The 71,573-nt window shown below is 45.3% G+C and overlaps 1 protein-coding gene across 1 annotated transcript; it reads left to right on the top strand.

The window, feature by feature from the left end:
- The first annotated feature begins 15,486 nt into the window (after nt 1-15,486).
- Nucleotides 15,487-71,104, top strand: LOC130486263 (fibronectin type-III domain-containing protein 3A-like). Its single transcript, XM_056859504.1, has 25 exons — nt 15,487-15,622; nt 31,300-31,375; nt 32,527-32,603; nt 35,594-35,828; nt 39,027-39,305; nt 41,720-41,775; nt 43,729-43,883; nt 44,435-44,494; nt 46,031-46,169; nt 46,995-47,048; nt 49,193-49,314; nt 49,407-49,581; nt 51,581-51,667; nt 52,112-52,250; nt 52,734-52,802; nt 53,348-53,466; nt 54,021-54,126; nt 54,343-54,518; nt 55,701-55,814; nt 58,819-58,968; nt 60,264-60,544; nt 66,510-66,722; nt 67,350-67,516; nt 69,522-69,643; nt 70,769-71,104. The coding sequence occupies exons 1-25, from the start codon at nt 15,512-15,514 to the stop codon at nt 71,084-71,086; spliced, it is 3,600 nt and encodes a 1,199-aa protein (XP_056715482.1). The 5' UTR covers nt 15,487-15,511; the 3' UTR covers nt 71,087-71,104.
- Nucleotides 71,105-71,573: the final 469 nt, after the last annotated feature.

Below are 71,573 nucleotides of genomic sequence, written 5' to 3'. Positions count from 1 at the left end.
CTGGCGATGAGAGGGAGGAAGGCGAGTTCTCATCCGAAGGAGAGGACCTCGCTACTGAGGAGAAACAACTTAGGTTATTTAGCCCTGATGACTATCAATCTTTGCTATCCAAGACATTAGCAGCCCTTGACTTAAATGCAACTCCTGACTCCCAGCCCCAAGAGAAGCAGCTAGGAGCCAAAGAGTTTTTCCACATGCACCATGCCACTCCACGTGTAGCCCCCGTCCCTGATTATTTTTTAACCCTTATTAATGCAGAGTGGGAAAAGCCCCTGGCTTCTCGCCAACCTCCAGCAGTGGTTAAGAAGCTTTACAACATAGCTAGTAACTCTGCTGAAATATTCAAGATCCCCCTAGTGGAATCTGCAGTCACTGCTCTCCATACCTCTGACCTAGTCACAGAGGAGGGCCAGGGCCTTATTAGGGATCCTGTAGACCGCAAGGCCGATCTGGCTTGCAAGAAGTCCCACGACGCAGCGGCTTGGGCCATCCAAGCATCCATTACTTCAGCCCTGGTCTCTCGTGCGGCAATAGTCTGGACCAGGAAACTAGGTCAACTTATCCCAGAGGACGACAAAAACGCTTTGGAGGGGGTTTCTAGGATTTTGAAAGCCGTGTCCTTTCTAGCCGACTCCTCTTTAGACACAATGGCCTTCGCAGCTAGGTCCATGGCAACTACGGCAGCGGCTAGAAGGGCGCTATGGATCCGCCCTTGGCAGGTGGAGCACAGATCTAAAACAGTTTTAATGGGGTTCCCCTTCCAAGGAAAGAAGCTTTTTGGGGAAAAGCTGGAAGAAATATTGGTCGAAACGAAGGACAAGAAGAAGGCCTTACCCAAGGTCTTCCGTAAGGAACAAAAAGGTTTTTCCTCCCAGGGTTCCTTTCGCACCTCCCATACCCTATCTCGTTACAGACCGGAGCAAAGAAGAAATCAGTGGAGCTCCTCCAGGGGATCCTTTCGGAGAGGGGGCCGTTTCTCCAAGTCCCCCCGCTTCACCAACTTCCAGGGAGAAAGGAGCGACAAACCTTTTCGTCCATCAAAACAGTGACGCTCCCGTCCAGCCTGTGGGGGGCAGGCTGACTCAATTCCGTCATCAGTGGAAAACCTCCCACCCAGATGCCTGGGTCTTCAGCATCATCAATCAGGGCTACCAGCTGGAACTAGTCACCATACCTCCAGACCGCATGGTAGCATTGACACGCCCTTCAAACAAAGAAAAACAGCTCAGAACAGCAGAAGCCATCCGTCACCTGCTCGACATTCAAGCCATCGAGCCAGTGAATCCACAGGAGAACTCATTGGGAGTTTACTCCTATTTCTTCACAGTGCCAAAGAGAAACGGAGATTGGAGGGCTATCCTCGACCTCAAGTTCCTCAACAGACACGTCCACAAGAGGCGCTTCAGGATGGAGACTCTCCGCTCGATCACAGAGGCTCTACAACCGCAGGACTTCCTCACATCCATAGACTTAAAGGAAGCCTACCTGCATATCATGATACATCCCCTCCATCGAAAATACCTCCGTTTCCGTTTTCAACACAGGCACTACCAGTTCCGGGCGCTCCCCTTCGGCTTGTCATCCGCCCCTCGGGTCTTCACGAAGGTCCTCGTAACCTTGATAGCCCGGGCACGGCAGAGGGGGATACGACTGCACCCCTACTTAGACGACATTCTGATCTGTGCGTCATCAAGGGATCTTTGTCTCAATCACACAATGATAGTTATGGAGCTTTTGGAAGCCCACGGTTTTCTGATAAACAAGAAAAAGAGCCATCTTTCTCCTTCCCGGCATCTGCTTCACTTGGGAGTCTACATAGATACAGTCTCCAATACTCTGACGCTTCCAGAGGACAAGGTGACCAAGATCTCCTCCATGGCCAAGTTCACTCTCCTCTCCAAGTCATCTCAGATCATCAACCTGGCAAAACTACAGGGTCTTATGATTTCCACCATTCCAGCCGTAAGGTGGGCCAGACTCCACGCCAGGACGCTGCAGTGGTTTCTTCGTCCGTATCAAAGGGAGATTTCATCCAGGTCTCACAAACGTCTGGTTCTTCCCAAAGCCGTCAAGTCGAGCCTTCGATGGTGGGCCTGCCCCAGCAACCTCTCTCAGGGTCTTCAATATATCACCCCTGCTCCGATCCAGTTGTTTACCGATGCATCCCTCACGGGTTGGGGAGCCACCCTTCTCAACCAGCCGGCTCAGGGACTCTGGAACTCGAAGGAACGGCTTATGAACATCAACGCCCTGGAAATCAGAGCCATCCGGATGGCCCTACTGCATTTTCATGCCCAGGTCAGGAACCAACACCTTCTCATCAGGACCGACAATGTGGCAGCGAAAGCGCACATAAACAAACAGGGGGGCTCTCGGTCATTGAACCTACACAGAGAGGCCAAGCTCATTCTTTCCTGGGCGGAGATCCATCTCGCCTCCATTTCCGCGGAACATATCCAGGGGATAGTCAATACTCAAGCGGACTGGCTGAGCAGACGGAGTCTGGACGAGTCAGAGTGGTCTCTGCATCCAGAAACCTTTCTTCTTCTCTCCCAGCGCCTGGGTTTTCCGCAGGTAGACCTTTTCGCTTCAGCTACCAACCACCTGCTCCCAAGATTCTTTACCCGTTACCAACATCCCCAAGCGGAAATGACGGATGCTCTATTGTCTCCGTGGCCGAAGGTCCTCCTCTACGCCTTCCCTCCCCTTCCACTCATCCCCAGAGTTTTGAGACGAGTAAGGCTTCTGAAAGCATCCATCATACTGATCGCCCCCTTTTGGCCGAGGCGTCCCTGGTTTCCAACTCTCGTGGAAATGTCAGTCTGCGACCCATGGCGACTCCCAATGCGACAAGATCTACTCAAACAGGGTCCAATCTGCCACCCGGACCCGGGGTGGTATCGCTTGACCGCATGGTTGTTGAAAGGGACCGGCTCTTAGCCTTAGGCTACGACCCAGACATTGCAGATACCATCGTCACGTCTCGGCGGCCATCCACACGTCGCATCTATGGCACGACCTGGAAGACCTTTGTTAGGTGGTGTAGACGCAAACATGTGAACCCTCTAAAACCTCGAGTTTCTCACCTGTTGTCCTTTCTCCAAGACGGGCGCCTCAAGGGCCTCAAGCCAGCCACACTTCGCCGACAACTTGCCGCAATAGCCACCTTGGTTCCCAAGATTTCAGGCATCCAGATCACTAAGCATCCACATGTTAAGGCCTTCCTTAGAGGGGTCAGTCTTTCCTCCCCAGCAGTGGCCCATAGATTTCCCACGTGGAGTCTCCACACTGTTTTATCCGCTCTCACCAAGGCACCTTTCGAACCTTTACGATCTACCGATCTAAGGCATCTAAGAATGAAGGTCTTGTTCCTGACAGCCGTTACTTCAGCTCGAAGGGTCTCAGAGCTTGGGGCCCTATCGGTTAGACCAGAATTATGTGCCTTTCATAGGGATAAGGTGGTTCTTCGCCCAGATCCGTCTTTTCTCCCAAAGGTCAACACCAAATTCCATAGGGAACAAGACTTAGTGCTGCCCTCCTTCTGCCCCAACCCCCAGCACCCCAAAGAGAGAGAGTGGCACACTCTAGACCTCAGGAGGGCGCTCAAAATTTACATCTCGCGCACTGAGGGCATCAGGACATCTGAATCCCTGTTTATCAATTTGTCAGCCCCGAACAAAGGCAAACCCATGTCTCGCGCGGCAATAAGTCGCACCATCAGATCCTGCATTACTCAGGCCTATAGCTCCAGCAGGTTGGCCGTGCCGCAGGGCATCACGGCCCATTCCGTCAGGAGTGCCGCCACCACGGCTGCCCTCCACCGGCAGGCTTCCCTAGAGGAAATCTGCAAGGCGGCGACTTGGTCGTCCGTCTCCACGTTCGTTCGCCACTATAAATTGAATCTGTTCGCTTCTGCAGACGCGGCCTTTGGCCGTAGGGTCCTTCAGAGCGTTCTGCAAAATTCATAACCCACCCGGGCCGGGGACAGCTCTTGTAAGTCCCAGATTACAGATGACCTCCTCTTCCAGAGCGAGAACGAGCCTTGGATACTCACTGTGAAGGCTCCTTCTGCTCTGGAATACGGAGGTCATCTGGCCCACCTCTCAGGAATTTTGCATCTTAAGTCTAGGATTAGCTAGTTCGTTTGGGGATCTAGCAAATCTTTTCCCTATCCACAAAGGAGCCACGGCTCCTAGTTGAATGCTGTTACTAACACTTGTTATTTCTCGCAGTTACTGTTGTTTTTTCTCCTAAGACCTTCCTGTCCTTAAAAAAAAAAAAAAAAAAAAAAAAAGTTTAGGTGTTTTTTGTACCCTATGGCTCGGAAAGTTTTAAACTGGAAATGAGGGGGCGTTTCCCTAGGGACAGGAAGTCAAAATTTAGTCCTGCCTCCCAGAAGCAAGAGGAACGGAAACACCCAGATTACAGATGACCTCCGTATTCCAGAGCAGAAGGAGCCTTCACAGTGAGTATCCAAGGCTCGTTTTGAAGGTTTCATAGATTCAGCACTGAGAACAACATTGCACAAAACGCATTGTGGCTTCTCTATGCCATTGCTGATCAAGGTGGTAAAGCCAAATTTTAGATAGTCTTCTGAATATTTACGTTTTTTCTCAAACTTTTCAGGCTGCCCAAAAGAAATAGCAACCACGTTGCAGTCGCCTTTTAGTCTCCCTCCCCATTATCACCTGTTTTGTTCAACCTCCCAGCCTTGTTGTTTCTCCCCCCCCCCCCGGAAGGGGAGGCAAAGCAAGGTCACTGCCTCAGGAGATCCTAAGAACATAAGAAAAGGCCCAGCTGGATCAGACCAAGGCCCATCGAGTCCAGCTGTCTGTACACACAGGGGCCAAACCAGGTGCCTCTAGGAAGCTCTGTACACACAGGGGCCAAACCAGGTGCCTCTAGGAAGCCCCCCAAACAAGACTCTTACCCTCCCAGGAGCTGGGGAATTAAAGCAGGAGGAGGAGGAAGAAGGAGGGGGAAGAAGAGAAGTCATCTCCCATCCCCACCTCCTCCCTCCTGCGATCCCAGGGGCAGACCGGGGAAGGAAGAGGAGGGCGGGGAAGGAACTGCCTGTTTGGCTGTGAGGAGGAGGAGGGGCCACTGGGCTGTCGAGGCTGAGCTGAGCGGTGGTGGAGGCGCTGGGGCCTTGGACCCGGGGAAGGAGAGGCGGCAGAGGAGGAGGAGGGGAGCCGGGAGGCGAGTGGGAGGCCGGTGCCCCCCCCACCCTCTGGAGGTCACGCCCAGCTGCTGAAAGGCGGGCAGGAAGGAAAAAGTGACCAGCGACGACCCCTCAGAAAACACTTGGGTCACGACCCACAGTTTGGGAACCACTGTAATCTAGATAGAAAAATTGCCCAAAATAATATTACAGAAACCTCTGGAAGAGCGGACGCATCATGGATGAATTCATGCATTCCATCTTTTATTACTTCACTGCCCCATAGATTCTCTGAACTGTCACTGGATATAAATTGGCAGACTCTTTAAGGGCAGCTTTGAAATAATAGTTGAAAGAATGCAAACGTTTCTGAGTATTTTGTCACAACTTAGATGTAACCCATAAAATCCACTGGAGTACTTTAGTTTCAGAGAGTAACTGTGTTGGTCTGTGGTGGAACAGCTAGATTTGACTCCAGTTGCACCTTAGAAGCTGGGAGGGGTGTTGCAAAGAAGGAACTCAGGATGCAGAGGTACAATGTGCATTGTAATTAGATATATTACAGCAGAGGGGGGATGCATGAGGGCAGAAAATTAGCATCTGTAGTGAGAGAGGAATCCTGTGCCCCTATTAATCCCTGGGGGTCTATTGTTCTGAACTTGTGAATGTATTCAAGTACAACCATCTCACATTGTAATCTTCCCTTGAAGCTTCTCCGTTTGAGGACTGCCACTCTTATGTCAGCGATGGAATGACCTAGAAGATTAAAATGTTCTCCTACCGGTTTTTGAGTGTTGTGGTTTTTAATATCGAATTCATGTCCTATTCTTTTGTGTAGGGACTGACCTGTTTGTCTGATATAGAGAGTGGAAGGGCATTATTGATATTTGATGGTGTATATAACATTGGAAGATTAACACTGGAAAACGAACAAGTGAATGAACCTGAGATGGTATGACTGGTGTGGTGTGGTGATTGTGTTGTCAGAATGAATATGGGGACAGAGTTGGCATCTGGGTTTGTGGTTGGCCCTGGTCCCAGAGTCTGTATCCATGTTAGGAAGGTCTTTGTTGTGGGTGACAAGTTAAGGTTAAGAGGCAAGAAAAGATTTGCTTCACAACCTCTGTGAGAGAGGAGTATCATAGCCCAGCATAGGTTGTAGGTAATGATATGTTGAACCGGTTTGAGCTGAGAGCTCTATGCGACCACCAATGATGTTCTATTTCTGTTTTGTTTGGGCCTGTCTTCTATCTGGTTAACCATTGGTATCATTCTGGCTTGTTGATCTGTTTCCTTACTGCATCAGGTGGGTATTGCAATACCGAAAATGTTTGTTGTAGATCCTGCTGCTGAGAATTTCTGTCTGAAGAGTCGGATCTGTTCCTGGCTGGAGTACTTCAGCAGCAGCTGGCACAGCGGCCCCCTTCAGATTGTGTTAAGCTTTCGGCCATGTGCTCATTGCTTTGAAGAGATCTACAGAGGAGACCCCTGCTGTCTGTTTATCGGGGCCATGTGTGCCCTTCAGAGAATTTTCAGTTGCCTGGTTTTGGTTTGTGTGTTTGAGTTGTATTGTTGTTTCAACTTCGGTCTTCAGTGCAGCCCCACATGGGACTGCGCAGGCCTGCCACCAGCCTGATTTTTCAGCTTATATAATTTTTAACCACCAGAGGGAGCTCTCCTTCCGACGCTGTGATGCTGCCCTTCCCATAGCGTCACATGTCTATGGGAGGAGTCTCCCCCTGCCCCCCAGTTCCTTTTTTGCCGCCGCCACGTCTGGTTGTTTCTAGGGCGTGCTTAGCTAAAAGATTGAATAAAAGAGTTGGATTTTGCAAGGCTGAGGCAAGAAACTGACCTAGCCTATATTCCCTCGCAAGGGAACCGGAATCTGTCGAGAATTGGGAGACATTGAAAGATCCCAACGTTATGGCTACTAAGGCCCTCTTTAAGAAGTGCTCGACTAAAATGACTCAGACTGACGAGCATCAGTTGTGCTTGATGTGTTTGGGGGAAATCGCATAACGTGCAGGCTTGCAAGGTATGTGCGAACTTTACCCCAAAAGCACGGGGAGATAGGGCAGCGCGCCTTAAGGCAGCCCCCTGGAAAAAAGCCGTTATGCCTCCCATACATAATGAGATGCTTCCCAGACCGTCCTCAGCACAACCAACCCCATCAGAGCCCAGGGACGTTGAGATCACGTCGGTCCAGTCAACCGGATTCGCCAAGGCGACTTCTGCCTCGGTTCCATCCTCGGTTCCGGGGGAACCTTCAACCTCCAGCATGCAACCTCCCAAGGCCACTCCCAAACGTAGAGAGAAGCAGGAAGATGACTGAGAGCCAGAGCCAAAGAAACACCAAGACAAGAGTAAACACAGGGGAAAATCCCTTAAGAGAAAGTCGGCAGGGGACCCTCCAGTGGGAATAATGCCCTCTCGAACCCCCTCTTTGCAATCCAGTTCACTTTCTCACTCATTCTCCGAAGTGGTTCCGGATATTCTCTTTTCTGATGAGACAGGAATACCCATGATGCTGGAACCGACGGTGGAACCGATGGCTCAGGTTCAACCCCTCAACCCGGTTCAAATCCAGGATTGGATTGAGTTTTGTCAGATCCGTCAGTTTGAAAGGGCTTCAGGACAATTTCAGCGTCCTATACCCAATCTTACCGGGGGAATGCAGCCCCCCTTTACTAAGATGACAGAATATACTGAGTCGGAATCGGATATAAACAGGCCATCCACCCTCGATTCGAGACCTGTTCAGGGGCATCCACAGAGGAGGGCAACCTAGTTCCAGATTGCCTAGTGAGGACATTAAGCTTCACACTGAACAGATGCTCCGTATGGCGGAAGCCTTGGATATTGATGTATACATATCCCAAGACAAACCAAGGGACAAGATACTGAGTAGATTACACTCTGAGACTCCCACTGTAGCAGCCTTCCCAGTCCTGAAAGGGCTTTCTGAGCTCAAGGAGATAATTTGCAAGAAATCGGCATCAGCTCCTCCCTCTACTAGGAAGTTAGAGGGCCTCTACAGAATCAAGCCTGGGGCAGCAGACTTTCTTTCTGTTCAGCCCCCTCCCTCATCTATTGTGGCCATGGAAATGCAGGACAAGCAGAGGGTGGAGCAACATTCAAACCCCACGGACAAAGAAAGTAGATACTTAGATTCTCTGGGTCATCCAGTCTACACGGCTGCAGCCCTCAATTTTAAAGTGGCCAATTACCAGACCAAAATGGCAGGCTACCTGTTGTTTTTATGGGAGAAAGTGGCCGCACATCTCCTAAGTATACCAGAGGAGTTCAGGTCACTGATTCAAATGATTCAAGCAGAAGTAGCCATGCTCTCCAAGCAGGAGATCTCTGTGGGAAGACACGCTGCTGAAGTGTCGGTCAGAGCATTGACCGCAGGGGTGACCCTCTGCTGGCATGCCTGGCTTCGCACCACCGCTCTGCCGATACACACAAGAGCCCAAGTAGAGGACCTGCCATTCGAGGGAGAGACCCTCTTTGCGACCTCAATGACAGAGTTCTTGAAGAACATGACTGAGGAGAGGAAGACGGCTAGATCCTACGGGGTTCTGCCATACTGGCAAGGCAGAGATAAGCAGCCCTACAAGCAGCAAGGCTCATCGTACTTTAGGGGAAACAAATTTCAGCGTTCCCAGGCTTCATTCCACTAGTATCCTCAACAGAGGTTTTTTCACCACCAGCAGCAGTTCTACCCCTCCTATCATCAGCAAGGGGGTAGATATAGGGCAGGTGGTAGACCCAGATCCACTCTTCCACCCCAGCAGAACCAGAAGGAGCAGGGCCACAGGGCGCGTTCCACTCGGGCGTTAGGATCCTCAGCAGCGTTCCAACAGAAAGTTCCCCTATGGAATATCTGCAGAGCAGCTACCTGGGCAACGGAAGAGACATTTTTTAAACATTATGCTGTGGATCTGCAGATGAGAGCAGATGCAGATGTGGGAAAGGCAGTGCTGCAGACGCTGTTCCAGTACGATTGCCTCCCACCTTCCTTTTAATGGTAAGCTTGCTACAATCCCATCATGTGGGGCTTCACTGAAGACCGAAGTTGAAAACAGAGTTGCACTTACCTGTAACTACTGTTCACTGAGGTCTTCTGTGAAGACACACATCCCTTCCTCCGACCCCGCTGTAGGTTCTCTTACTGGTGGAAGCATCAGCAGAAGGTCTTGCAGCGGCGGTCAGGAACTGGGGAGCAGGGGAGACTCCTCCCATGGACATGTGACCCTACGGGAGGGGCAGCATCGCAGCGTCAGGAGGAGTGCTCCCCCTGGTGGTTAAAAATTATATTAGCTGAAAACAGGCCGGTGGCAGGCCTGCACGCAGGCGCAGTCCCATGTGTGTCTGCACAGAAGACCTCAGTGTACAGTAGTTACAGGTAAGTGCAACTCTGTTTTCCTCCATCCTCTGATCCCATAACTCATGCATTTTCTCTTTGTCCATGAAAGTTATATTCCTATTGAGTTAACTGGATTGGCCTAGAATGCTTGCAGCTTTTCTGTTTGTCATTGTTGTATATTAGTATTTTTTTGAAATGGTTGTACATTTACATGTTTGTATAGAAGCAGGCCAGCTGATGAAGAGATTTGGTAGGTACCAAACAAGATCTTTTGTGTACTGGATGAGTGGTCAGTATTCTGCAGTTGAATTCTGTGTTTGTGGGATGTGATTGCAGAATGCACAGTGCTTTGGCTGCACTGGTGAAATATGAGTGGGGCTCAAAGTATTTCAAATGCCTCATCCAGCAACTGGCTTTGGTTCCTGGGTGTGACAAAGTTACCTTCCATTTGCTTCCAGGCTGATATAAATCCTCTTTGACCTGAGAGTACAGCTACGTGGCTATACCTAGCTGAGTGCTATGTAGGTACCACAGGTGAGATGTGCATTCTTGCTGTGAGGGGGAGGGCATCTTGACATTGGTGATTCCCATTTGTCCATCAAGGAGGCAGGAATAAAATTATTCCAGACTTTCTGTCTTTTGGGCAGGGTCATCCATTTTCCCCTGTTCATTTCCTGCCTTGTTAGGGAGAGCAAGCTTTTGCTTTACACCCTTTGGAAGGAGGATGTTACAGCAAGTGGTCCAGGTGTACTGGTTTTCCCACCTGACATGGGATACAACTGCTTACCGTGAGGGTTCTTTCTACTCTGAGGAAGGGAGGGCATCTTGTCCCACCCTGACTTAAAAGGGCGGGGGGATTAGATTTACTTAGTATTTTAGTGTAGATACTTCTTAGGGCGTTACTGAATTGAGGAAAGGGGGTGATTCTGCCCAGGAGACAGGAAGCCTGGAAGAATTTTAGTCCTGCCACCTGGATGGGCAGATGGGAATCACCCATGTCAAGATGTCGTCCCTTCCTCAGAGCAGAAGGAACTCTCATGGTAAGTGCCAAGGCTAATTTCTGTAAGTGTTTTAATGTGCCATAATTCATTGGTGCAGATCCATTTAACATATTTGTGTTTTACAGCATGAGAAAATGAGAGCTGTTCTCTTGTTCTACAGATAAAACAAGTCCCAGTGGAAGAATAAAGGGATTGAACTTAGGGTCACTTCACCCAGTCACGCTACTTCAGCAGCTGTTAAACAGCTGTTTCCTAGTATATTCATAGTTTGACTTCTTTGAAGAGCATGTGGGCTGAGAAGTAGCAGAAAGTTATTCCAAAGCTCAAGTGATTGTCTTAAATGAGAGCTTTCATTGTAGCTGCTGTGTAAGGTCAGTGGTTTGTTTCCGTGTTGCAGTTAAGGAGCTGAGCCTAAAATTGTCTGAGGCCACCTAGTGAGTTATGGCTGAAGTAGAATTTGAACCTTGGGCTTCCTGGTTCACAGCTCATACTCGGAGCATATGGTGCCCGCTTTAATTAATGACTTCAGTGAATGCCAGTGAAGGGAAAAGAGCCTGTAGTAACTCTTTAGATTTTTTTGCCTTGAAGCACTTTGTGCTGTCTAGATATTCAGCTGTCTGCATCAGTGTTCATCTTTACCAGCAGCACCTTTTACTGGACTGAAGCCCTGTTAAATATTGCATGCATACAAGCAGGGTTTGTGGTTGTTGATGTTGTTCTGCAATTTCCTATTTGCAATTTCCTATTAGCATTCACTGTTGCTGAAGGCAGTTCACTGGCCTCATCACAGAATTGATTCAAGCATCTAGGAAAAGTATGCAGTATAATCCTGCCAAGGCTATACCATTTGCGGCAGGGGATTATGTGTTTGTCTGCCAGCCGCCGGGGAACGTCTTCCCTTTAGATCAGGGGTGGGGAACCTTTTTCATGCCAAGGGCCATTTCCATATTTATAACATCATTCGAGGGCCATACCAGTCGTAGGTATCCGGGGTGGGGAGAGGCTAGGGTTGCCAGGTCTCCAGCCACCACCTGGAGAAACTATGCAGAGAAGGAAAGGGAAGGAGGGAAAGAAGGAAGGAAAGGAAGGAAGAAAAGAGAGGGAGAGAAAGGGAGAGGTTCCCAGCTTACCCCCCTCACACACACACAGGCACGCCCCCGGCTGCGCAAGCGGCCGGGAGCCATCAGGGAGATGCCACTGTGGCTTCTCCCGCCTTTGTGCGCGCGCGCACACACACACACACACACACGCAAGCCCGTCCGCCCCCGGGCACGAGCAGCCAGGAGCAATCGAGGAGAAGCCTCCGCGGCTTCCCCCGCCTTCGCGGGCGCATGCACACACAAGCAAGCAAGCCAACCAGCCAGCCCCCAGCCGCGTGAGCAGCCGGGAGTGATCAGAGAGAAGCCGCCGCGGTGCGCGCGCACACACACACGCACACACACAAGCCAGCCAGCCCCCAGCTGCATGGGTGGCTGGGAGCGATGGGGGAGAAACCTCCACAGCTTCCCCTGCCTTTGCGCACACGCACACACACATGTACGTTGGCCTTGGGGGAGAGTGAGGGGAAGGTTACATAGGAGCCCACCAAGCCTGCGGAGGGTGCAGCGCGGCCATCGGCAGGGCAATGAGACTGGGGGAGAGCGGCAGGAGATTCGGGTGCCCCCAACAACTTTAAAATGCGCCGCTGCCGCCAGGGCGCAGGCCGGGGAGAGCAGCAGGAGATTCGGGTGCCCCCAACAACTTTCTCTCCAGGAACAGGAAGCAGGGAGACTTGGGGGAAACGCCCCCACAGTCACCCAATCAGCTTTTAGTTTCGTTAGCATGCTCTCCTGCCTCCCTGCAAAGCCCGAAGCGCCGGGAGAAGGGCCTGGCTAGCAATAGCTAGCTCCCGGTCTCGGCAGGTGGGCCATGGAGCTCCAGGCCTTGGCAGGCAGGCCTGGGGCCAGACAAAATGGTCTCGCTGGCCGAATGCGACCCTCGGGCCGGAGGTTCCCCACCCCTGCTTTAGATTAATTGGAGTCTAAACTAGATAGCATCTTAGAGGTTTTGAGGGAGTGTATTTATGTGTACATCATTTTTAGTACTAAGGGTAAATTGGTAGGATGTTGGGGACCTTTAGTAATATTTGATTTTAAGTGCATTTTAATTGTTTAATATAAATGCTCTGGGCTCATAATATATAAAGATCCTCTTTCTTCCCAGTGAGTCTGCCTGTCATATCGATAGCCTGCAGAGATCCTGGTCTAAATGCTTTCTCCCATGTAGGTGATGTGGAAGTACTTACTGGACACCAGGGCCTCTTCTGTGATGGCCTCCTGCTTGTGGAATTCCCCCTGCAGGGTTTATAGAGTGGTGTCTTCATTAACATTTTTTGGTCACAGGGTCTTGTTTACTCAGGTTTTTTGGTGAGGTGCGATATTGTGTTTTTTTTTCTTGAGCAGCTGCTTTCTTGTCCTTTCTTAGTCTTCTAGTGCTTCTGAAGCAATTTTTTTTACGAGATGAAAGCTTCTTAAGCATTTCTTTTGAATAGAAAGGCTGTGTATAGTACTCTTAAACAGATAGGTCTAAAATGCTGCTGAAACACTGTCTCATATCGTGACTAACAAACTAAATCTGAAAATGATTCTTATGGTAAGATTACACTTTGTTTTATGACATTGTGATGTGCTGGTAGCCTGAATTTGGGAAACTCTCAAGTTGCCACCTGCTGTCTCCCCCCCGCCCCGGTACTACCTGCAACTCAAAGATTTAAAGCATGTTTTTCACAGCTGGTTATTTTTAAACTAATAATTTGAATGCTTGTTCAGTAACCATGCTGTATCCCAGAGGGCTTTTCCCTAGTTGTGTTGTTTTGCTGTGTATTGAGGTGTGTTGATCAAGCTCAGAGGAGCATAATTAAAACAAGAGTCACCTGAACTGCCCTTCTGTGCAACATTCTTTCCCAGAGCCTTTTTTTAGTGTTAAAGTCAGCTAGTAAATACTAATACTGAGTTTAATGTGGCAGGAAAGTATCCTATTGACTTATTTATTTTGCTTCAGCCCTTGCAAAATGCCTATTGTCATTCAAGGCTGTGGATTATGTCAGTGAGAGGGCTGGAATACTGCAGGATACTCTGGAAAGATGCAGCGAATTATCGTCTAGCTAGAAAAGATCTGGTAGCCTAGTGATGGGAAGGGGTAAGATGGGGCAGATTGCCTTTCCCCTGCAAGAGCATCTCCGGACAGGGCACTGAACTTTATCTGTTAGGAATAAATACCAGGTGTTTATGTAGCACAAAATTATGAATTGCACTTGAACCCTGAAGCTAGAGGCTGTGCATGTCCCTGTTCATCTAATAGTCTTTGCACTTTTAGCCTGTTTGTTTTGTTTTGTTTTGGCCATCAAACTCGTCCATTCTAACTACGCACATTGTTGGGTGTTGTGCTGTAGTTACCCTAGAGCGACTGGATTGTTTTGTCTACCAGGATAATGCAGTTAGGAATTATTGCTATAGTGCGATAGCACAATGTCCAGTGAAGTGTGGATGCAGGCCTTGATGAGACGCTGGGAGAGCTGTGAATGGATCCGTGCCAGAATGTTAAAAATGTTAATGAAACCCATGCAGGGGTGTGGTTTGGATTGTGGCTTTGGGGGGTGGGGGGTGTTAACTCATGCCTCGTGGGGTACTTTTGCCAATCAAAACCAAACCTTCCCACCCTCCATGCTGTTGTTAGCCCTCCAAAGATAAAAAGGCAAATGACAAGAGTAAATAGAATAAAGAAGGGGCGCGCGTCTTTTTTCTTTAGGCACGAATTACAGGGTGCGGGGAGAGAGTCAGCCTTGATTGGCAAAACATCATTAGGAGGATAAGCGAAAGCCCTTCTCCGCCAAACACGGCACACACCCCCAACCACATAAGGCCCCCATGTGACTTCTGTTAGCATTTTAAAAACACTGTGGGGGATCAAGTCACAGATAACCGGAGTCTCTGTTTTGACCCTTAGTTTGCTGTGCATGCACACATACATGCATACCCACAACTTCTTTTCCCTGGTTGCAGCTTCTTTCCTTTCTCCATCAAACTCACTGGGAGCTTCTGAGAGCTGAGCCAACTTCTGTATGCTCAGAGCCCTACCCTGAATATTGTTGTTTGGCCAGGCCTTTCATCCTTGGGATGAAAGAGAAATAGCTGCAGAGATGCCTTTATAATCACAGCCAGAAGATGGTCAGATAGCTTTCAGGGGCGCTATGTGTTGTCTGTTGATTGTTTGCTACTTTGCTCTGTAAGTTTGGTTTCATTATCTATTGCAAGCCACTCTGAGCTGTTGGAAAGATGGGCTAGAAATATTTTAAGTAAATAAATGTGGATGCTGCACTTGTAGTTATCAACTCTCTAGATAAGCCAGAGGCCTCCATGTCTTGTGGAGGGTCTGATATGCTAAAGCACTGCATACCATTCCTATAAGAAACCGGGGTAGTTCTGCATCACTTGTAAACATAGTATATTGGGCAGCAGCTCTGAGCATCTGAGGGAAAATTATTGGAAAGGCGCAGCCAGTTATGGGATTTAAACTTCATTTGTTCTTGTGATCAGAAGGTAAAAGGTTTGTGTTCAGATGGAACATTCCCTCAGTCACCTTGGTGCACGATGAGAGGGGAACATGTACAGTTAAATCTCAATGAAGTATGAATGCAGATGTTAAAGTTAGTTAATGCTGACCACAGGCCAAGTTTTTCCACAGGTCTTTTCTAATTTTTTTTTATTTATTATTCTTCTAGCCTGCCCTCCTCAGCTAAGTTGGAGGACTAGTTGTTTCAGCATGTCAGCTGTACACCTACCAGTCTGACCTTTGCTCAAGCTATGATGATCAAAATTGGTGGTTTCATTTGGATAGCTAAAACCAGCAGGTGAACATGTTTCAGAGTCAAAAGCTCAGAGCTAACTGATGTTCAACCTGTCTTTTGTTTCAACAGGTTGATGCAAGAGAAATTGTTAACGAATGGTCATTCCAGCTATGATGGCAGACCAGCCGCCTCCATTGGAAGCCACGCCTATTTTGAATGAAGTGCCACTTCTACCTCATATGGTCAATGGGGACACCACGCAACAGGCAAGTGGACCTGCGCAGTATGAAAATCTCCCAAGTTATTTGCTGGAGTTTGTCATTCCCTTCTATAAACACATAGATGCCTAGTCCCTTTGGAGCATGACCTCTGTAATTAGTGGCATCGAGGGAATCTGGTAACAAGCTTCCTGTACTACTGTTAATATGTACGGAGACCATAATTGTGCTCCTTCTTCTCCTTGGCGTGCCTGCTTGTGTATCTGCCGTCCAATTTAGTTTTCAAAGATAACATCAAGCATATTCATGTGCGCTTTAGAAGAAGCAAAGTTGGTAGCAGCTGGGGGACAGGGCATGGCGGGTTGGGAAATAACACATAAGCATCCCGCTGAATGTTAGTTTGAGTCCTGAACTTTTCACTATCAACTAAGAACCATGTAGATTGTGGGGTGCTTCTAGCACAGATCCTGACCTGTCCGGTTTCATAAGAACTCAAGAAGAGCCTTGCTGGATCCATCTCATTCAGCATCCTTTCTCAGACAGAGAACAACCAGTGATTCTGGAGGGCCAGAAACAGGGCGAAGAGTCCAAGGCCTTCCCCTGATGTTGTCTGCTAGCACCAGTATTCAGAGATTTACTGCTGCTGAATGTGGCACTTCCCTTTAGTCAGTGTGACTAGTAAACCACTGATGGACTCCATGAATTTATCTAATCCTCTTTCTTTCAGAGGGGGCATAGCTCAGTGATAGAGCATGTACTTGGCATGCAGAAAGCCCCAGGTTCAGTCCCTGGCATGTACGACTGAAAAAAAGAATCTGGGGAGAGCTGGGGAGACATTGCCAGTCACAGTTGGTCGTATAGATAGAGTTGGTCTAGTTTGGTATTTGTCCTGACCTGGATGGCCCAGGCTAGCCTGATCTCGTCAGATCTCAGAAGCTAAGCAGGGTCAGCCCTGGTTAGTATTTGGATGGGAGACCACCAAGGGAATACCAGGGTTGCTGTGCAGAGGAAGGCACTGGCAAACCACCTCTGTTAGTCTCTTGCCATGAAAACCCAAAAAGGGGTCGCCATAAGTCGGCTGCGACTTGACAGCACTTTACACACACACACACTTTGGTATTTGGATATATGATGTGTTGTTGTCTAGAAATATGAGAGTTTTTTATAATGGACAACTGAAAATATGAAAAATTGCTGAGCTTTTGCTACCAGGCAACAGATTGGCGTTTCAGAGACAGTTTCTAATCCAGATTTCCTGCCTAAATGCAAATTTTTAAGAATTTATTTTTTAAGGTTGAGATCTCTTTAAAAGCAGGGTTTACGTGGCTGTGTTTTTGTGAAGAACATTTGTGCACTAACATGTTCTGTGCTGCTTGGTATAAATTAAAAGACTGCCAAATGATTTCATGTCATATTTGTATTTGAGAAAATTCAGGATGTCAATTGATTAACAGTCCTGGAAAAAAAATCTGTTCTCTGCTTATAATCTTCATTAATTTCCTTGTGACTTGAATGGGTTGCACAGTACAATACCGACAGCATTTAAATTGCTTAAACAAAAGAAAAAGGGGACAAATGCAACCATTCATCAGTGCAGGTAATTTGGAGATACTCAATGGAGATCACTTTTATAGCCATGCAAAATTCTAATGACACACAGGCTGAGATCCAGGGAGCTACTTTAGTTATATTCTGAGGGCATATCCTTATGTCACGGGCAACTGCTTTATAATCACAGGCTGCATTTGGAAAATCCCTGACTTTCAAAGAAGCTTGTCACATGGCACAAGTAGGCTGCTCTTCAAGACACTTGGGTCCAAGTCCCCCCCCCCCATGCACAGAAGTAGTTGTGTGGTTTCTTTGGCTCCAGGCCATCTGTAAAATCTTTTTTAGAGGTGAATCGTTTTAGACGTAGAAGAATTGTTTTTTAAAAAAACATTATTATACTTTATTACAGCCAAAGACCAGTATAAAAAATAACATCTCAGAAGCAAATATAATAAATCAAAATACAGTATATTATATATCATTAAGTTATATTAAATTATCGTTTTAAAATCTAAGATTTATCTAAAATCAAAATATTCAACCTTCTGTTGCTTTCACCATAGGATGCCTTATCCTTGTTGCTATGAAACAGAATTTTGCAGCAAGTTTGGTGATTTTGGGGTGTTTATCTGAGAGATTTAACATAAAATTCCTCTGTGCGACCAGGTAACTTTCTTAATAGTGATTGGATCAGCTCTCTTCAGATATCACAATAAAACATGAAGTACAAGAGAACATGACCAATTGTTTTGATCTCATCTGTGCTACATGGGCATATTGTGTTGCCATCTGGATAACAGTTGTCAATGACTCTATAGATCGTCCATTGCTTCAGTTCTTACGAAAACTCCTAAACGCCCCTCGATGTGTTGCTGGCGTTACTCTTCGTTCCGTGTTTGGCCAAATGTCACTCGAAGCTAGGGCGTGGTTGGCCGCCTTTAAACTACACCTTAAACTGTGCTTTGGCACTGAGGGGTTCCTAGCTTCTCTGAAGCACGACCCTTTTAAATCCTCATGGCAAAAAATCTTAGATGAGAAACTGTCATTGTTGGGGCTTCTCGCAGGATATGTTATTAGATCTTGGGAAAACTGAAGCTTTCACCAGAATTAAAAAGCGCATTAAAGAGCTTGATTATAACAGCACTACTTTTCGTGCTCCCCACGTTTGTTCATCCCACTTCTTTGGAATACCACCACCACGTGGTTTGCCTGCTTATACATATTATTTGACAGCTCCTCGTCTTTCTAGAGCCTTCCTGTTTAGCTTGATTGAATGCTAACCCCTCTATGGTTATGCAGGGCAGAATTTTGAATATACCATATCCAGACAGGACCTGTCCTTGCTCTTCTGGCTCTATTGATTCACTAGCTCATGCCCTTTTGGAATGCCGCTTTTACGAGGAACTTCGATCACATTATATCTCCCCCTTTAAACATACAAATCTAATGCCTCTGTGTCTGACATAATGCCTTTTCTACTAAGCGATAGGGATCCCAAGGCTACATTGTAAGTGGCAAGATTTGTTTCAGTCCTTATATCCCCCAAACACTAGATATATGCTGCTCAAGATCAATGGATCAAGGAGCTTCTAAGGGATAAAAGGAAAGGACATGGGCATATTCTCTGAAAGGCTGGTATCTTATGATATCTGCCATCTAATGAGACTGAAGGGAGGGCATTAAAGCGGGCTGTAGAAAATGGAATTGGTTTTATATGCCGACTTTCTCTACAGAAAGGAGTCTCAAAGCGACTTACACCTTCCCCTCCCCACAATAGACACCCTGTGAGATAGATGGGGCTGAGAGAGCTCTAAGAGAGCTGTGACTAGCATAAGGTCACCCAGCTAGCATCGTGTGTAGGAGTGGGGAATCAAACTCAGTTCTCCAGATAGAGTCCATTGCTCCAAAACACCTCTCTGAACCACTACACCACGCTGGCTCTTTTACTGTCTTAGGCAAGTGACATACTTGGACTTGGGGATAAAACTATTGTAACTGTCTGCTAGGTGAACCTTAATAGAAATGGGGATTCATTTCAGTGTAGAATATAACAGCTGTTTGGGATAGAAATATTGGGCAGAGTGCCCTTTTCCTACTACCATTGTCCCTTATTTTGTAATGCAAAGGAAGCTGGGGTAGCCATTACAACTTTTCTCAGCAAAAATGAACAGAAGCAGTATAATATCCTTTGAAAAGCAGCATAGAAGTAATTAAAAATATATATATCAGGAGTATCATATGGGTTGATATCCTGAAGGCTGCAATCCTGAAGGGGGAGTGAAGCTCCTTAGGAGCCAGTGTGGCCCTGTGCCAGTGCAAGTGCCCATTTCATCTGTGATAAGGGGCGCTTACACTGTCACGGGTAGCATCCATGCTGGCGCTGGGACAGCTAGGGTGCATGCGCTGCCTCCTGGCAGTGTTCCAGTGGCGCAAGTCCCCATGCAGGAGTCCTGGGAGGCATTCCTGGGGGCGGAGCTGCCTTTAGGCAGCTCCCTAACCCCTTTGGCCCCGGGAACACCCCTTCCCACAGCGGTGGGTTTTTTTGGGGGGTGTCGTAGCCCCGTTGAAGGCTATTTTTTATTTTTTACAGAAGTTAATTTTTTTACAGAAGTTGCAGAAGGTAGCATGGCAGTGCCACTCCTGTCTGCTACCTAACTGCCCCCTCTTTAGGAATGGGCTGTAAATCTCCCAACAGTGGAGTGAAACTCTCCTCCCCCACCCCCCACCCCATTCCTCAGCAACCCACTCTGTGCAAAATGTTGTTTGTGGGAGATAGGGAACCATGAGGAATAATAAGAAGGGGGAATTGGTGGAAATTGCCAATTTAGTTTGGGTTTAACCTGTTATTTTATTAGGACAGCCAAAATTGTCACAAAGCAGTGAGCAGGCTTTTGAGCTTCTCAAAATTCTTTATGGTAGGAAGTGGAGGGAGATAAAAAAGATGTTTTGGGGCCTGATGGAATGGAAAAGCTCAAAACCTGCTGTTTGTAGTCTTAGTAAAATGGAGACAAAAGCAATATTTCAGATTTTAATTATGTTTGGTGGTACTGAGTGCAAAATGGTATGAAGATGCACTAGAAGCTACTGGATTAGAGAAGCAAAAAACTGGCCATTTCTCATTTGCAAGTGTAAAGAGCCACCGGTTGATCACCATCCTGGAGAATTATTTCATGTTTCAGAAGTTAATGTTGTAGAAGCCGGTTGCTTGAGTTGCTTGCTGTCAACTCCAAACAGATTCCAGATATTTTTCTCCATCTTGTAAAAGTGATGTTCCTTCCCTGTAGTTCAAAGATGCGCTAATTACAAATGATAGCAACTTAGGTCCTTTTGTTGGGTGAACAGTTTTAACAAATGATGAACTGGACACTAAAACTTTGCCCTTTAAGCTGATGTTTTCAATGCTTGACTTCTGTCCAGTAATGAGCTTACAAAATGTTGACGAAAACTGGTTCACTCTTCAGCTTTTGTGAAACAGAGAACCTTTCCCAGTTAGTAAAGTTCAGAATTGTCTAAATTCTCTTTTCCAACAAACATCTGGTGGTTGGTTTAAAAATAAATAAAAGCACTAGACATAATTCTGGGAAAAGTGGTTTGTGACTGTTCCAGTAAAACTTTTATTTCGAAATTGTGCTGCTTGTCCATGTAACAGGCATGGCAAAAATTCTCTGTTAACCTTCAAGAAAGGATATGACGTGTCTGTGTAGGATTTGTAAGTTCAGAAATGCCAAATAAAGTGTTCTCTTGGCTTCAATTTAGTATATGTGTAGAGAGTTCAAATCAGAGTCTGTACTGTAAGATGCAAATGGACGATCTTTCCTTTCCCTAGATTTAACAGCCACTGGCTATCCACCAACCACTTCACACTTTAAAAAGGGAAATGAAATTTAATTTTTCTTTGACACTATGAAGAGAAAAGTTGCCACATCCCTCACACAATTGACAGATCTATTTGACAGCAGATAACGCAGTATCCGCTTCTCAGAAAGTGTCTTTAGCTGTTTTATCCAGGAAGTGATATATTTATTTTGTGCCGTATTATTTGGTGGACATGCTAAAACATTGTGGGCTAGGGAGTCTATTTGATCTGGACAAAATGGGCATTTTTATTCTTCTGCAGTAATTTTATTGTATCGCCCTTGTGTCTCGGCGAAGTCTAGGGCATTACATCTCACCAATAGGAAAGCTCGACTGAACTTATGAATTTCTAACCAGCGGAAATAGTTTGGAAAGGAGAAAGTTCTGTTGAAAGGTATCTGGAAGAAGTGAGGTGAACATTTACGATTTGCGTCCTTAAACACAATAGTGTGGCCGGGCTTGAGAATTTACCTTGCCTTATATCTACACGACAGGACTTTCTGATATCTGCAGAGACATAATCTGAAACTGTCTCTGTCTGCAGCTAGGATCTTGTGTGTGAACTGCAAAAATGGTCCACCCCTGCCTCTTCACCTCATGGCACAGACGTCTGTGAAGGTTGTCTTTTGGCACATGCTCCTTCAGTACATTAAAGCTGTTTTCTTAAGGAACAGCTCCTTCCATTCACCTTTTATTTTATGCGGTTACATATCCTTTTGTTATTCTTAACATCTAATCTGCTTAGAACCTTCCTGTGCATTCATTTCAAGTGAAACTTGTTCAGGGAAACTTCCTGATGGATTGTGCCCCTGATTTCATAAAGAAAACTGGGTGTGGAAAACTCAAAATTATTGCACACTTAACCAGTCACAAAATTTGGAGTATGCCAGATAACTTCTTCATTTTAAGAAAATATCCTCTTTCTATGATATCCCTGCCATTCCTTTCCTTCCTCCCCTGTTGTTGAAATTTATGTTGTAAGTTTTTGAGGGCAAGGATTTGTCATTCTTTTAGTTTTGCTTATTACCCTGTAAAAGCCCCGTGTATCGTGTGTGTGTGTGTGTGAAGTGCCGTCAAGTCGCTTCCGACTTATGACGACCCTGTGAATCAAAGTCCTCCAAAATGTCCTTTCTTTGACAGCCTTGTTCAGATCTTGCAAATTGAGGGCTGTGGCTTCCTTTATTGAGTCAATCCATCTCTTGTTGGGTCTTTCTCTTTTCCTGTTGTCTTCAACTTTTCCTAGCATGATTGTCTTTTCCAGTGACTCTTGTAATCTCATAATGTAAACTGAGGCTATCGTATTTTGGTCAGTTATTTGTATCATGCCGATATAGAAATCATAATTGGACTGTTACAACATTGTCAAATGGAGAAAACCACTGAACTTCTATAGCAAAGCAAGCAATGGGTCCCTCATTTCAGGAGCATTCCTAAACTGCACTGGCCGTGTACAAACAGACCCCCAACCTCCCTGCTACTGACATGGTGCAAGTGACTTCTTAAATTTCCCATGTGTTTCAGCCTGAATAGCCCAGACTAGCCCAAGCTTGTCAGAGCTTGCTAAACAGGGCTGACTATGGTTAGTACTTGGATGGGAGACCACCAAGGACGACCAGGGTTGCTATACAGAAGAAGGCAATGGCAAACCATCTGTGCTGTTCTTTTGCATTGAAAATCCTATGAGGGATTGCCGTAAGTCATCTGAAAGTTGACAGCACTTATTGTAATTGTCTCTGGGCTGGAACCCTTGAACTATACTGGCTTGTTTAATAAACCAACTTCTGTTCAATTCAGATAAAGAAACAAAATCTGAATGATGCAGATTGAATCACTATTAACTGTTAGATTCTATGCCAGTTTACCTTACTGCAGCTTCGAGGTAAGCTGGGATAGAATCTAACAGTTAATAGTGATTCAGTCTGCATCATTCTAATACTGTCTGGTGCACTTTCAATTAAGTTTCCTCATAAAACCAGCACCCAAACTGTCTTCAAATAAGCCTCCCTATGCTCACGAAGTAGAGTGATAACAGTTAACCAGATAACCTCACGTGAACTTTGACAGAGCTAGTGTAGGTACGTTTTCTGTGTTCAGCTTCCAGCTTCTGTTGCTTAGAACTCACCATATTAATACAGGTTGCGTATCCTTTATCTTGACTGCTTGGGACCTGAAGTGGCCTGTATTTCTGATCTTTCCATGTATTGGAATATTTTGGAATTTTTGCCTATACATAATGAGATATCTTGGGGATGGGACCCAAATTCATTTATGTTTTATATACACTTTATATACAGAGCCTGATTGTACACAAAATTATTAAAAATATTGTTTAAATTACATTGAACCTTCAAAAAGCAAAGGTGTAACTATCTCCCCAGAATACCTGTATCAGCTGTTAAACAACAGCAGCAACAAACTAACAAAGGCAGGCTTTCAGTCTCCACCTACAATGCATCGTACACAGAATTTTTTTGTGGGGGTGAGAGGAAACAATTGAAAGCAGGCAGCACGGATCTCCCTGCATGCCGGCTCGAAGGGTCTGGTTTTCAGATCAGTCTGTATATGGGATGTCCAGATAAGGGATACTCTACCTGTAGTAGCCACCTTGGACACATTGGTCCCAGTTACGATATACAGGATGAACAAGCTCATGAAGCATAGCTGAGGGTTGGGAAGCTCATCACATGGATGCTGATCCCCAACAGAGTGTAACATTTAGACCACTGTTAATATCCAAGGTGGCATCCAACCTTAATGGCATATTGTTGGTCAGTCTTCAAGTAAATGAGGTTAGAATATTTTTTTTCCTTCCAAGATTGTTCTGCTTTTGCAATGGGCAGGGAAGGATAAACTGTGAAGTAGGTTACAGTAATTCATAGAGCTGTCACAAGGTTTAATTAACAAATGACCTCTCTGTTCTGTTAGAATGATCTAGGCCCTGAGCATTAGTTCTATATTCCACAAGCTATTAACGAGCACATCCTTTACTGGATGAGGCAGAAGCAGATTCTAAATTAAGTTCTTATTTCATTTGTAATTGAATGAGACAGTGTTGTTGCTCTTTGAATGTGGTGCCATAACTTCTGTTAAAAATATCAGACATTTGGCCTGCTCAACGCCAGGTCGAAAGCTAGGAAAATGAGACACTGAAGCTTCCGGCTTGCTAGTGCTTGTAGAAATAAGCCTTTTCAGTACAAAGCACATGGTTCGGCTCTCTCTCTCTTTTTTGGGGGGCTGTAATGGTATTAGGTCATCTTTGACCTTTCCTGTTCCCATTATCTGATCAGCATATACGTCATCTTGGCACCTCTGGGTTACGCAATTAGCTATCCTTGATCCTTTTGTAACTTTCAGGCTTTTAAAAAAGAAGGGGAAAAAGCCTTGTAAAGTTTAGAGCAATCAAGCTTAAAATCAAAACCAAAAGCTAGAAATAAAATAGTATGTTTGTTTGTCTTGTAGCATGCAATTCGTTTTGATTTTTAGCTCTGTGAACTGGTACAAAGCATGCTCTATAGAGCCGCTTTGTGCAAAACATTAAGACTGAAGAACTTCGTTTCCCAAAAAGACTCTTGGCCCATAACAGCCAGATGTTTGATTTCGAGAGCTTTGAATGACAAGTATTTAATTAGCTAGCCTTCAGAAAGTTGTGGATTCTGAACTCTATAGCTGGCTGTTGTTTTGGAATTGCATTTCATAGTTCTTTCCTTGACTAACCCTAGCACTGGTTCTAGTGAGTGACTGAAAAAGTGCATTGCTGTTGGCTGATAGCGGTCTTAATAGTGCATCCTATTGAGTTATTACGGTTTCTATCATTTTTAGCTTGAGGCAGCCATCATTCTTGAGGGAATTGCATGCAATGTGCTACCTGCCTCTGGGTACAACAGTTGTGTTTAAAGAATATCCTTTGTTCAGTAGTAAAGAAACCATTGATCCACACAGTTCTCTTCTGAGGCTAGGGCATCTTGAAGCTGTGGGGTGTTTACCGATGCTCTCCGGGGAGGCAGGACCAAATCTTATTGGCTGTCTCCTCTAGGCGGGAAACAGCCCTCAGCTTCCCACTTTCCATCCTGCCTTTGAGGGGAGAGCAGTGTCTATGCACAGCTCTTGGTTAGCTATTATCTAACTTTAAACTTCTATTTGGTTCTTCACTTATTTATTTCCCTTGATTTACTTCGACTTCTCTTACTTGTCAATTTTGCTCCAGCTTTCTGTCTCCACTCTGTCTGTTCCCGTTCCCCCCCTCCTTTTCGTTTCGGGCGGATAAAATGGCGGACGAGAATCAGATGAGGGAGGACGATCTCCTTTCGGTAGGAGATTGCGAAAGTGGGCTGGTCCAATCCGCCCGGGTAGTTGCAGAGGCTTCCAACGGCCTTTCTTGCGGACCCTTGGAAAATTTAAGCCCTCAAGACAGCTGTAAGTCGAACGAGGCGGCGGTGGCCGGCAAGGCATTAGCGGCCAGCAAAGGAAAAAAGGCACGGAAGTCGGCACCTCTACTGGGAGCCGCCAAAAAGAAAAAGATCACTTTTAAGACAAGCGCTTTTAAGGGGAAGGTAAGACGTGCTGCTTCGGCAGTCCCCTTATCCGCGCCACAGCCTCCTATGCCTGTATTAACGGTCCCTTCTCATTTTCTGCAGCCGGCTGCAGGAACTAGCAGCGCGGTATCGCAGGGGGTGGCCATTTTTAACTCCACTCTCCTGGGCCAATTGGGAGTTGGGAACCTGGCCACTGTGGAACAGATTTCTGCAATGTTTAATGTAGCCTTAGAGAGACAATGGCAGTTTATGCAGGCCATGATGCCTTCCTTCCAATACCCTAATACAGGGCAAACGGGGAACTCTGTGGGCAGCCCCTCCTCCAGCCAGACCTCTAGAGTCATTGAGGAGACAGAGGAGGAAGTCACTGATCAGACAGGTCCTAAGCCATGGCCCACTAAAGCAGCCATGAAAGCACGTCCCACAAGGGTCTACGAACCACGACCGGGTCCCTCTTCCTCCCCAATAGATTCAGATGACTGGGGATCTGAAGAGGGAGAAATTGATTCTGATGGGGACCTTCCTGTCACCGAGGAACAACAGCCTAGACTGTTTTCCTCTGAGGATTTTCAAGAACTGCTGACTAGGGCCTTAGTGGCTCTTGATCTTAATGAGGAGACAGAATCAGCCAAAGAGCCTCAACCCAAGTTAAAAAAGGGGGTTAAGGAATGTTTTCCAAGGACTCAGGCCCAGAACAACCTAGTCCTTTTTCCTGAGTTCTTCCAAAAGCTGTCAAATCTGAGTGGGATAATCCCACATCCAGCAGACAGTTCCCAGCTAACTTGCGCAAGCTTTATAAGTTGGCCCCTCATGCCATGGATCTCTTAAAGATTCCAGTAGTGAAAGCCCCAGTAGTAGACGTTCAAAATCCAAGTCTAGTGTCTGAGGATGGGTCCGGATCCATCAGAGATCATTTGGATAGGAAATCAGAGTTTCTTACGCGCAAGGCCCATGAGGCTGCAGCACTATCCATTCAGGCTAGTGCCACCACCTCAATATTCGCAAGAGCATCCACTATAGGGATGAGGAAACGTATTCAATTAATCCCTCAAGATAACCGCAGGGTTGTTGTCGGATTAGACAGAGTCTTTAAAGCTATTTCCCTTATGGCTGACGCCTCTGTCCTTTTCTGCAAGGTCCATTGCATCCCTTTCAGCAGTCAGGAGAGCCCTATGGCTCAGACCATGGCAGTCTGACCTCAGATCCCAGGTGATTCTAATGGCCTATCTCCTCCAAGGGGGGCGGCTGTTTGGAGGAAAATTAGATAATATATTAGTAGAAACCAGGGATAAGAAGGCACTTCCCAGGCAAGTCAGGAAGGACAATAGGGGTCCTTCATATCCTTCCTTTCGTCCCTACAGGCCAACTCCCAGGTACTGATCTGATTACAGATGGGGCTCATGGTCCAATAGAGGTTCCTTTCGCAGAGGGGGAAAGTTTCAAAAACAGGGACAATTTAGACAGGAAAAGGGAGACAAGTTCTCCAAAACCAACCCCAAAATATAGTGGCCAAAATATAGTTTGGCTGTTGGCTCTGAGCCCATGCTCCTTTTTCTTCTCATATGTTTCATTTACCTCCCTCCCTCCCACTTTGGAGGCAAGCCATAGTTTGCCATTACATCTGTGCTAGGAAATTATGGTTTATGCTGTTCAAGCTAGAATTGCATGCTCCAGTTTGATTTTGGTTTGGAGGGAAAACACAAGCCATAGTTTGCCGGTTTTGATGCAGTGGCCAATCTCCTTTTAAAGTAGGAAGAACAGAGAAAATTATAAATTGGGAGGTGGGAAGGAGGGAGCATATGACCCTTTTCTCCCATAATACCAAACTATGGCTTAGTGCTTCCATGTGAACTGGTTTTGTATCTTCATGATGTCCTTTTCTTTGTATGTCTTTGGCCTTGATCTGAATGTGTCAGCTGTGCTAAGAATATCTCACAGTTCAGGTAACTTTTGTCCAGTGAGATTGCTCTTGGCGCTCAGGGCCACAGCCTCTTTGCTAACTTGACTTACCCAAAGTCTGTTCATTTGGAAGGAAGGTTCTTGCAGACAAACACGACCTGCTTCCCTATAAATATTCTGGGATTAATGGTGTTAATCACGCTGTTGGCCTTTGTGGCAATGCTTCCTTGGTGTTACAATCAGTGCCTTGTCTGTTTAGTTCACTTGTTCTTCCAGTTTTGTTGTTTTAAACCCAAATTTTATTGGCAGCCATTTGTGACAGATAGGGAGGGGAAAAAACCCAGACGCACGGTCTGTGATCTGTTTCATCATATTTGTGTGCTTCTGAGTTTGCGTTGTTCCTGTCTACCTGATGCCTGTCTGCCTTATATATAAAGTGCAGCAGCTGTTCTTAGTAAAGCAAACAATTTGGCTCGTTATTTATCTCTCTCCGCCATGTGGCTACTGCAGCATTAAGTCACAGTACCATAGAAACAGCTGCTAAGAGGCATATTCAGCTACTGAAACAGAACGTCCAATTTCTGAATACGAGAATTTTGTGAAAAACCTGCGAAGCAACAGTCCTTTTTGTTCCGCTCCCCCTCAACACTGAACTCTACACAACTCTGTAGGTGTTAGTTCTTATGAGCATTATGGATCACTGCAGTGTACAGAAAGAATGCTGATAGTCTCTCTTTGTGGTACTGTCCTGTTACTGTCTGTTGTGTACATGAGAGCTTCCTTTTAATCAAAGCACCTGAACATGCATGTTCATGGAGGAGATTGGGAGCTGTTATAGCGGAAAGGATAAAATTAGCAAATAAAACCTTTAAAATATGTATATCCTACTATGCTGCTTAAAATAAGAATGGATTGCAGCGTTTATTCCGAAGCATGCCAATCGCCTTTCTGCTAAAAATATTCATGGTGTAATGGATTAAAATTGAGTAACTGAAACAGCAATGATGCTAGCAAGAGGAAGCGACAGCACCAATTAGAGCTACATACAAAGAAAGGAAAGATTTACTGAGGTAGCCCTATAAAACCTATGTCAGTGGTAGACTGGTCTAGACCAGATTAATATCTTCACATAGAACAAGGAAACCTAGAATGCTGATTACTAGCCTCTTGTAGAATTGTAATAATAGAGAGATGATGAAAATTCATAGCATAACCTTGGCTGATGCAAGTTTATTAGCCTGGCTTTAACCTGCTTTAAATTTTAATTTATCAACATTAATGCTTCATTTATATAATAAGCAGTTTTAACCCTGAATATATTTAGAGATGTGTTTTGGCATTTTAACAATCATAATGCTACCGAGAAACCAATTATATTAAAAAAAGTAGTTGGACCTGTTTTTCAGTATTTTCTGATAAGAAAGATTTTCTTTCAAGTGGAACAGAATTCAGGACCTTGATCAGGGTTGATGATGCTAAGGACTTAACTAGGAAAATTCAGACGTTAATTTTAGGTCTAAGCAATCTTGAACCGACTTTTTAAAAAATGAAGGAGAGACCAAAGGTTCATTGTACCAGGAAAAGTTTGCAGATGGATGTGATCTGATGTTGAAATGAGTGATAACTTTTTTAAACAAAGAGAGTTCTGTTAAGATTCAGTTTTAGTGGTACCATTTACCGTTCAGAAATGAATATATAATCTATAACAGGACAGTTGCTGGTGATGTCACACTGCTTTTCTTCACATCTTCTGAATGTATGCATTAATTTAAGTGTGTTGGAAAGAAATCTGAAAATCAGTCAGATGTGACCAGCTATTACATTCCACAGCAAGTAAACTGGCCTTTTTAAAAGTCTGTTCTTCAGAGAGGTTTTGAATTTTGTATTAACTATAGCAAAGCCACCTCACTTTTGAACCCTGCTGCCTCAGTACTGGAAAAAATATTTGAGACTGTTTTTATAGTAGGATAGTTTTGAGTCACAACTTGAGTAAAATTTGGGAGAGCTGGGATAAAAATATTTTCAATACGTAAGTAATACATCAAATTATAGTTATACTGGATTGGAATGATAAAATATAAGATAACCCCCTCCCACCATTTTTTCCTTTCCTTTCCTTGGGTTGGATTCAAATGACTCTTGAGGTTCATAGGGGAGGAGACGCTCCCGTGGGCTTCCTGGGTGAGCCTAGGCCAATTATCCCTATCCCCTCCTATCCCCCTCCCTCTTTAACATCTATTCAGTCTAATTATTGGGGGGGGGGAAACTTACTGCCCGTAGGCCCTGCAAGGTGGATACCACCGAGGAGTGCCATTTTATGCACTTATTCATTTTATTCTGATTCTAGTGACCTGTTGATTTTGGGGCTGGATTTCATTGTTATATAATGTTTTAATGCATTTTAATATGTTCTTGTTTTACTGTAAGCCGCTCTGAGCCCAGCTCTGCTGGGGAGAGCGGGATATAAGAATGCTGAATAAATAAATCAATTTAGGCCCCTCAAGCCATTCTGGTAGCAAATGCTGAGATAAACCCTGTCAGTAAACCATTCTGCACTGATGGTAGCTTCTAAATGGAAACCCATGTAGTGATCGATATGAGAGGTAACCAGTGCATGGATTATTGTAGTATACATAAAAGCAGCAATACATTAAAAAAGAAAGAAAGAAATGGCGGCAGACATTAAACTAGAATCTTCCATAAATCCAGGAGGCTAGTTAAAATTAATGGCTATCTGTGTACTGCCACCATGTCAGTGATCAGGGGGGAATAGGAAATGAAGGTATAACCACTAATTGTGATTGAGTCTGTGGTCGCATTCAAGGCATCATGATAAACCACAGTTTTGATGTCTGCATGTTGGCTGCCCACAAACTCTTGTTTGAGTTCTGCATGGGGTTTCTAAACCATGGTTTGTTCATGTAGCTAGTAGTGTGGTATGAATGCAGAAATCCCAGTGTGTTCTGCTCACTACTTTATCCTCCTGCATATGGTGAGGGAAGCACAGACCAACAGAAAATTTTGCCACTCCATCTGCATTCAGCTCTCGGTGGTACTTTCTGAAGACACATCCTCCCCACTCCATCTGGATTATTTCATACACACACTCTCCCTCCTGATAACATGCTGAGCAGTAATGTGCTTGGGAAACGTCAGACTTTCGAGAGGGAGTTTCAAAGGCAGTGAGAGGGAGGCAGGGCTGTAAAATATTGGTTTAGTTTCAGAATACAGTAGAGGGGGGTTGCATTGAAGAGGTTGGGCAGAAAAGGGGGAGGGCTATAAAATACTTATCTTGTTTCAGAGTTGAAAGGGCTTCAGTTAATCTGTTAGAATTAGGTAGAAAGTGGTAGGGAGAAGAAAGTGTTCCTAATCAAGAGAGAGGAGGAAGCATGGCTTGCTCTAGACTCTACCCTTTCCCATTTATTGTATCCAAACATTAGCAAGTGTGCTGTATTTGTAGTGAAGCTTTGCCAAGGGGCACAGCAATGCAAGGAAGCTTGGGATACCATTGAAGGGTTCTGGGACACGAGGCATGCAACATTTCCAAATAAGCTATGGTCTATTAGGTACATCTACTATATAAGCAGGGTTTATGCAGCACACTGTGGTTTAAACAAACTGCAGTTTTTTGTGACATTGGAAAGTTATGTATGTAATGAAGCAGAAGAGCTATAGAAAAACTTTAGCCACAGTTGACTAAAATGCAGATGTGAGCCATCAGGTTAGTATCAACTTTTGGTGACGTACTAATTATTGTGGAATTATTTTGCAATATGTTTAAAACCATTGTCATACAGAAACGTGTGTGGTGCATTTAATAAAGTTTGTTTTGTCTTTAGGTGAGGCTGATATGTAGACATTGTATGTTTATTCTCTGTATTTTGTATTTAGGTTATACTTGTACAAGTAAATCCAGGAGAGACTTTCACAATTAGAACTGAAGATGGACACATTCAGTGTATACAAGGTAAAGAAATCTGTGCTGAAATACATGTTTGCCTCCTTTCTCTGACACCAGTCAATAAAATCATTCTCAGCATTTCTTAGGCAGACCTCATTTATTTACCTGGAGCACATTAACTACCTTTTGACCAACAAAATTGGTCCCCTGAGGTGGTTTACAGTATAAGATAAAAACAAATTTTAAACTTTTTAAATTTTAAAAAGTTTTTAAAAGAAGAGTTCTAACTGAGCAAATAACTTTAGATGACTCATGCAAGGAAGGCAAGCAGTATACTGGGGTGGGGGAAGAAGATCATACTGTTAATCTGATCTCGTGAAAAATTATTTCTCAACCCCAAACACACTGAACTGCGTGTAAGGAAAAGTCACCCAGTGTGATCTCATAAGGGAAATTTTGTTCAGTGTATTTCCATATACTCATCATTCTGTCCCTGGCTGTAGCAGTTTCTGGTTCTTCAGAGGAAGTGGAAAGAAGGAGGGGAATGCCAAACCTTCCCTGACTTCTGGTGTTTTATAAATGAAGCATCTGAAAGAAGGCCTGCATTCCATGTTTTTTATTTTCATTTTCGACCCAAACCACTTACTATTTCTTCATTGCAAGTCATAGTCTTTCATTTTGAAGACTAGAATTTAATGCAGCAAGCAGTATTCTGTTTTCTGAAACTTGATCCACTTTCAGCAGCAACATTATTGCGTGTTGCTGATGTCCTTGAAAATCTGTGGAACACTCCTCAGTCATAACTTTATATGTTGAACGTCAGAGACATAGCCCCAGAAGTCAGGATTTTTGAGAAATTTTGCTGGATAGATGTACTTCTTCCATTAAGTTCGGAAATATTCCAAGGTCTATCATTTCTGTAAAGACTTCCTTTAATATGCTTTGGTTCTGCTTTCAAATCCGTTACCCCTTCTCATGTTTTTTCTTAAGTTTCTGCGTTATGCAGCAGTTTCTTAGCATAGTAGATGGGGTTGTTCTCTGTATGGGTTGGAAAACAGAGGATGGAAAATCACTTAAAACCTTTTGCATCAAAATTTAATGTGTATGCATATGCCTGTTGCCATCTAGCTTATCGAGATTGTCAAATGAGCTGTGACTTGCACACGTTCTGCTACTATATACAGACATGAACTTGCTGTTGCTTGGTTTCCTTTCAGGTCCAGCGCATGTTCCTATGATGTCACCCAATGGTTCTGTGCCTCCAATATTTGTGCCTCCTGGCTATGTATCTCAGGTAATCATCTCCTATCCCACGTAACAGTGTTCACAAAGCCTTTAAGTGGGGTAGAAATGGAGCTCTCCCCCCCTTGTTGTCATGCATAGGATCCTGGAAGCAAATTGGAAGCCAGTGTAGATGAGACAAGACTGGAGTGATATGGTCCCTATGACCCACTCCAGTCAAGACTCTGGCCACAGCATTTTGTACCATTTGTAGCTTCTGGACAGTCTTCAAGGACAACTCCACATAGAGTGCATTGCAGTGGACTAATCTAGATGTTGCCAGGTCATGCACCACAGTGGCAAGATCTTTTCTGGTCAGGAAGAGCTGCAGCTGGCTCAACAGCCAAAGCTGGTGAAAGGCACCCCTGGCCACTGCTTCCCCTTGTTTATCCAGGAGCACCCCAAGCTATGAACCTGCTCCTATAGGAGGACTGGATGCCCATCCATAACAGGGGATAACCCTTTTCCCATATCAGACCTTACCTGCACCAGTAGCACCTCTGTTTTGTTGGGATTAAATTTCAGCTTGTTAGCCTTCGACAATTTCATTTTATCTGTTCTGAAGAAATTGTGTCTGAGTTTAGTACCATCAGCTTTGCATGATGCTGCTTTTTTAAACAAGGAAGGGATTCTTTAAAAATACAAGTACATTAACATAACAAGTTAATTGCTCTTGACTTTGTGGTCACATTACGGGTGAACATCTGCTGTAATAATCCCTGGCTTGACAGATTATTTCTCTTTTAAAGCCAGCTGTTTCCCATCATTCTGACTTACATGGAGTTGAGAAACTTTCCAGTTCTGTGCTTTCGTCATAACTAGTAGTTCTACCTCTGTAAATCCTTCTTAGCCAGCTAGGAAATTGTGACAACTGATAGTCCAAATTAAACAAGCTTCAAGCAGAATTATTATTTTTAAAAGGAACTTTGAGACTGGAAGATTTACTTTGTCATCATAAGACTCTCTGACCCGGATGTGAGGTGTAGTAAGGTTTTGCCAGGTGGTTGATAAGCAAGCATGCATAATAGTTTACTGTTAGAAGAATTTTTGACGGCTTGATGTGAAGGTCTGTTGTACACAGTTTTGTGCGCACACTTGGGTTAAACTTGAGCAAATAATCCATTCATTGCTTCAGGTTAACTCTTATCATGACCTAATAGAGGTAGCAGCTGTACCACGCGAGGCCATCCTTTGATCTATCTAAATGTTATCTACTCAGGCGGGCAGTGTCTCTCCAGGGTCTCAGGCAGAGAGATTTCACTCCTAACACCTGCTCTTTCAGCTCTAGTGGGAGATGCTAGGGATTGCACCTAGGATCTTCTGCATGCAAAGTCATTGTTTTCCCAGACTAGGAATTGGAGTCACAGCCCACCCTACCACATTTAGTTTATAATTCATGCTGTACATCTAACATCTCTTATGGAGGCTTTTAAGAACCTATATGGGAGAAGCAAACTTAGGTTTATCATGTATACTGTAGCAGAGACACATTGGTCAGCATTTCTCTGATATCCAGCAACAGCTGAAAGTACAGATATTTTAAATCCCATTGATGCCAATGGGGCATCAATGCGTCAGACAGGGGTGGCTGACATTTCACATTGGCAGGCAGAATCTACATGCACAGGGGTGTGGTAACGAGTTTCTAGCTTTTAGGCTGTTTGTGTAAAATGCTGTGAGTGATGCATAATGTGTGTACATGCGTTCATATGAACACAGTCACCTTGAGCAGATTGAGGTGTTTTATTAATCCTCTAAATAAATAAATATGCTCTGCACATGTAGCCCACTCCTTGGATGCATGTGGCATAAGTGCATGCTTTTGGTCACATGTCATTTTGAGAGTTTTTTTTTTAACTTGGAAGTGGGATCAAAAGTAATGTGTTGATTATAAAACTTTTATCCTTCCCTCCACCCAACAGGGATCCAACGCAGTTTACAAAAAAGTTAAAAACAAGTTTCATCATGATACGTAACAATAAGAAACAAGAAAATGTCATATAAACAGACTGTTCATAAGCATTACAGACTACTGCCCAGATACACACAACAGAAATCAACTGGCTCATTGACTATCCAGCTAAATTAGTTGACACACATTAAAGCTCAAAGTGCCTTCAAAAGTTTTGTTAAAACATTTGTCCTTATAGAGGTTTTTGCAAAACCTTGAATGCTAGGATTTATTCTCATTCATTCTGATTTATTTTGGCAGGTTGTGCATTGGGGGGACCTGTACAGTCTGAGGTTTTGCTCCCCCAACCATTATTTGTAGAGCCCAACTGAACTGAACTTCCTTTGGCTTGTGTCCAAGGACTTGCTCAAAACTAAGAACACGATGTGAGATTTTTCTGGCAGCCCTTAACTTTCTCCTTTTTTAATTACAAGTTAATAGTACCTGTAGATTGTGGAACGGAACCTTTGTCAGATCAGACTGAAGAGAACGGGTGCAATTTTGAAGGCTGCCTGAACTAAAAGCCACTTTACTGTGTGTGTTGGTGTGTCTTGTTTCAGGCAGTCTGAAACGCATGAAGCTACTTTATACTGAATCAGACCCTTGGTCCATCAAAGTCAGTATTGTCTACTCAGACCGGCAGCGGCTCTCCAGGGTCTCCGGCAGAGGTTTTTCACATCACCTACTTGCCTAGTCCCTAACTGGAGATGCTGGGGGTTGAACCTGGGACTTTCTGCATGCCAAGCAGATGCTCTACCACTGAGCCACAACCCCTCTAAAAAAGAAGCCCAAGCCTGTGGGGTCTCCATGTGTCCTCCTTTAGGTCTTGCAAGGGCAAACTGAGGATGTGAATAACAGTTGTAGTAATTCATGATGGGCTATTTTCCCAAGCTGTCTTTTGTTTAAAAACACCAAGACCTCATAATCTATAGCTCAAAAGCACAAACTATCTAGGATAAGCTTTGGAGGGGGATGGAGGTAATGTACAATCTGTGTTTTAGGACTCTTTAAATATATCAACAACTTGATCTGTTTTTCACTTTGCATTGTAGGTGGTGGAAGAAAACGGAGTTCGGAAAGTTGTTGTCATGCCGCATTCGACTGAATTCCACCCCTCCATGCACCCGCCTCCTCCGCACGTGCCCCATTACATGCACCCTCACCCTGCTTTGCTTTCCCATCCGCCTCATCCGGTGTATCCTCCAGTTCCAGGGACAGGAGAAATTCCGCCACAGTTCATTCACCAGCATCCTCCGCCACCCTCTCCACATGTTTATCAAGAGCAAGGTAAGATGCGACTGTTGCTTTTCATTTTAGCTGATGAGGTGATGTGCAGTCTTGCAGTTAAATGACCCATACTCAAGAAGCTTGAGGGGTTGCTCTCTATGTGGCAGCTGACTGTCAACGGGCTCATTCTCTTGCTCATGCAGAGTGCAGTGCAAGAAGGGCTTTCACATTAGCCAGATGTGGAGCTTTGCCATTGGCCGTCCTAGAAGGCAGATATTAAAAAATCCTCTTTCCAAGAGAGTCTTCCCGTGCAATGGTGAAGAAATTGAGACCCGTAAACATGTCTTCTTATACTGCCCTCTCCATCATGAGTTTAGATCTAAGACTATTCAAGAAACTCTAAGAAATAATACAGGGCTACCTGATAAAATCTGTATCCAACAACTACTGGAAGATAGTAACGCACAAACTTGGAGATGTGTGGCCGAATTCTGTGCTGCTATCTATAAGGCCCGAAAGGATGTAATGTACAAATAGGTACAATTTGATAGATAAACGTTTTAGAAGCTAGTTTGCTTACCTTTTTAGATATGGGATTTTATTGATATATTTTAATTTTGTGGACTTTTCAATTGTCTGATATTGTTTTATTACAAATTTATGTTGCTGTTGATTAGATGTTCTACTTTTGGTCAAATGACCGTAAAATAAAGATTGATTGATTGATGGATTGACCTGTCTCCTGACTGGAGGGAGTCAACTATTCTTTATTTTATTTATCTTCGGACTTGTAACCCGCCCTCTATCCCGGCCGAATCTGGGCTCAGAGTGGCTAACATCAGGTAAAAACGTTACACGTAACAATAAAATATACAAGAAAAAATTCAATCCTGATTAAAATCACTAACTTCTTGAAGATTAAAACAAGTAGGTGCTCGTTATCTGCACTGCAAGTTATCTGCAAGTTATCTGATGCAATGCATTACACTAATATGTCTTCATCTGCACTGGGTTTGCAGAGATGTCTATGCCCAATACAGAATTTTTGTTTTTTTAGTCCAGGTTTGTTTTCAGTCCAGGGATCATGGCCATTTGTGGTTTGACTGTCTCGAATGGGCATCGCACTTGCATGCTTCACTCGCCACACCCTCACTTCATGGTAATTTTCACTGTAGTGGTCTGAGGGGGAGGAGAAGAGGATGCAAGGTCAAATCCTCTGCATATGATGCTGATGCTGAAGATATGGTTTGGCCTTGGCATCTGGATATCTTGGTCCAACACAGCCTAGACCTGGTTTCTTACTTCACACACTCTGACAGTCTTTAAACCTTGTTATCTGTATTGTGTTGTCCATGTAAGAAGGTCATATGAAATAGCATTCAGAGGACTTCTGAGAGTGTTGGCTGAGAGTGTTGGGTTCTGTCTCTCTTTCTGGCAGGAGGCAGAATTGCCATGGCCATCTCTCCTGAGCTTCAGGCCTCATGGCAGTAGAGAACCTGCTGAGAGCGAGGGAAGGAAAGGGTACAGCGTGGTGTAGTGGTTAAGAGCGGTGGTTTGGAATAGTAGACTCTAATCTGGAGAACCAGGTTTGATTCCCCACTCCTCCATATGAGCGCTGGACACTAATCTGGTGAACTGGGTTGGTTTCCCCACTCCTACACATGAGGCCAGCTAGGTGACCTTGGGCTAGTCACAGCTCTTTCAGCCCCACCTACCTCACAGGGTGTCTGTTGTAGGGAAGGGAAGGCGTTTGTAAGCTGGTTTGATTCTTCCTTAAGTGGTAGAGAAAGTCGGCATATAAAAGCAACTTCTTCTTCTACTCAGGCTTCCCATTGCAGAACTCTGCTCTGCACCAGTCAGCACCTTGTATAGTGAGCCGGCGTGGTGTAGTGGTTAAGAGCTGTAGTTTGGAATAGTAGACTCTAATCTGGAGAACCAGATTTGATTCCCCACTCCTCCATATGAGCGCTGGACACTAATCTGGTGAACTGGGTTGGTTTCCCCACTCCTACACATGAGGCCAGCTAGGTGACCTTGGGCTAGTCACAGCTCTTTCAGCCCCATCTACCTCACAGGTGTCTGTTGTAGGGAAGGGAAGGCGATTGTAAGCTGGTTTGATTCTTCCTTAAGTGGTAGAGAAAGTCGGCATATAAAAGCAACTTCTTCTTCTACTCAGGCTTCCCATTGCAGAACTCTGCTCTGCACCAGTCAGCACCTTGTATAGTGAGCCGGCATGGTGTAGTGGTTAAGAGCGGTGGACTCTGATCTGGAGAACAGGGTTTGATACCCTGCTCCTCCACATGAGCGGCGGACACTAATGTAGTGAACTTGATTGGTTTCCCCCCTCCTCACATGAAGTCAGATGGGTGACCTTGGTCTAGTCACTCTCTTAGCCTCACCTACCTCACAGGGTGTCTGTTGCGGGGAGGGGAAGGGAAGGAGATTGTAAGCTGGTTTGATTCTCCCTTAAGTGGTAGAGAAATTCGGCATATAAAAACCAACTCTTCTTCTTCTTCCTCCTCTTCCTCCTCTTTCTCTTTCTCTTCCTCCTCTTCCTCTTCTTCCTCCTCCTCTTCCTCCTCCTCCTCCTTTTCCTCTTCCTCTTCCTCCTCCTCTTCCTCTTCCTCTTCTTCCTCCTCTTCTTCCTCTTCCTCTTGTGAGATCTCTCTCTTCACCAGCAGAGCAGGCCCCTAGAGTTTTCATTAGAAATTGAGATGGGAGAGCCACTGTGATTGCAATTGGCTGTGTGGGGTGGATAATCCTGTCTTTAAAAATTACTGGGGTTCTCCAAACCCTCCCCAAATGCTATCTGTGTCATTGATACAAAAGGATCTTCCAAGGGAGGTGTTGTGGTTCAGAGGCAGAGCCTCTGCTTGGTGTGTGGAAGTCTCAGGTTCAATCCTCTGCATCTCCAGCTAAAGAGATCATGTAGTAGGTGATGTAAAAGACCTCTGCCTAAGACCCTGGAGAACAGCTGCCAGTCTTAGACAATGCTGATCTTGATGGACCAAAGGTCTGATTCAGTATAAGGCAGCTTCATGTGCGTTCAAGATTGATTGGTGTTCAATTATTATTTAAATTTTGGATTTCTAACCTGCCCAACCCTTGAAGGCTTTTAAGCTTTTAAAAGCAGTTGAAATTACTATGTTGTTAATCGATCTCTTGCTTAACTTCTGCAATTACCTGTCTTTCTAACCCAAAATGCACTCTGTGTGTGCTTATGTTCCCATCTAATGTGCTCTCTCCCCCTCCCCCCAGAGTCCCGTCATCATGGAAGGACGAATTTTGCTCAGCGAGACGAAAGGACTCTCAAAATGCAAGAGCATTTGAAGAAGAGGCTAAAAGACCGACAAGCCAGTGGACATACGAATAATAAAATGAACAGCCCTCCTTCGTCACCTCATAAAGTCCAGAATTCTTCTAATGCCAACGTTCAGAACGGATACGGAAAGGGACAGCAAGGAGCAGGAGGACAAATAAAGCAGAAGCAAATAGGCAAGACCAGGGGAAGCCCACCAGCTGATGCAGACATGGGAGGTATGCCAGGGCTCTTCAGCTCTTTTGAGGAAAGAGCATACATTTGGGTGCAAGTTCTAATGAGAATTAAGCTGTATAAGAAAGCATAGGAGAGAACAAGAAGCAATATGTCTTCCTTTGCTGCTTTAAGAGGCAACATGAAACATCTTTTTTTAAAAACTGTATAGGCTGGTTTAAATAGTGAAAATATCCAATCCATTTCTCTATACCTTTGGGGTAGGACATCCGAGATGTTCATGGCAACACAACTGAAAACTTCAGCGACTTACCTGAGGAGCATTTACTCTAGCTCGATGTTTGGTTCTTCCCTCTGCAGTATTAGAAGGAAAATTCAAAAAGGCTCCCCTCTCACAAAGGCTCTGTCCCTACAAAGGTGGTGAACCGGAAACACTATAACATGTCCTTCTTAGGTGCAGTTACTATAAGGAGGATAGGCAAAAGATTATTGGCCCTCTTTTGAGAAAGAGTACTGGTTATCCTGAATCTGTTAGAGTTAACATCCTTAAGGATGAATTTTCTCAGGTAACAAAGTTGGTGGCCAAATTTTATGGAATAGTATTTAATTTTTGGAAATCTAAATAGAAATGGAAAGTTGTAGATTGGATTGATTGTTTATATTTATATTGTAGAGCAGTTTTTAACCATTATAAAGACAGTAATATTTTGTATAGTGTTTTAACCAAAAGGTATTGTTTTATACTGCCGGTTTGGGTAAGGCAATGTAACTGCAAAAAATTTATGTTTCGTCTAAGGACGGTAATAACAAATACAAATACCTGGAGGAGGGGAGGGTCTAGATCCCGATACCACCTCTTTTTTCATATTCTACTCTTTCATTGTAAGCCAGAGTGAGAAACCACAAGAAGAAGGGTGGTGTCTGCATCCAGGGTGGATTTACTGGAACTGGAATATGCCTGCATCAGAGTTGGAAAATTTGTATTAATTCCTCAGGCCATGGGGACAATAGAGAGAGCCTAATTCAAGGGAACTTTCTTACATGAGGAACATCCTTGGAGGTTAGAAGCTTGAATGTAGGAGGGAGAGCTAGGATTGCTGGGTAGGCCAACTACTAGATTGACTCTGCTTGAAGTTAGGTTTCTGCCTGCCTGCCTGTGTTTGCCCAGAGCCGACAGTGGCAGGCGCCCAGTGGGCCTGTGTGTTTGAATTCAATCAGGTGATCAGTAATTGCCCGTGAATTCAAAATTGTCTTAGGGGTTTTAATGATATGTCAACAAAAAGTCTTTTTTAATCAGAAGTCTGTGTACTGTTCAAGAGAATATGTTTTGTGCATCTATTATTTGAGTGATAAAGCACATACATTTTTGGATTTGGCCACAGGAAAATTAAAATGGTGCCATTGTGCCTGTACCGTTGAAGCAATAGTTTTTACTCCAGGAGTATCTTCAGTGGCATTGTACTTTGCTTCTGTGCTTTTTGCATTGTTGACTTTGCTTACCTTTCACTGGATTGGAGTAATGTACCTTATTTCTGGAGTAACCTACTACTGTTTGGCAGCTGAGGAACAAACACACCATAGTGTAGGTCACATTGCAAAAAAAATTGTGTGTAATTTGTTCTACCATTGCTTGAAGAAATGAAACACAAGCAATCTGTTTTTCTCAATTTGAAACATCACTGTTTGCAATAAGAATAGCAAACCTCATTGATAAGGGAAAAGGAAAGAGAAGATTCTTCATCTGCATTCAGACCTGAGCTCATGAATCTTCCCTGCTTCTGTTCGACTTATTCTACCCTTTGCATTAATGAGTATCTTGAACTTTGAGCACTGGCAAGGTAAGTAAAAAAGCTAACATGAAATTATCTGAAACACAAGCAGGGAAATGCATGACTTTTCTGTTGTATCATTTAAACATTCCTTGACGAAGCTGTGGTCTTAACTTTTGAATGCTAAAAGCCTCTTACACCCCCAGCCCATTTTATATAAATACCTTATGGCAAGGTGGACAAAAAGCATCTTTTATATATATAAAAAAAAGCTTTGCTTGTGGTATGTAGCTAATCTCAAAAATGGACTTCTCCCAAAGAATTTCTGGAATAACTTTTAACGAAAGAAAACAGGCTACAGTGCGTGTCCAAAATAAAGTGGCAAATGGGCAAGTTTGCTGTTGGGGTTTTAATGCCTCAGAATTCTAAAATTCCTTCCACCAAAGAGAAACAAAGATGTGAGAAACAAAGATGTATTTAAATCCTTGATGTGAAATGAAAGGAAGTTTGTGCAATTCTGTTACATCTGTGAAGCCTGCTTATCCAGATCCTGTGGTCAAAATAAATAAGGGCAATGAACCTTGCACAGTATATACAGTGCTTCTTATAAAGCTGTCTCCATTGTAGTTGCAATAATGATAATAAATCATTTCTCTCTCCCTATCTAATACATCTTTATGTGTTTTCAGAATCTGATACAGAATCCAGAAAGTCACAAGAGCTCTTTAGCATCAGTAAACCTATAGTAAGTTACCTTTTAAAAACAGTATGGTATTCCATTTGCATTCTTTTCAACAAATCCAACCCAATGGAAGAGATTTACTAGTACAGTTGAGACTGTGGCATGAGACTGGCAGAATCCCCAGAGAAAATGGATTGTCATCGATGTAAAGTAGCCACAGAAGATGCAACTGCATATGACGATGAAAATCCTGTGGGTTCTCAGTATCTAATATTGTGATGGGACATGTAGGGAAAAGTCCATATTTGAACATGTCGCTGCCAAACTGCCCTGTTTCATCATGATAAACTCTGATTGACGGCCACTCTCCAGGGTGTCAAGCGGAGAACAGTCTTTCCCAACACTCCAACTTGGAAGTTTGAACCTGGGATCTTATAAAGCATGTTCTCTACCGCTAAGCAGTGAGCCCCGGCACTAGCTACTCGCTTACATCAGATAAGCGAGGCTGGTCCACCTACCTCTGTGCTGCTGCTCACGACCTGAGTTCGATCCCGACGGAAGTCGGTTTCAGGTAGCCGGCTCAAGGTTGACTCAGCCTTCCATCCTTCCGAGGTCGGTAAAATGAGTACCCAGCTTGCTGGGGGTAAAGGGAAAATGACTGGGGAAGGCACTGCCAAACCACCTCATAAACAAAAGTCTGCCTAGAAAATGTCGGGATGTGACATCACCCCATGGGTCAAGAATGACCCGGTGTTTGCACAGGGGACCTTTACCTTTACCAGCAGAATAGATGTGCATTTTCTCCTGTGTGACAAAGGGTAATGTGAGCTTTGGAAACAAATGGTAATTTCGGTAGTCAAAAAGAGGGTTTTTCTAAATATGCTTTGCAAAGACTGTTTCTTGAAGAATAAGAAGAGTTAGTTTTTATATGCCGACTTTCTCTACCACTTAAGGAAGAAGCAAACCAGCTTACAGTTACTTTCCCTTCCCCTCCCCACAACAGACACCGTGTGAGGTAGGTGAGGCTGAAAGAGCTCTAAGAGAACTGTGACTAGCCCAAAGTCACCCAGCTGGCATCATATGTAGGAGTGGGGAATCCAACCCAGTTCACCAGATTAGCGTCAGCCGCTCATGTGGAGGAGTGAGGAATCAAATCCGGTTCTCCAGATTAGAGTCCACCATTCTTAACCACTACACCTTGCTGGCTCTATCTGGTCTTCAGCTGTTTTTCAACCTGCCAGGTGTTACCTACCAAGGGGTTGTACCAGAAGCTACAATCACACCCCCTTTTATTTAAAAAAGTTCTTTCCATTCCTTTTTAAGACAAAGAGCCAAGGAATGGGAAAAGCATGACCCAGGTGCAAATGTGTTTTTTAATCATTAAAGTAGAAAAGGATGTTTTGAGAGGCATGGCTTGCGTGATTGGCTTCATCTGCCAATAAAATACAAAAACACATTATTCTGTATAACTGAGTAGTAGTGAAGCCCTGCCCTCATTTGCCATCCTGTCGCCCTGAAGAGCCCCATATGGTGCAAGCAGCGTAATCCTAAAGAGAATTACTCCAGTCTAAGCCCATTGAAATCAGTGTGCTTAGACTGGAGGAACTCTCCTTAGGATTACACTGAAAATGTCAGGTAGATCACAGGTTCTAGTTTAGACTTAAAAGTGGACTCTGCATCTGAAAAGGCCAACGGCTGCTGTTGTCAAGGGCTTCATTGAATCATATCTGTGACTGCAGAACACAGCTGCTAATGGAGGGAACCAGCCATTAAGTAGTTTTAGTAGAAGAAATTAAATACATAAGGAAGTTAAACTAATTTGCTGCATTAAAGTACTGCGAGACACCCCCCAAAAAACCTGTTAACCCCTTCCACACACACACCTGAAAAGATAACACAAACCTAGTACTTTCACCAACAAGTAAAGAAAAAATAGGAAGATGACCCACATATACTTTATCTGATATGGAAGACATGCTAGAAAAGTAACCCTGCTCATTCTTTTGTTCTTCAAAGGTTTCTGAAATTCAGGCAAGGTCAGCAGTCTTATCTTGGAATCCTCCGGTGGCTTCACAAAATGGAGAAACTCAGAATGTCAGAACTGAAACATTCATGTATGAAGTGGCAATTTCAAACAGTGGTAGAAATGGAAAATTTAAATCAATTCATGTGTAAGTTCAGTTTCTCAGTTTGACCATAAAACCTCTGTTTGACACCGTGGGTTGGATCTAGCCAGCTTTTTTATTCATTCTCACCTAATTCCCCCCTCCTTACTACAGCCCCTATGCCACATGGCTTTTGTCCCTATATGTCCCTTGATCCCCAGCATAGCCTTTTTTGGGAGGTCGGAAGGTGTCCCCTCCTCCCCTTTCATTGAATCAGTAGAAAAGATAGTTGGATCTGACCCCCTAACTGGTAGCATGTTCACCAGGACAGATTTCCAGCTTTGTTTCCATATATATTATCTTTTGATATATTGTAGGGTGCTTCCTACTCTAGGGCTAAATCTGTAGATTGTGCTAGCTCAGGGGAATGCTGACAGGGACCATACCGACCACTGTACTTGCATTCCAGTGCCATGTTGTTATCTCGGCAATGCAAGGGTGTTCACTGTTGGAAAACATTAAGGCTGATGTGGCAAGAAATCCATTGTTGTAGTCAGCTGTAGACTATTGTGCTTGGAAATGTTTAGCTGTTGCCTAACGGACTCGTTCCTCCACAGTGGTGAAGAGACAACTATTACTGTTCCTGATCTCAGACCAGCCACGGACTACCACGTTAGGTGAGCACGGAGAGAGAATGTCACAAGAAATTGAACCTGTTGTTGAAATGATGGGATATGACCTCCTCCTTGATCTTCCTCGCCACTTCCCAAATAGCAGTCTAGTTTGAAATTATTTAAAAGATAAAATGAATATATGCAAGGTAGTGGGGATAGAAGAAGAAGAGTAGGTTTTTATATGCTGACTTTCTCTACCACTTAAGGAAGAATCAAACTGGCTTCCAATCACCTTCCCTTTGTCAGTATCAGGCCTCTGTCCCTAGCATCCCATAAGCAAACCCATCCAGGCAGGTAGCTCTGAAACAGTAATACTTTATTAGGAGCAAAAAGACAGATTAAAAGACTGACTGCCTACAGGCAGGTGAGGCTGGTAATGGCGAAACATAGGCAGGGTACACGTTTAAAGCACTACAGGCTGTGAAGGTAAACATGGCTAAGCAACCCCGAGATAAGCGATTCCCAGGAAGGAAGACTAAACATTAGAGCAGTTGTGGAAAACAGGACGAGCGAAACTGTGCACAGAGTTTACAGGCATGAGAACCAAGGACTTGACTTGTAGCCAGAAACTGGCCTACTCATGTCAAGAGCCTTTACTCCTGCTGACGGCAAAGGCCTGACACCCTTCACCTCCCCACAACAGACACCCGGTGAGGTAGGTGGGGCTGAGAGAGCTGTGACTAGCCCAAGGTCACCCAGCTGGCTTCATGTGGAGGAGTGGGGAAACCAGCCCAGTTCACCTGATTAGCCTCCGCCGCTCATGTGGAGGAGTGGGGAATCAAACCCGGTTCTCCAGGTTAGAGTCCACCGCTGTTAATCGCTACACTATGCTGGCTCTCAAGAGAGAGAAGTTGAGGCATTGAGCTGGCACTATATTGTTCTCTATACTATATAAAATGTTGTGTTTGCTAAGTAATATTTCTGGTACTGCAGAATACCAAATACTTTTTCTACTCTAACATTTACTTAGTATTGCAACGTAAAGGACAGCAGTGTTCCAGTGCTGCTCCTTAGCAGCTTGATTGTTCTTGGAGCTGATATAATGGCCAGCCTTGCCATGTAGGGGAGGGGGACACAAAAGCCAGAGTGCCCCATGTTTTTTTCTTCAACAAGGATTGTCTCTTTTGCATCTTCTTCTCTCCTCCTAGCTAGGTAGCTGACCTAGAAGAAGAGTTGCACGCGACAGATCCTGCCTTCTGTGTGTGATTTTGCCATCAAGTCACAGCTGACTTTATGGCAACCCTGTGGGTTTTCAAAGCAAGAGATATTTGGAGGTGGTTTGCCTCCGTGTGGGCTGAGAGAGTTCTGAGAGAACTGTGACTGGCCCAAGGTCACCCAGCAGGCTTCATATGGAGGAGTGGGGAATCAAACCTGGTTCCCCATGTTAGAGCCCACCGTTCTTAACCACTGCAACCACACTGGTTCTTAGATTACTGTCTATCAGTGCATTATCATCAGTCACAGATTTTAAGACCTCAGCGTCATTGTATACCTAGAGCAGTTCCTTAACCTTTAATTTCTTCTTCTTCTACAAATCAGAGTTTCAGCCTCAAGCAGGTCCACAAAGGAAATTGTTTCAGAACTGGCGAGTTTCACTACAGAGAGCTGTGAACCAGACCCTCCAGCTGCACCGAAAGTAGCCAACAGAACCAAAAACAGCCTCACTTTACAATGGAAGGTAATTTTTATGTTTTAGCCATGAAGACAGCTTCAGGGAGTTGCTCCTCAGGAGCGCTGGACACGAACTGGACTCCCAAATGGCGAAGGTGTTTCCAGACCACCCAGTGAGTTGAATCTTGTCTCTCGCAGAGCCTCAAGACATGCTGATTGCTAGATTAGGACCGTGGTGGGTCACTGAACATACAACAGTTGGAATTCAGGATGTGCTTCACCTCGTTCTGTAGGGCAGCACTCCCACACAGAGCAAGCAAAACAGCATATAGAATCATAGAATTGGGACCACCAAGGTCATCTAGTCAAACACCCTGCACAATGCAGGAAATTCACAACAGTAGTACAGGTAGAGTATCCCTTATCTTGACATCCCATATCTCGACTGATCCGAAAACTGAACTCTGTGAGCTGGCATGCAGGCATATCCGTGCTGCCTCACCTAAAAAAAAAATACAGTGTACACTGTGTTGTAGGTGGAGACTGAAAGCCTGCCGTTGTTAGTTTGTTGTTTGTTGTTGCTCTTCAACAGCTGATGCAGGAATTCTGGTGATATGGTTACACCTTTTGTTTCTGATGTACACAACATTATTAAAAATACTGTTTAAAATCACATTCAGGCTATGTGTATAAAGTGTATATAAAACATAAATTAGTTTGGGTCCCATCCCCAAGATCGTCTTTATGTATATGCAAAAATTCCAAACTATTCCAATATACGGAAAGATCCGAAATACGGACCACTTCTGGTCCCAAGCTGCCTTCACTTTTCCTTGACAAAATTCGCAACAGTAAGCATTTGGGCAAAATATTTCTCTGTCTTTCTTTTCAGTCCTCAAATGATAATGGCTCCAAGATAACAAACTACCTTTTAGAATGGGATGAGGTAAGTCCTTTGCTTTTGAGATAGGAACTGCAGCGTAGTCATCCTGTAGGGTTGAAAATGTGTGTTGCCTACGTCCTGTATGCCGCGCTGTACCGCTCAGTGGGTCTGGTCCTGCGGATCAGTTCTGCTAACAGCAGCCCTTTTCCTTCGATGCAAGGACGCATCTGTTGATGCAAGAAGTTCTTCTGCTAGCGGGATCCAATTGAATATGCTGCTTAGTGCTTGTGTGAGGCTGAGAGTTCGCCTTCAGTTAGGTGAATATGAATATGCTGCAATCTCTCCTTCCCAGAAAACCACCATGGGAAATGAGATGGCTTCTCTAGAAGGCTTAGTCAGAAGCTTACAGAGTACTTTGCCAGTGTGTTACTCGTTTTACTTTATGCCTCTAGGTGTGATTTATTTATTTATTGCTGTCTTTATTAGTACTTCCATTGCAATCTGTTTTTAGTCTTACTATACAGAATCTTGGAGGTCTAGTGGTAGAAACATTTATTTGTTCATTTATTATTTTAAATTTCTTTCCCTCCCTCCCCAGCCGAAGCCAGGCTCAGGGCGGGATTGATTTTCCCAGCTGTCGAAATGTGGTCTAGTTTTATTTAATTTAGCAATCTGCTTAAAACTAATAAGTTAAGAAGCAGTATGAAGTAGGGCTGTTGAAAAAAAAATTCGGTAAAGTTCGGCTTCAGCAAAATTTGGCCCTTTTAAATTCGGGCCGTGCCGAAGTCCGAACTCCCCCGCTTCGGATCCCCGAAATTCGGCGGGAGATCTGGAGTTCAGGGAAAAATTTGGCCAGGTCTTTAAATGCTGGGCGCCACATGCCCAGGCGGCGCCCACCACTTCAAAGAGTCGGGAAGGGGGCGGGGGTCTTTAAAGAGCCCCCCCGCGGGCCTTCACGGGGCTTCCATGAAGGAGCGCGGGGAGCTCTTTAAACAGATCTGCGCCTTCCAGCTGGAAGGCACAGATCTGTTTAAAGGGCCCCCTGCACGCCTTCAGGGAAGCTCCATGAAGGCACGCGGGGGTGGGGAGGAATCAGAGGCGCAGATCTGTTTAAAGGGCCCCCTGCGCGCCTTCAGGGAAGCCCGTGAAGGTGCGGGGGGGCAGAGGGGTTTAAACACCCCCCACCCCTCTTCCCGGGACTCCTGGGAAGAGGGGCGGTGGGTTGTCAAGCCCCTCTGCGCTGTCTGCGCAGGCAGGGCAGAGGGGTTTAAAGACCCCCCGCCCCTCTTCCCGGGACTCCCGGGAAGAGGGGGGATGGGTTGTCAAGCCCCTCTGCGCTGTCTGCGCAGGCAGGGCAGAGGGGTTTAAAGACCCCCCGCCCCTCTTCCCGGGACTCCCGGGAAGAGGGGGGATGGGTTGTCAAACCCCTCTGCTGTGTCTGCGCAGGCAGCGCAGAGGGGTTTAAAGACCCTCTACTGCTGCCCTGAACCCCGAATTTGCCGAATTTATTCCCGAACACCCCAAACTCGCTGAATTCGGCTCCCTGTTTTCCCGCCTTTTTTTAGTTCGGTTCGTCCCGAACTAAAAACCACCGAATCAGGGGAAATTCGGCTGTTTTTCGGTTTGGGACGAACCGAATCGACAGCCCTAGTATGAAGTAGGAGAAGAATACATTAACCACCAAAAGGAATGACTGGTGCTTTGTCTGAATTCTGCAGTGTCGGTGCTGAATTCTGACACCTTCAGATTTGTTACAACGAACAAGATAATTGCGAAAGCACTGTGGCTTGAAAGGGTTAATAGCATCAGCAGGTGAAGAGGCAGGGAGAAGAGACTGGAAATTGTTGAAAGGCAGCCAAGCCCAGCAGTCTGATCATGTGGGGGAAACTAATTAAACCGACTCTGGGTATAGGATTCTCGTTCGCTCGCTGGCTTGCACAGTATGGCCCGCCGCAGTGGCCATGAAGTGAGCTCTGGTTGCAGGGTTGTTTTTCCCCCTGAAGTCCATAGATATCTAGAATTCACAAGCAAAACTGACTATGCCCATGAAGCAAATCTGCAAGAAGTGACAAGATACATAGAAACACTGTACTTGGCTTACCTTGTTACTGAGTCTGGCAGTTGGGGGGGGGGGTTACTAGGGCCAAACTGTCTAGTTAGTCTACTATATATGGTCAGTGATCCAATAGTTTTCTTTCTTTGAAAAGGGAAAGAACGGAGCGTTCAAGGAATGCTACTACGGTCACCTAAAGCAGCACAAACTAACCAAGCTGACCCCTTCTACAAAATACACATTCAGGCTGGCAGCTAAAAATGACATCGGAATGAGGTAAAGATGGAATCATGCAGTTAATGCGGTTTCTGTAAAGTTTCTAATGACCCGAGCTTTTCCTGATCTCTTGAATTTTCCATCCTTCCCAGTGGATTCAGCGAGACGTTGGTATGTTACACCATAGGAATCGTCCCCCCACCGCCTCTGCCCCCTCGGCTCACTGAAGGAGGAGTGACCTGGTTATCGCTTGAGTGGAGTCCTCCGAGTGGAATATCTTCAGATGACTCCCTCACCTACATTTTAGAAATGGAGGAGGAAGGTTCTGTAAGTATCTGGGGTTTTTTAATGGGTTTGGACACCTGGAAGCCCAACATCCAGGGACCTGAAACTGCCTTCTTGTATAGAACATTACAGTACCATCCAGTGAATAATGTATACACTGTTTCAAACACCCCAGTGAAAACAACAGACATGTTTTCCTGGGCCATTTATGCAGGGGTATTTAGTTCCCGCTCCCTGCTGGACTGCTTCAGGGCTTCCTTTGCATTATTCATGATTTTACCAACCTTTAGAAGTCACTTTACTCCTGCCTTGTTCTTTCCCCTTGCCATTTTCATGCCTAGTCTTAACTTCGTGTTTCTCTCCCCATGCCCAATCTGGCTTCTCCCTCCCACATGTCTGTCCTCCCATTCAACCCCTTCCCTCAAAGCGAAGTACAAAAGAGGGAGTGAAACATTCATAAAATGTGCAGGAGGACGCCAACCAAAGAGAGGCTGGAAGGCAGCTCCTGGCAGGGAGCTGTTGAAGAAAGGAGAGGTGGTGGAGTACCCAGCTTTGCAAAAGCACACACACAGATGGGGCAGTTCCTTTAAGGGCTGACCCGCCCCCTCCCAGTAAACTGCAACAAGACTGTGTTTTCAGGGGGAGAGAAGCTCCGTGACTCACTGGGGATGCATAATTAATCACAAGGTACTCCTGGAATTTCTTGGGGGGGGGGGGAGCCCTCATGTATATGATGTTTGAGAATTCAGATCAGAAAACTGAGCAGCAAACCAAACACAAACTTCCCCTGCATAAATGACCCTGGGGCCTTCCAGGAATAATTCAGTAGCAAAATATTGCTGTGCAAGTATGGACCCTGTAGTGGTAGGGTCAAATCCAGTGGGGTGCTGAATGGCCAGTGCTAGAAAGCACCTGATTGTTAACAGCAGTTTTGTGCAGGTCCCTGCTGACTGAAGCTCTGGGCACATGTGGCGCTCCATGCTGGGCACATCCTAGTGCTGCCCGATGCGCTTCATTCTCGGCATCAGCTCTTCACCTATGACAGAGCAGAGCAGATTGTGCAGGACTGGGGAGGTGCTTTGGCTCAGTGCTAGATCAGCTGTTTTGACATGCCAAAGACCCCATTTTCAGTATTTGGTTTCTCCAGTTAAAGGACCTCAGGACCCAGGTACTGGGAAAGCAGAGACCTTTCTTGGCCTGGGATTGGAGAACTGCTGCCATTTGGAATAGGTAATGCTGAGCTTGATAAAGCAGTGATCAGACTCAGTATAAGACTGCTTCACATTGTCTGGGGCTTTCGTATTTGCGGGACCGCCTCTTCTGTTATACCACCCCCCCAGAGCTTTATGCTGCTCTTCTGACATAGTCCTGGTGATTCCTGGCCCAAAAACCATTTGGCTGTCCTCGACCAGGGCCATGGCTTTTTTGGCCATGGCACCTGCCTGGTAGAACTCTCTGTCCAAAGAGACCCGGGCACTACCGGATGTTTTCCAGTTCTGGGGGGCCTGTAAGACAGAGATGTTCCGTCAGGCCGATGGTTGAGGACAAGAGGTTTATATCTATGGCATTCTGTTCTCTGGCCTGGACCTTTATGCTTCCCTCCTGCTTTCTCCTCTCCCCCCCATCCCAGCCTCCTGCTTTCTTTGTTTTATTCATGCTGGGCTTGTCATTATTCCCCCATGCTGTCTGAGATACAAGCTGGGTGTTTCAGTATTGGGGGTGGACAGACGTTAACGTGCCATGATTTTAGAGTGTATTTTAAAGTTTTATCTTGCTTGTGTTTTATATTTTGTTACCTGTTGTTGGTGAAGATTTGTTTTATTTTTGTTGTAAACTGGTCTGAGCCCTGCTTTGGCAGAGGAGGGTGGACCATAAATAACAATAACAACAATAATTACTATTACTATTATTATTATATTTTAAAAGCACAAGTGTAATGGTTGTGTTTTAGCATATACATTTCTTGATCTATTAAATGTTTGTAGGAAATGTCAGTCTCATTTTTTTCTCTTTGTTTTCTCCCCCCTCCCCCACCTCCCAGGATTATGGTTTTCAAGCAGGGTACAATGGAGATGAACTTTCTTGCACTTTAAAAGACCTTAGGAGGAGTACTTCCTATAAATTCAGGGTATGTGTCAAATTGAAGCAATCGTGAGAGTAAAGATCATTTGCCAGTAGCATTTTTTTGTAATGAGCCCTGAATTCTACAATGAGAAATCTGGTGCCTGCTAAGCTGAGGTGCAGGGAAATCATGCGAAGAAGGTCAAATGAATGCTGATCTCCTCAGGGTACCTGGGAAACCACCAAGCCATGTACCATAACATGCAGCACAAACAAACGTGGAAATCTAAACCCCTGTGCTCTACCGTATCTGAAATTGCTTCCCCTGTCCAATGGATATTTCATCTTGGGACTGACCTTTCTGTCATCGAGGAAAGGCTGTTCCCAGGCCTTTCTTCCAAGCTCCCCTTGAACAGTTCTCACTGTTAGACTCTCTCCCACCCATTCCTGTCTTGTACCTCGTACAGATTAATGCTGCTGTTTTACATTCTGTTTGTTTATTGTGCAACAGATTTTTGCCCACAACACTGAAGGAAAAAGCAGTCCTAGCGAGGTAGTAGAATACAGCACAAGCCCCGACAAACCTGGACCTCCAAGTAAACCAGCAGTAAAGGGAAAGATCCATCCTCATAATGTGAAAGTCACCTGGGGTAAGCGAGTTCCCATTTAATATCCCCCCCTTGTTGAGTCAGAAGAGGCGGCACTGGCTACTCTGCATTTGCAGTTTCGGCATGTAATTAACAGCGCAGAAGTAATGAGTGAGAGATGCATTAGTCTGGACGGATGGGTTTGGCGATTGCGTAGATCTCCGCCTATTTAGCATACGTCTCTGTGTGTGCAGGCTGTTTAAAAACATTGTTCAGAATTCTTTTTTTTCTCTGCCCCCTTTCCCCATGTGTCCAAACCTGATTCTGCACATGCTGCATTTTTTTGTACTTCTTCCATGTGTCACTTAATGCAGTGTATCAAAAAAAATTTGCAAAGATCCAAACATGAAAGGCTGCATAATTTCCTTGGGGTATAAGGGTAGGACCAAATGTTCAGGTCTGACTCTTCTTTCTAGGCACGGCTATTTAATTAGAGATTACTGTCCTGCAAATACCATTTTGAACCAAACATCTCGCTTCTTTTAGATCCACCAAAGGATACCGGAGGGTCAGACATCTCCAAGTTTATTCTAGAAATTTCAGAAACCTCACCTGGTAAGCTGCTGAACTTTCTTAAACTGTTTGCACCTATCCGAAGAAAATGCAGCTTTTTTAGTTGTGCCATAAGTTTTGAAATGATACAGGAAACAACAGTAGCCAGTGTGGTGTAGTGGTTAAGAGCGATGGTTTGGAGCGGTGGACTGGAGAACCGGATTCAATTCCCCACTCCTACACATGAGCTGTGGAGGCTAATCTAGTGAACCAAGTTGGTTTTTCCACTCCTACACATGAAGCCAGCTGGGTGACCTTGGGCTAGTCACAGTTCTATTAAGAGCTGTCTCAGCCCCACCTATCTCACAGGGTGTCTATTGTGGGAGGGGAAGGGAAGGAGATTGTAAGCCAGTTTGATTCTGCCTTAAGTGGTAGAGAAAGTCGGCATATAAAAACCAACTCTTCTTCTTCTTCCTTATGTAACCAAAATAATTCCTGCCGTCTAACGTATAGCTTAATAGATGATGTTCTCTAGTACCATTGCAAAGTTGTCCTCCCTCTTGTTTTCTCCGAGGTGGACTGTAATTCATATTTGATTTTTCTCTTAGGAAGTAAATGGGAAACAGCATATACCGGTTCCACACGAGAACATGTCTGTGCTCATCTCAGGCCGGGTACTTCCTACCGGTTAAGGGTTTACTGCGTTGGTAAAGGGGGCCAAAGTCAGGTGAGCAGCCAGGACCCCTAAAAGCAAGCACTATGTGTATCCAAATTCCCTCTAAGCACAGAAAAGCTGTAGAATTTGTTGTCCTGAGAATCAGCATCTTTACAGTAGTTCTGATATGAGTATGCATAAGATACAGGGTAGAATGATTTAACTACAGTCATTTCTGATTTCTTCATGTTACTAGCCCCTATCACTGCAGAAGTTAAAGTGAGCGATGCCTGTCTCTGAAGTCCAGAGGATGGTTAAGTAGGATTTCTGATGATCAGAAAGTGGGGTTTTCACTCTTGGCATCATTCATTGCCCTTCCCATGTGCAGAGTAAACCATGCACGATTAAGAAATATTTGCAAATGTGCAAATACAGGTTGCCAGATTTAGTTCTCTTGGTGCAGAACGTGGGTCCATCCTAGCACAGAATTGTCACCTTCACAGCACAGGGGGGCGTGCAGCCTTGCTTCCAAAGGTTCTGCTCCTGATGGTATTTTTGAGATGAATGTTGCAGTTGGATTTCCCCAGCTGTAGCTTTAATAAACTAATATTTGTGTTCTTTTCCAGCCATCTGATGTACTAACTGTTCAAACATCAGCTGTTCCTCCTGGACCGTGCCATCCTCCATGTCTGGCTGGCAAAGCCAAGCCTAGGGAGATCGCTCTTCAGTGGGGTAAGGGAGAAGTGGAAGAGGGGAGAATGAAACCGGATATATCTTACCCACAAGTATGCAAGTCAGTAAAGTAACATTGGCAAATGTAGTGCAAGTTCGGTTTTTTTTGTTTCCCCCCCCCCCCCCCTCTTAGGATAAGCAACCCTATGGTTCAGGTTAAATTTAGAAACTATTAAGAAACCAGGATTTTCAGGTCTGTCACTTTGTCTTTTGCAGATCCCCCTTCCATAGATGGGGGCTCAGAAGTAACAGAATACATTGTGGAAATGGCAAACTGTGACCAAGATGAGCACAAGCAAAGCTACCGTGGCCAGGCCCTCGAATGCACAGTGAACGGCCTTCTTCCCGGGAGGACGTACTGCTTCTGGATACGAGCAGCCAACAGAGCTGGGGTACCTGCTTAGTTCTTTGCAAATCAACAACTGTGTGACCCTTTCCCAGTACTAACTTCCAGTGCAAATGCCAGCAGGGCATGGCAAGGCTGTGCGCATTCTGCAACCAGGAAACCCAGATTCTGAGCTCAGAATAGATTGCTCCAATGAAATCTATATTGGTGCTTTTGCTATGTTTGCACCCACTTGTTTAGCTCCAGACTCGCTCAGATAAATCAAAGTCTTAATATGAATGCCTCAAAATTTATCAAGGGGCCAAAGGGTATTGTTGGATATGTGGAGCTGCTGTTGTAATCTTTATACATATATGGTGGAAATGTAGCAGAGCAGTAGAATACTGGAATATGATTGCTACAGTGATCTCTCAAGGTATAAGGAAATCATACCCTAAGGTTTTTGTGGGGGGAAGGTTGAATTGTATGGATTTCCATCCTAAAGATGTCCATGAATTTGTTCTCAATGCTGTAACATCTGCAAGGTTAACACTTGCCCAAAACTGGAAGAAGAATATCATCCCAAAGAAGGGGTGGTGGGAGAAACTAGCGGAGTGTGTTCGTTTGTGTAAATTAACCTGCTTATTACACGGCCAAACATCTGATAAGTTTCGAAAATGGAACATTTTCCTGTCCAGAATGAGAACTTAAGCCCAAGCTTGTACAGTTAATGTCTATAGCAGTATTGTATTCTGTAATTTTGTATTTTAGACCCATGTTTGTATTTGATTTGTTTTTCCTTGAAAAGGTTTTTTAACAAAGCAGCAGGAGGAGTGGGGAATCGACCCCGGTTCTTCAGATCAGAGTCCCCCTCTCTTAACCAGTACACCACGCTTAGAAGTCTACAGCAAGCCCTGCTTTCCCTATGTATTTCCATTAGCACAACTGTAGCCTAATTCTAAAGCGCATTTAATTGCCACTGATTGAATCTGTGCTGGGCATTTCATTCTGTAGTTTCCCACTACAGCATAAGAAGGCAGCATTTGGGAAATGCTCATCTGTTCTCTCGGGCCTGGGTCCAGCAAAGCCTGTCGTCCATGCTCAAGAGGGACTCGGGGATTCCATCCATTCATGCTCCAAAGACATGAACGAGGCCTATGTCAGGCTCCATTAGCCAATTTCTGAATGAACATTAGCTTGGTTTATTTCTATCCATTAATTTCAGGTCTTTCTTTTCCCCCTTCTACAGCTGGGCCCTTATTCAGAAAAAACAGAGATTACTACCGCTCCCGGCCCCCCCGATGTGTGCTGTCCTCCCCAGCTAACTTGTAAGACGGCGACTTGCGCAGTAGCCTCGTGGGAGGTACATTGTTTTCCCCTGTATACCTCTTTTCTAAGTAGCAGTTATGCAAGCCCCTGTAAAGTAAATGAGGGGATTGCATAAAGAAATTAATGGGTGATGATAGTTTACGAGCTTAGATAATGAAAGTCTTTGTGTGACCAGGGCATAAAATAAGGGTCAGGGTGGTCTGGAACAAATGGATTTTCTTGTGCTTTTCACCTAAATAAAACCATTTATAATAATGGGTAGCATTTACATGACACATTTGCACAAATGATTTTGGTATAATCCTTAAGACGTCCTTCTAAAGCTAGACCAATGTGATTATTCTCATCTTATGGAACAGGGGTAGTGGCTGAAACAATTATTTGGATCAGGGATTTCCTGCTTCATTCTCCTGGCCATTGCAATACACCATGCTAGCTCTCAGTTTAAGAATAATTTTCTTCAGTAGCCTGTGTTCTTGTAACTAGGTTCCTTGCATGCTGGCTTAGTACTGCCTGCCTCAGCGCAGCATTAGAAGTGGACCTGGAAATCTGGTTTCATTCCTCTGGTCGGTCATAGACTTCCTGTAGTGATTGGGCAGGAATTTGCTTTCAGATTCAGATCCCCACTCGTAAAACAGTACTGGTGGCCTGCTCCACTGAAAGTTGCAAGGACAGTTTGTGCAAAAGCTTATAAAAATAATGAACCAAAGGGCTTCAGTCCCAGAGTACCTGGGTTTGCTGCTAGCATATTTTGCTTTTACGTCTTCCAAAGGCAAACGTAACCACAGTTGTTTCTGCAGTTTTAATACCGAGCCGGTTCATGCCTGAGCTATCTGATGCAGAAATCCTTAGTGCTGTTCTTTTTTCCCTGGCCACTGGGAACACTGCCACACTGCCCAAGACACCCTAGAGAAGCAGCGGCTCTTGGCTTTCAGAGGGGTATCCTAAGGCCCGATTTAGCCATGGCACTGGTGGAAAAGAACAACGTCTCCCTGTGATATTGTGATATCCCTTTTGGGGAGCCTAGATAGACCAGGATCCAGTTACCTCGGTTGCCAGGTAATTTTAGCCCACCAGAAAAGGGGGAGAATCCTTTAATAGGATTATTCTTCTACAGAATAAAAAAAGGATCTGAAGCATTGCATCCTTTTTGTGTGTTTTTAATTATGAAAGCATATATATCTATAAAAATAAGTGGCAGGTTTTAAGAAACAAACATGGGCCATTTATGCAGGGTTGTCTCCCTACGGTCACCCGACTGCTCCAGTGCTTCGTTTTGATTATGCATGCCTTTCCTGACCATCAGAGGTCGCCTTGCTCTCCCTGCGCATTTCCGCTCATTTTGACCACGCTTTCCAGATTCTTTCTAAAACAGCATCTGGAGAACACGGGTGAAACGCGCGGGGCACAAGGTGACCTCTGATGGTTGGGAAAGGCATGCATAATCAAAACGAAGCACCGGAGCAGTCGGCGAGGGAAGCAGCCCTGCATAAATGGCCATGGATAAAAGAACAGACTCTTTGGCGTCATGTCAGCCCCTCTCTCTAGTTGATTCCACCTCCTCTTTTAAGCAAAAAGTTCATGAAAACTTTCCACAAAGCTTCCCAGAGCAACATGCTAGGATGTTGTGATTCCATTGGCTTAAACAACTTCAGCAGGCAAGATTAGCTCCTTCAGACAGGGGCAGTGTGACCTCCAACAACTCCACAGCCTGTATTTTCAGAAATGCTGAGCACAGCTGTCACGTACAATGGAAAAATTTAAGTCCTCAAAAACCAGAGTAGTCAGAACAGCATGGGTGTTCTAAGGCCACTGTGGCCAGCCACGACAATTGCATCAGCATCTGTGTTATATTGAACTGCCGCTATTGTTGTGTTGCTAAATAGCTTTAGTTTTACACTTATTGGCCATTTGTGGTTTTGCTGTTTTGACTTAACCTGGTATTTCTGAAACGTTTAATTTTTTTTGTAAGCCACCCAGGTACTCCATTAGGAGGATGAGGTGTAAATATAGTAAATAATCAGTTGGGCTGCCACATGTAGTAGTAACTTATTGTATATGACCATAGGCCATTACAATCTAGGCTGCCACATGTGCAGAGATACTAAGGATGCAGTGTTCACATTCCAGCCCAACACCTGTGTTTCTGCTGTGCTAACACTGCAAGCATAGTGGATGAGGACACAGCTTAAACGAGGCACTGGGCACGTGCAGCATCTGAAAATAAGCTATTGCTTGTCAGCATCACATTTACATTATGGTTGGAAGGGACCACCAGGGTCATCTAGTCCAACCCCCTGCACAATGCAGGAAATTCACTACTTCCTCCTGATATTGCTGTCATGGATCCATTCCTCTGGCAGGTGTGCTTTCTTGAAGCAGAAGGAACCTTCTGCCAGAGTGGGAGGGACTTTCAGTAGCGGCCCTGTCCATAAGATTCAACTCGGGGCCTAAAAGGAAACTCCTTCCCTGACTAATTGTTTTTGCCTTTGAAACTGCTTCCTCCTGCTTGTAACCGGCCCACAATGAATCAGGGATTATTTTACACTCGGTATGCTTCACTTCTAAAGGCAACTCTCCAGAGATGAGGAGAACCAATTCTCACAAGGATTGTTTGCTTGAGTATAGTTTCAGGTGAGTAGTTGTGTGGGTCTGTAGTTAGAAGAGCAAGATTCAAGTCTAGTAGCACTTTAAAAACTAACAAAATTTCCAGGACATAAACTTCCGAGAGTCAAAGCTCTTTTCATCAGATCTGACGAAGGGACTTTCGAAAGTTTTACCCTAGACATCCTGTTGGTCTTTAAGGTGCTATTAGACTCGAATCTTGCTTTTTTGCTTGGGTTAGGGTTAGTGGTTTCGATGAAAAGGCAAAGGTCCTACACTCTACACAGTGACAGGTTTCTGTTTGCCTAGTCTCAATCATTGTATGTTCTTCACAGGTATATCATAAATGAATATTCTTTTGCAAACTGTGCTTAAGGTGCTTTTTTATTAAAAAAAACCCCAACAAAACAAACGTGTGTTTGAAATTATCCTAGAGTCCAGCATGTAATGGTGCAGAAGTTAGTGAATTTAGACTGGAATGGGGCCAAGTCGAAGGATCAATGCATATCATATATTCAGGCCCTCTTCTGAGCTATGAAGTGAAAGGACTCACACCTGCGACTACGTACTATTGCAGAGTACAGGTAAGGAAGTCTGGGTTGTGCTTAAAGAGACATTTTGCCTGGCAGTCAGCTTCCCTCCCCTCCCCCCTCTCACTCAAATGCTGCCCTAGGACGCATCTGTTTGGTCTGCCTTTCCCTGATCTATCCTTCTTCCTTTTGATTTTTCTTTCTTTCCCTTTCTGATGCATCACGTTTTCTACTTTTAGCTTATAAGCCTGCGGGCAAGACTCAAAGTTCAGTACAGTATCTAGGAATTTCTGGGGCATAATAAATTAATGCCCTGACCCGGCTAGCCCCAGCCTAGCCTGTTCTCGTCAGATCTCTGAAGCTAAGCAGGGTCGACCCTGGCAAGTATTTGGATGGGCGACCTCCAAGAAATACCAGGGTCGTGACATGGAAGCAGGCAAAGGCAAACCACCTCTGAACGTCTCTTGCCTTGAAAACCCTACGGGATCTCCATAAGTCATAAGTTATATGTAGACTGCAATATGTTTCGCAGTTTCTTTGTAGTTTTGTTACTACTATTTTGTATAATTTTGTAGTAGCTACAAGTTTTTAAATGCCTTTCAACCTCTGTTGCCCAGCATTTTTTTCTATCTTCTATCAGAGGTTTCATAGAATCATTGAGTTGGAAGGGGCCATACAGGCCGTCTAGTCCAACCCCCTGCTTAACTCAGGATCAGCCTAGAGCATCCCTGACAAGTGTTTGTCCAGCCTCTGCTTAAAGACTGCCAGTGAGGGGGAGCTCACCACCTCCCTAGGTAGCTGATTCCACTGTTGAACAACTCTTACTGTAAAAAAACTTTCCAAATAATTTTCCTAATATACCTTTCCTCCTGCAATTTAAACCCATTATTGCGATTCCTATCCTCTGCTGCCAACAGGAACAGCTCCCTGCCCTCCTCTGACAGCCCTTCAAATGCTTTAAGAGAGCAATCATGTCCCCCTCAACCTCCTCTCCTCCAGACTAAACCTTCCCAACTCCCTCAGCCTTTTCTCATAGGGCCTGGTCTCCAGGCCCCTGATCATCCTTGTTGCTCTCCTCTGCACCAGCTCGATTCTGTCCACCTCCTTTTTGAAGTGAGGCCTCCAAAACTGCACACAATGCTCCAGGTGCGACCTGACCAATGCAGTGTACAGCGCAACTATGACATCTTGTGATTTGGACCTTATGCCTCTGTTCATGCACCCCAAGATCGTGTTAGCTTTTCTCCCCTTCCTGTTTTTTCGGCCACTTTGGGGACCAAAGTGCTGAACCAGCTGGGCTCTGCCATTCTTTGGTTTGTCACGCACTTGCGGCCTCTTCTCTGTCTTAGGCTGTGAACATTGCTGGAGCTGGATTGTTTGGGGAGATCGCCATGGTCACCACCCCAGCGTCAGTGCCAGCAGCGGTGACGGTATTGCACTTGCTCGAAGAAGACCAGATGGAAGCCCCTCTTCCTCTGTCCACGTGCCTTGTTCTTCACTGGGAAGAGCCCTGTTGCCACGGCGCCGAGATCACCGGCTACAACATCGAGTATGGGGAGAAGCAGCTCTTAGCAGTCAGCAGAGTTACAAGCCACGTCCTGGAGAGCTTGCAGCCAGACACTTTATACAGGTAGAAGATTCAATTGAAGATTGGAATGATTGATCGGGTGAAACGCTTGCCTGAAGGTTGTTTTGTTTTTAAGAGCTCAAAGAATGCTTGAAATGTGATAATCATGACCCAACTAGGCAAGAGGTGGGAGACGTGCTCAGCTTTTTGGTGCTTTTTTGGTTATGGAAATGGAGGTGTAGGTTTAGGAACTGGAACAGCGGGGGTTAAGGCTTTCCATGTGGCTTGTTTTTTAGGGGACGGGCCATGGCTCAGTGGTAGATCATCTGCTTGTCATGCAGAAGATCCTAGGTTCAATCCCCGGCAGCATCTCCAGTTAAAGGGACTAGGCAAGTAGGTGATGTGAAAGACTTCTGCCTGAGACCCTGGAGAGCTGCTCCAGTCTGCGTAGACAATAGTGACTTCAACAGATCAAGGGTCTGATTCAGTATAAGGCAGCTTCATGTGTTCTGCCCAAAATTATTCATTATTTATATATCACCCTCAGTGTATTGATTCCAGACCACCAAATAGCCTTCACCCCGTCCTGTCTCAGTGTTCTTCCACCCACTTTATTAGAACAGATACCATGGCACTCCAGGAGTCTACTGAGGTGCAGAGTTGATTTAGTGGCACACATTTGCCTTTTTTAATACCTTGTAATGGAAGATGGTACAGGTATACCTTGCTTTATTGTGCTTCGCTTTATCGCGCTTCGCAGATACTGCGTTTTTTTTTACAAACTGAAGGTTTGTGGCAACCCTACCTGTATATATATTTTCTTATAACCACTCTGTTAATGTAGGTTTTCTTCTGTTGGTCCGTGACAACAATAAATTATTGCTTGATTGCTAGCACTGTCAGTGTGAGTGACACTTTATGGAGTAGAACAAGATGAGTCCCTGCCTTGAGGAACCGGCAATCTAAAATTTGAAGGAAGGAAAGCCAAAGAAAGGAGGGGAAGAGAATGAGCTTAGTTTTATTAAGGGGGGCGAAGGGGTTGTGCTTCATGAGAACAAAGGGTTTTGAGATGTTTGAGAGAAATTCGGGGCGGGGAGGTGTTCACGCAGGTGTTCCGGGAGGAGGTTCTCAGCAAAAAGGGCAGCAAGGGAGAAAGGACATTGCTGGTGGAGGCAGCGGGAGACCTTCAGTGGTAGCAGTGAGTGAAGCTGGAGGGGCTAGATGTCTCTGGCAGGGAGGGATCTGCATATGAGAACAGAGAGGTCAGATGAGGTGAGGCTGTGGGGGCTTTGATGGTGAGGAGGAGGAGGAGGAAGAAGAAGAGTTGGTTTTTATATGCCGACTTTCTCTACCACTTAAGGAAGAATCAAACGGACTTACAATCACCTTCCCTTCCCCACAACATACACCCTGGGAGGTAGGTGGGGCTGAGTGTGATTAGCCCAAGGTCACCCAGCTGGCTTCATGTGTAGGAGTGGGGAAACAAATCCATTTCATCAGATTAGCCTCCCCCGCTCATGTGGAGGAGTGGGGAATCAAACCTGGTTCTCCAGATCAGAGTCCACCGCTCTTAACCACTACATCACACTGGCTTCTGGAGCAGTAGTCTTACTGCAGTAGTCTTACTGCATGCAGGAGCAGATTTGCGGGGAGTCATGGTCAGAATGGCAAATTGTCCTTCCCAGCTCCTTCCCTCCCAGTGGGGGAGTAAATTCAAGAATCTTGCCCCTTCGCTACTGCAGATGGGAAAGCAGCCAGGGGGCATCCCCCCCCCCACACACACACTGTTACAACCCTGCAGTTTCACTGCAGTCTCCCAAAAAGAGGCCATTCTAGCAACTCCTGCCTCTCACCTGGTTTGGCCCTGAGCTTACTTGTAAATCTGCTTCTGCCTTCAAAGGGGGGTGGGGAGAAAATGTAATTTTCAGGGCCTCTTAATATTGATGGTGGCTGTGGCAGGGGATTGAACTCCAGAGGGTGCCATAGCAGGCTGAGTTGCCTTAACATGTGAACAGCCCCTGTTAGAAACGGTTATTAGAAATTCTTGGAAGGCAAGGGGGGACGGAAGGTACCATTTCTCAGCCGAAGCTCGTGTGCCTGTCAAGTTATTTATTTATTTACTTATTTGGTTTATAGTCCAATTTTCTTGCTGAGACTCAAGGCGGGTTACAGGGTATAAAACAGCGCAGCAAATCTTGGGCAGCCAGTCTTGGGGGAAAGAGTTGCTTCCTGCCAGGGACCCCCAGAGAGCCACCGCCAGTCAGAACAGGCAGTACTATGGTTGCCAACCTCCAGGTGGTCAGTACAGGGGCGACAAAAATGTACAATAACAATTACTGTTAAGTGCAACCAATGTTTATCCTATGGTGTCTAAATACAACTATACATATAAACATACAGTGTTATGTACAAGCATACAAAAATAACAAGCACAACCAAACAAGTCCACATGGATGGTGACACAGACACTAACAAAATTCACAAAAATGCAAAGTCTTTGGCAAGGTGCTGCATTCTTCTATAAGTCCCATGCAGGTAAGTGTGCAATTCTAGCAGAAATACCAATTTTAGAGGAGTAACTTGATGGAGGATACGGCCGTTTCAAATTCTTATGGGTAGAATTCTTCATCAGTCCTTCATATAGATTCCTCTAATATTGCACATCTTAAAGATTAAATTTCAAAATGCTGGATGCATGTTAGTTCCCACGAAGGGTAGTTATCATTAAGGCAGCTATATGAAGGACTGATGAAGAATTCTACCCATAAGAATTTGAAACGGCCGTATCCTCCATCAAGTTACTCCTCTAAAATTGGTATTTCTGCTAGAATTGCACACTTACCTGCATGGGACTTATAGAAGAATGCAGCACCTTGCCAAAGACCTTGCATTTTTGTGAATTTTGTTAGTGTCTGTGTCACCATCCATGTGGACTTGTTTGGTTGTGCTTGTTATTTTTGTATGCTTGTACATAACACTGTATGTTTATATGTATAGTTGTATTTAGACACCATAGGATAAACATTGGTTGCACTTAACAGTAATTGTTATTGTACATTTTTGTCGCCCCTGTACTGATTTCCTAATCTCCTGATAGTAGTACAGTGGTGTCTTTTTCTCCTACTAACCTCCAGGTGGTGGCTGCAGATCCCCTGCTATTACAACTGATCTCCAGCTGATAGAGATCAGTTCCCCTGGAGAAAATGGCCGCATTGGCCATTGGACTCTATGGCAGTGAAGTCCCTCCCCTCTCCAAACCCTGCCCTCCTCAGGCTCCAACCTCCAAATCTCCAGGTATTTCCCAACCCGGAGCTGGCAACCCTAGGTAGTACTGAGCAAGCTGGACCAGTGGGATCCTGCAGTTTCTTATTTTCTTATGTTGCTATTGAGCCAGTGTGGTGTACTGGCTGATATATTAGACCTGAACCTGCATTCAGTTGCGTATTAATCTCTGACCTTGTCTAAGCCTAACATGCCCCAGCAAACATGTTGGGAGGATAAAATTTCAGAAATCCAAAGTACACCTCTTGGAGCTTTTCCAAAGAAGGCTGAAATAAAAGTGGGATAAATAAGTGGTGGGAGACTCTGGCCTTGTCCTCATTGAAGTGCGAAGGGCTCGTCTGACTGAATGCTTCTCCACACCGAAAATGTGAGCAGATGGAAGGTTCTAACTAGAACTTGTATTTCAGGGGGAACACTTCATGAGGCAGAGCTGGGCCGTGGGGAGGATGGGGTGGAATGCAAAGTGGTGTTGGAAAGGGGCAATTCCCTGGGGGTGTCACGGGGGAGACATAAGAAATGTAGCTAACTGGGAGGCAGTGACAGTGAGCGGAGGAGTTGCTCAGTCTGTAGAGGCCAAATCCAGACCCTTGGCAACATTGTTTGTCCAAAACCAACGACCCCAGGCTTGCAGGTAGGACATCCATCGTTGCTTTGAGAGTTGCATATGGAAGAGGAGATCCCACTTGGTGGATTCTTTTTATCTAGCAAAGCATTATGGTTGGGGAGGGGGGAAAACCGCCATATCAAGTAAAATTCTGTCTTCCGTGTAAGATGCAAGAGTCATAGAATCATAGTTGGAAGGGGCCATACAGGGCATCTAGTCCAGCCCTCTGCTTAATGCAAAATCAGCCTAGAGCAGTGGTTGGCAAACTCATTAGTCAAAAGAGCCAAATATCAACAGTACAACGATTGAGATTTCTTTTGAGAGCCAAATTTCTTAAACTATATAGGTAGGTACACTGTTTATTAACTTAATAAACTTTAATTAAAGTTTTAAGTCTTAAACTATAGGTACACTGAATAAAACTTGATATCTTTTGTGGGGAGAGGAAGGGAAGGTGATTGTAAGCTGGTTTGGTTTTCCTTAAAAGGTAGAGAAAGTCAGCATATAAAAACCAACTCTTCTTCTTGTGTTCACCTGAAATTTATACTCCCCAGTCCTTACTTCCTGATATGAGTGGACTGCTTGTGCTTACTAAGCAAGGTGGAAAAGGCAATTTGTGCATGATCAAAGGCATCTTTTTCTTATTTTCTCATTTAATATTCCTGGACATTTTCTGGGCCTAAGTCCTTGTGAGCCTTATTGGCGATTGTAAGCCGGTTTGATTCTTCCTTAAGTGGCAGAGAAAGTCGGCGTATAAAAACCAATTCTTCCCTTCCATTCACCTCCTTTATGCACTCTTTAAAGTGGGGCCCAATCCACACACACACCCAACCTTTGTGCCCAAGCGAACAGGAGCTACGCTCACACGTGCTAATCCTGCCAGAGGAAGCCCGGCCGCGTCGAGCTCCCCCCCCCCCCGCTCCCTGGGCAGAGGCGGGCAGCAACCCTCCTCCCCTCTGCCCCTCTCCCATCGCCCCTGAGACTATTTTGCATGCATAACGGTGCTTCCAGCAGGTCAATGCGAGGGGGGGAGACGGAGACATCCTCACAAAAGGCAGCCCAGCATGGCCTTTCCTGGCAGCCCGGAGCCCTACGCGCCCCCCTACCCCCGACTCCCACACGCCGCCACCGTTGCTTCTGGAATCGGAGCCAAGAGGGAAGGAGCAGCCGGGAGCAGCCCCCCCCCTCCCCAAGCAGCGCGGCCGTGAGAGCAGCAGCCAGCCCCGGCTCAGTGGGGCTGGACATGTCGCCGGTGCGCCGGCTCTGCTTTGCCACCTGCCCCCGACGACCCCAGCCCGGCCCCTGCTAGGCACAGCGCCCAGGCGCAGCAGAGAGGCGCTGGGCCGGCCCCACTCGCCCTCGCCCAGACCTCCCTCTGCCCCATTTCCCGGCCAGACGCTGCGGCGTGGCCCGGGCTTGAGGAGCGGCCTCCCTGGAGCGAGGGGGGCTGCTCCGCACCGGCGCGCCCTGGGCACATAGGCGAGGGGGAGCGGCCGCCTGCGCCTTTGGCGGGCACGGAAGGCGCCGCCTCGCTACCGCCAGGGAGGGAAGGCCGGGGCCGGCCGGCGAGCGCCTCAGAGCGCCGCCACTGCTGAAGCGAGGGTGTGTCCTTGAGCCCCCACCCCCTCGGTGCTGGTGGGGGGGAGAGGTGGAGACCGGCGGGAGGAGGAAGTGGAGGCGGCGGAGAATAGAGGGCCAGTGGAGCCCTGAAAGGCTGCAGGAGCTGCAGCGGAGGGGGCTCCGTCCTTTCTCCCCCCCCCCTCCACTGCACCCCACCCCAACCCCGGGCCGGTACCTTGCGGAGTAGACGCCCAGCTTCTCGAGCTTCTTGGCGCGGGGCGCGGAGCGGAGCTGCGCCTTCTTGCCCGAGATGCGAGCCGAGCCGGGGACCTCCTCCTCCGCTGCGCGAGCCGCACTCAAGTGGCCAAAGAGCCGCATGCGGCTCGCGAGCCGCGGTTTTGCGACCCCTGGCCTAGAGCATCCCTGACAAGTGTTTGTCCAGCCTCTGCTTAAAGACTGCCAGTCGGCATATGGCAGCCCTGAACAAGGTGGATGTTTTCCCATCATGTGGTTTGAAAATGTTAAAACTCATCCTGGTCGTTTTGCCGTAATTGTAACTGATTTCCTCCCCTCTTCTTTCAGGATCAGAGTACAGGCCTTCAACTGTCTTGGAGCTGGTCCCTTCAGCCCTTCCATCAAAGCGAAAACGAAGCCTTTGCCTCCTGATCCCCCCCACCTGGAATGTGTTGTCTTCAGTTACCAGAGCCTTAAACTGAAATGGGGTGAAGGTCCTAGCAGAGCTTTAATCACCAATCCCACCCAGTTCAACCTACAGATGGAGGACAGGTTTGGCAGGTGTGAATGGCCTCAAGCGCATTTAAATCTGCCTTGAATCTCACTGGGAAAGACGGGACTATAAATAAATGAATCTCTCAGCTTCCTGGTTTGCATTTATTGAGGGAAGCAGTCTCTCTCCCTTGCATTGAGATCTTGTAATGACAGCCTGTTGCAAGTGCCTACTGCTGTAAATCCAGTGGCAACAGCATTTATTTATTTGCTTTATTTGTAACCTCCATTTTTTGCTGAGAGTCAAGGCACATTACAAATTAAAAAATGATGCAGTCAGAAAAACGTAAAAACATAAGAAGAGCCTTCTGGATCAGACCAGAGGTCCATCAAGTCTAGCATCCTGTCTCACACAGTAGCCAACCAGTTTCTAGAGGGCCAACAACAGGGCACAGAGGCCAAGGCCTTCCCCTGATGTTGCCTCCTGGCACTGGTATCCAGAGGTTTACTGTCTTTGGACATGGAGGTTCCCTTTAGTCACAATAGCTGGTAGCCATTGATGGACCTACCCTCCATGAATCTGTCCAATCTCCTTTTGAAGCTTTCTGTGCCTGTGGTTATCACTACATTCTCTGGCAGCGGATTCCACATTTTAACCACTCGTCGTGTAAAGAAGTATTTCCTTTTTTTGGTTAGGTTCACCACTGTCTACAGCGGACCTTGTCACACGTACAAAGTGCAACGACTCAGCGAATCCAGCACGTATTACTTCAGAATCCAGGCATGCAATGATGCCGGTGAAGGAGAGTTTTCTGAAGTTTACGCGTTCACCACAACCAAATCTCCACCACCTGGTCTGAAAGGTGAGAACAAGAGAAGGATATTTTTGATTAGACAGTTACAAGAATTCAGAGGCTAGCCATGTTAGTCTGCAGTAGAACAGCTAGATTTGTGTCCAGTAGTGCCTCAGAGACCAACAAGCTTTTCAGGGTATAAGTTTTTCGAGAGCTCCCTTCATCAGATGTGTGTTGGAATGGAGATCTCCAAGTCCTTATATCCCAGTCAGAAGGTAGGAGGGGTGTTGCTAAGAAGGCACTCAGGATGCAGAGGTACAATGGACATTGTAATCAGCTAGGTTAGAGCAGAGGGACAGAAAATTAGCATCTGTAGTGAGATAAGAATGCTGTGTCCCTATTCAGCCCTGTCAGCCCTGGTTAGTATTTGGATGGGAGACCACCAAGGAAGTCCAGGCTTGCTGTACAGAGAATGGCATTGGCAAACCACCTCTGTTGGAATGTGTGTTGCCTTGAAAACCCCATAAGGGGTCGCCATGAGTCGGCTGCGACTTGACAGCACTTTACACACACACGCATTCAGCCCTGGGGGGCTCTGGACCTTGATCTGATTTAGCAATGTTGATTCATAAATGGTTGTCATTATTTTAAAAAGGTCCTTCCTACCTTTCTAGCCATTGTGGGCCGGTTACAATGCTAACCAAAGATTGTCAGACCAAGTTAAAATGTGTCCTAACAAGCATATTAAAAAATCCCTCTCAGGGCTGGTTCAAGGGCTTTTGTTGCCCCAAGCAAAATATACCCGTCAGCACCTGGGCCCTCATTTGGTGTGGGCATGTGGGTTTACCCGCTGCTTCCTGTGCCACTGATGCCTGCCCTCTGCATCAGTTCTATTATCTTTACACTGCTGAAGTGTGTGTTTGGGTGGGTTGGCGAGAGAACGGGCCTTAATCTGTTTTTAATACCGTGAGTAACATCAGTGCAAGTCAGAGCTGTCAGGCATCTGACTGTCAGCCAAAGGCTAATTGAGATATGAAGCTTTTACGTATACCCTTTGAAGCTGTGGCTCTAAATTCACCTTCTGTAGATGATATCACGAAGGGTGGCTTGTTTTCTAACAAGAATTTCACCATCCTGACCCCACTGAAATGGCAACTTCCATGCCACAGTTAAAACTTGGCACAGTACTGGAAGTAATGTGCGCTTATAGGTGAAGCTGTGTAGGGCTAGCTTATACAGGAAAGCTGAACCCTGTTTCATTCCCAAGAGGGATCTTACAGCCAAAAGAAAGCAGGTGTTCCATAGGTGTGAACTGGCTCGGTGAAGTGTGTGGGATTTTTCTTAATCAAACCCTCCCGAGCCCGAAGGTTTTTTGAGTCGTCTGGGAGCTGAATGCTGCAGTATTGCTGAAGCTCAGTCTCTTAGGTGGGAGACCTCTGGGACATACTGCAGGAGCCAAGATATAAAACATAATAAATACTGACTATATATTTTGCAAGCAATAATTTGCAAGCAAATGGAAAACCAGCATCATTTAGCTGATGATTGGGCTGGCGATTGGACATATTTTGGCTCGAGACCAGCATAGGATTCACTGGCTGATCTTTGCAATCCCACTAGTATTCACTTTCTTTGTTACCTCAGTGACAAATAGCGTTTACCCCCTTGTTCATATGGTAGATGTTGGTAGTAGTGGTGGAAAGTACTGTGAAGTCACAGACGACTTATGGCAACCCTGCAAGGTTTTCAAGGCAAGAGACAAACAGGTGGTTTGCCATTGCCTGCCTCTGTGTAGCAACGACCCTGGGCTTCCTTGGTGGTCTCCCTAACCAGGGTCAGCCCTGTTTAGCTTCTAAGATCTAAAAAGATCGGGCTAGCCTGGGCCATCCAGGTCAGGCCATGGTAGATGTTATATCTCAATACATTTTGTGTCCGTAACCTCATGATTGGAGAGAGATGAGGGAACAGGAACATGGCCTCTTGACTGTGGAGCAAGTGACATCGGCTTATGTTACCCAGATTAAAAAGGACTTCCTAAATTCAGAGTCATGGGTTTTGGATTCTCTCCTTCCAGCACCCAAAGTACATCAGCTGGGAGACAACATCTGTGACGTCACATGGGAACCTTTACAGCCAATGAAAGGCGATTCCATTGTTTACATTTTACAACTTGCCTGTGGGAGGGAAGTTGATCAGGTAAGCTCCAAATGAATTTCTTTGCTAGAGATAAGTAAATAATCTGCTGTTGCAAAAAAAAGATCCATATTATCATTCCAAGGAGGAACAAGTAAATGCTTATCCTGTAGCAAAATCAGCACCAGGCCAAAATTCTTTGTACCAAGAAGACTGATATATAGCATGCTTTTTTTTACATTATCTTGCTAATTGTCATTCGGAGACATTCCCATTATCAAAATCTGAGATTGCAAATGTGTACTCATTTCGTACACATTTCTTCAGTTTTCCGAGCAGGATGCCCCAGCTTATGAAAACGGTAACATTCTTGTAGGAATTTGGCTTACTTTGTGGAACTCCCTGGGTGTGGAATTCCAAAAACTCTTAAAATCTTTTTCTCAGAGAGATGGTAAACTATAGCTGGGGGCTGCACAACAACAGACTGCAGATAGGGAAACCTGTCACCCACCAAAACATTTATTCCTGCATACATAGTAGTAGTAAGTTGAAGAGAAAGCTGGCTATAGGCCCCTTCTACCTGGCCTGACGGTTTCCTATGTGTAAGCATCCTCTGTTTATTTAAAAGATCTATCCTGCCTGTCCTTCCCCTCAAGGAGGTTCAGAACAGTTTATAAAAGTAGCAGGCTTGTACAAAGAAGACAGCATGCATTGGTACAAAATACTAAGAGGACAGCCTGTGGTTCTAAGACTCTAAAATAACCAGGAAGGCAAAAATGTCACCCTTAACAGCACGGATTTGCAGTACTCACTAAACTCTTCTGAAATAGATGCCCTCCTAACCGCTCCGAATGGCCGTTCCATGGGGACCAATGTGGTGTAGTGGTTAATAGCGGTGGACTCTAATCTGGAGAACCGGGTTTGATTCCCCACTCCTCCACATGAGCAGTGGACTCTAATCTGGTGAACTGGGTTGCCCCCCCCCCCACTCCTCCACATGAAGCCAGCTGGGTGACCTTGGGCTAGTCACAGTTCTGTCTGAACTCTTTCAGCCTCACCTACCTCACAAGTTCTGTTGAGGGGAGGGGAAGGCGATTGTAAGCCGCTTTGATTCTCCTTAAAAAAGGTAGAGAATGTCGGCATATAAAAAACCAACTCCTCTGCTTCTGCTTCCAACTCCTTCCTCAGGTATACAAGGGACCAGAAACTTCATTCCGCTTCACCAACATGCAGACAAACTGTGAATATCGATTCAGGGTGTGTGCTGGGCGCCAGTACCATGACTCGACTGGATCACAAGAACTGTGTGGGCCGTACAGCCCTAGTACGGCTTTCTCATCTCAGAAACAGGAGTCAATCTCCCCATGTTCAGACCCCAGCCCGGACCTCACCAAGAGCGGGAGGAAGGCGCTCAGCGACGAACAGTTTGCGTTTCTGCTTCTCATTGGTTTTGCGACGGTTGCCATCTTGTTTGCTGTTATCATTCAGTACTTTGTGATCAAGTAGCGCGGCCTGAGAATTGCCATAATTATTGCTCAGCTCATTATTTTCATACGGAAGTTTATGCCTTGGGTATTTATGTAAATTCCAATTAAAATGCTAGCTGGGAATGATTCTATATGACACATTTCCATTTTTGCTGCTGAGTAATACGGCGAGGCTGGATAGGTAGAACTCCCCATCTCCTCCCCTGCACACCCCTCCCCAAAAAAAAACAAGTGAAGAAAATCCTTAATGTAGCACAATTGTGCATCTCGTAATCAGGGTTAGCTGTTCAAAACAGCAACGACAACAAAAGCTGCCTTAACGCGCACTTGTGATTCTCAGAAAGCTGGACTTCATTTTTGCTGTCAGATCTTTTCTTTTCCAGTACAGCAAAGCAGGAAAGGTGGGGTGGGGGTGAGGGAGACCAGCCGCATCAACCCAGGTCTTGGCATTCGAGAGAGACACAGCAGCAAAGATGCTTCTGCTTAGGACAGTACTGTATTACAGA

The sequence above is a fragment of the Euleptes europaea genome, chromosome 13 (genome assembly GCF_029931775.1).
Source record: "Euleptes europaea isolate rEulEur1 chromosome 13, rEulEur1.hap1, whole genome shotgun sequence".
Taxonomy (NCBI): domain Eukaryota; kingdom Metazoa; phylum Chordata; class Lepidosauria; order Squamata; family Sphaerodactylidae; genus Euleptes; species Euleptes europaea.
This window is presented reverse-complemented; position numbering and strand designations above follow the sequence as displayed.

Bases quoted from the DNA above. Each gene is read 5' to 3' on its own strand.
- LOC130486263 (XM_056859504.1), top strand. From the start codon at position 15,512: ATGGTCATTCCAGCTATGATGGCAGACCAGCCGCCTCCATTGGAAGCC. The intron at 49,315-49,406 runs GTAAAGATGGAA...CATCCTTCCCAG, and splicing joins AAAAATGACATCGGAATGAG to TGGATTCAGCGAGACGTTGG. The intron at 66,723-67,349 runs GTGTGAATGGCC...TTTTTTGGTTAG, and splicing joins ATGGAGGACAGGTTTGGCAG to GTTCACCACTGTCTACAGCG.